Genomic DNA, 71,222 nt, shown 5'->3' with positions numbered 1-71,222 from the left:
AGTGCAGCAAAAAAAGTATTGACTTCAGCACACTTATTTTGAAGTTCAATAATGATTATGAGCCTGAAGCTGTGGCCCTCAGCTTTATTTTGGGGATGTTTACAACTACTGTTCACAACTTGGGCTGCGATGCCCGAAGTCTACAACTGATTGACATCTGCGGACGCTTGGTATTTTCCCTGGAGATGTGCTGTCAGGCTTGTGCTCCGGCCGACTGCACTTTTCGCTTGTTTCAGGAGATTTTCAGTTTCGCCCTCAGGAACATTTTGCTGTCAAATGTATCCTAAAACTGGTGGACTATGAATAATAATGTCCTAAAAGATCGAACATTGATCACGCAGTAAGGCTATGAACGTGATTAAACAGTGTTGACACAGAAAAACACCAAGTTAACCTGTTGCTACCTTTAAAAACTGATTGGAAACCAAAGTACCGAAGACAAAAATAGTGAGAAAACATCATGGCCTAATACTTTTGGACTTTGCTGATTATTTGAACTGCCTGGATGTTTTTTTTTTTTTTTTTTTACACAGACTCTTGGGGTCAGCATTAACACTAAAGTTAACAGTCATCTTTCTTAGCAAAAAATATACTATTTAAGATGTCATTATGTCACTTGTGATGTTTCATTGGCTTCATTCATTCCTATCATTCACTTCACCTGATACTCTCATGTCTTGGCCTGCCAACAAGTGCTGCTGTGATTTCATTGTTCTTAAATTCTTATCTGCTAGATCTGGGTGAACGAGGCGACAAAGTTGGTGTACTTCCAGGGCACCAGAGACACTCCTCTGGAGCACCACCTCTACGTGGTCAGCTATGAGTCACCTGGAGATGTGGTCAGACTAACCAAGCCTGGCTTCTCTCATAGCTGCTCCGTTAGTCAGGTACCTACCTACCTACTTACTTACAAATGTCTGAGTAAAGGAAATGATGACAGCTCATTCATATCCTTATATTTATGACTTTTGGCACCTCTCTTTCTTCTCTCTCTCTGCAGAACTTTGATTTTTTTGTCAGCCACTACAGTAACGTGAGTACGCCTCCCTGCGTCCACGTCTACAAACTGAGCAGCTCAGAAGGTGACCCGTTACACGTGGTACCCGAGTTCTGGGCCAGCATGATGGAATCACCAGGTAAATAGAATCTGAAGTAAACCACCTCAAACGTTCGTCGTCCTCCTCGCTGACATACGGAGACACATTTTGTCTTGTCCGTAGTGTTTACACACGGATAGTATCCAACACCAACTGTATTCCCCTATGTACACAAAAAGTGTTTTGTTGTGACAAACACATTATGGAGTCTTGCATCTCTAAAGGAGAAGTCAGCCAAGAGTCAGAGTTTTAAAATGGCTCTAAGCATCTGATTAATTAATTTCCCAGATAATTTTAAAAAAAAATACCAGCTACACTGGAAACTAAATGTTGTCTTTAAATGCTAATAGTTTTTGGTTAAAATTTATGAACAATAACTTAACTCACTTGTTTTGCAGTTCATGATAAATTACAGTCCTGATGTTAAAAAAATGAAACCTTAAATGAACACAGATTTGATTCAGATTTTTTTTTTTATGCTCAGTTTTTCTTACAAGGTAGAAGGTCAGGTGTAAATGTTGAAATGAAGTAAAGAAGCACTTTGACCTCATCACATTAATGGCAGAACTTCAGCATGATGCTGAACCCAACGTTTTAAGTTTATGAATATGTGGGCATTTCTCCATAATAATGGGTTGCAGTCTTTGCATCCTACAGGGCGTAGACCTCGGTTTAATATTGAAACTATTCGAGCATCTTTTAATAAAGCCGCATTGACCACCATGTGTGCTGAAAGTCTACCTCCACTCTAAATGCTTGTCTTCAACTTCTTCACACTGAGCCACTGACTGATTGGTTGGCCCTTCAGAGAGACGGTGCAAACCTTAAAGCAAACAGTGTTTCTAGACTGTAAATTACAGTGAATAAAACTGAAGCTGTGATCAACAGTCTGGTGGAGCCAGACTGCTTTCAGAGCTCATCAGGGACCGAACAATAGGAGTGAATTTGAAAGTCACTCTATATACATTTTTCAAACATCACACAAGGCATGTGTGAAGGTTGCCCAACTATCTTTGGTTATATTTTTGGAACAATCAATTGAACTGAGTGAAGTCTCAAGGGGAAGGTTGCGTTCTGGTTTTGATTAAATCAAGGACAGTCAGTTTGATCTACAGCAGCGTCCTCCAGACATTTCTGGCAGCGATCAAATCACGTGGTGCTCAAGCATGCGCTGTGTCAGAGTTGATTGTTGTTTATAATCAATTAATAGCTACCAGTTGTGGAATGACAGTCCTTTACTGTCCTGTTGGGCATTTATGAGTGTTTCTTGCTTTGGTGGAGGAGTAGGAGTCAAAGGTTAGCCGAGATACCAGTGCAGGGATTCCCACACATTTACTGGGCATGACGGGGCTCTGCTACGCATTAAACACCATGTTTTGGATGTCGAAGAAAAGTGCTACAGAAAAATCTAATTTCTGTGGAAATCAGAACAGTTTTAGTATTAAAATGTAAAGGAAAAATAACCCGGTACCCCAATATTAAAAGATGATTTTTGCAGTATTTATTCCAGATTATCAGTAACTTTTCACACCAAAAAATTATCTTAATTTACAAATCAGATATTTGGTTTCAGTATTATTTGCATACAACATAATTTTCCTTTTCAAATCTCTTGTCTTGTCTCTTGTCACGGACGCCTTGGATTTCACCTGCAACATATGGCAGTTTTGTCGCCTGCGTAACCGGTGACCACGTGTGTTAATATGTTTTCCAGGTTGCCCGGGAGATTACAATCCACCTGAGATTTTTGACTTTCCGGGGAAGTCAGGTTTTCAACTGTATGGGATGGTGTACAAGCCTCACAACCTGCAGCCTGGCAGGAAACACCCCACTGTTCTCTTTGTGTACGGAGGTCCACAGGTGTGTAGCTGTATCCTCTCAGTCTGTGCTGGATCTCTGGGCATCATGTCACATGAGCTGTTGTCTCTCCTGCCTTCCCTTTGTGACCACCACATGTTGCTTTGAACCTGTATTGCTGTGTAGATAAAAAAAAAAGCATCTTGAAGAACATTTTGTGCGTGTGTGTGTGTGTGTGTGTGTGTGTGTGTGTATATTCAGGTTCAGCTGGTTAACAACTCCTTCAAGGGGATGAAGTACCTCCGTCTGAACACGCTGGCTTCTCTTGGCTATGCCGTGGTCGTCATCGATGGGAGGGGTTCCTGTCAGAGGGGCCTTGAATTCGAAGGAGCGCTGAAAAACAAAATGGTAGAGAAAGAGTCAGATAATGAAATGAATTCAGTGGCAGTAAAAACAACGTGCCGCTACCAGTTTGACTCGCCTACCTTTGGCTTTTGCTCGTCCAGGGTCAGGTGGAGATTGAAGACCAGGTGGAGGGGCTGCAGTATGTGGCGGAGAAGTTTAACTTTGTGGACCTGAGCCGTGTTGCCATCCATGGCTGGTCCTATGGCGGTTTCCTCTCTCTCATGGGCCTCATCCAGCGACCCAACATCTTCAAGGTTAGGAGTCCTGTAGCCTCCCTGTTATCGATAAATCATACACTCTGTCTTTCCATCAATGAGCCCTCTCTGCTGTTGCCGTCAGGCAGAAAAATCCCTGTGTAATTTCACTGACCAATGGCCAATTTATACTTTCCTGTGTCCAAATATCCAGAATGTTCCATGTAGGTCAGCATGACCGGCAATTCGTGGTTTCCGTATGACTGGACCAAATAAAGTCTTTGAATGTGGACAGCGGACCTGAATTTGGTTCCATTTAAACTATAATGTGCTATAATTTTAGGGTACACGTCGGTGAGCAGCACCTACCTTGTTGCCCTCCCGTTCCAAGCACAGTGGGGAGACTCTTTGGACACCATTAATGAAAAGCATGTACAAATCAAAGCTCCTCCAAAGTTCGTCAGCGACAACCTCAAATACAAACGGACCAACTCCAATGTTCTCATGGCTGCATATGAATCACATTACGAATGTGACTCAAGAATTGTATTGCTATGTGTGTGTCCTTGTACCCTTTAATGATGAACTATTAAGGTGTAAAAAAACAAAACAACACAGACTCTCCTAGACTTGGGCAGATGACAAAATGTATGTAATTCCTGAGGTGCTGCTTCTCAAAACTTGAGTTTGTGATGCAGTTGCCCGTTGCATCCACATGGTGTCTGTGTTGCACAATGTGTTGGCCAGTCCTCTTTGGGATGTCTGGTGCTGGGGAGTCACATTTTTATCTCTTTTCGCTGTATTGTATATCCAACAAAGCCGTAACATCCGGATATAAAATGGATATTCTGTAGAATTATTCGGACTTGTTTTCCAGCAACACGTACAGTAAATCCAAACTATGAGCTTCGTCCTGTACTATATAGAGTTGACACTTTTCTTCTGATAGTTTTGTTGTTGTTTTTGTTGTTTTTTCATTCAGTCCTGCTCATTACACAATATTGTGTTGTGTGTCCTTGTCAGTTGGCCATTGCAGGTGCCCCGGTGACCGTGTGGATGGCCTACGACACGGGCTACACAGAGCGCTACATGGACGTGCCTGAGAACAACCAGCAGGGCTACGAGGAGGGATCTGTGGCTCTGCACGTGGACAAGCTGCCCAGCGAGTCAGTAGACTCGCGCGCACACACACACACACACACACACACACACACACACACACACACACACACACACACACACACACACACACACAAAACTATACTTGAGTTGGCAAGAGTGTCTGTTTGTGTGGGATTTGAATTTCTATCATACTTTATGTACTTGTTTATTAAAAATAAATACACTTCCTGTTATATTACTGTTAACCAACAGTCAGACATGTGCACCAAAAACAATCAGAGAATTTTCCTTTTTTTTTCTTCTTTTTTTTTTTAATCTATTACTCGTATTTCAGTCATTCTCATAAATGACTTAAAATGTGACTCGTGAAGCGTTCCATCTTTTTAACTGCCAGCAGTGCTCTATGAACACGCATGCCAAACCACACCTTTGTCTCTTCAATTTCGCTAACTGATGCTTTTTATGACCTTTCAAATGAAAAACACTGGGTTGAGATTTCTTCTAACAGTTATGAAAATTATTCAGTAAAAAACAAAACTAAATTGGGTGTAATCTTGAAATGCCAGAGACAATAAATATGTTTTAACTAAGATTTGAATGCGGGTAGTGAGGCTGATGACCTGATCTGAAGAGAGAGGTTGTTCCAACGTTTAGGAGCTGCCAGTGAGAAAGCCAGGTCGGCCCTGAGTGCCAGTCTGGATTGAGAAACCACTAAAAGCAGCTGGTCCAGAGACCAGATCGACAGACGTGGGGTGTTAAGATTCGTGGTGACGGGTAAGAACAAGCTTCGGTGGTTAGGGACTCAGGAAACGGTGAGGACCTGACAAACGGCACGTTAGAGCACTGCTTCGCTTTTGGAGGCTCGAGTCAAAATACAGAGTTGCTGATGTATTTCCACCTTTTCTATAAGTTTCTTGAGACCAGTTAAGACCCTACAAATAGTGGACAGCATATCTTATTTAAGAATGACTCCGTGCACCTCCCTGTCCTGTGAAAGCAGACTTCATTTTAACAAATCGCTGTAACCATGTAACCCTTGTCATTGCAGGCCCAACCGTCTGCTCATTCTCCATGGATTTCTAGATGAGAACGTGCATTTTTTCCACACCAATTTCCTGGTGTCTCAGATAATCCGTGCTGGGAAGCCCTACCAGCTTCAGGCAAGTATCTGAGGCTTGTTTCTCGTGTAAAGAGCGGAAGTCTACAATCCAAACATGTATAAAACAATTTTAAAAAAACCTGCACAAATCGCTGGAATGGCTGTTTTAATCTTCAGTTTTCTACAAAGCAAATGTATTTTTTTTTATAGTGGCTTATAATATTGTAATATTTAATGATAGTTGGATACCTAAATAAATAAAAAGGTAATGCCATGCAGTCATTTGGATTATATGTCAAGAAGAAGTATGACTGTCATAGCATTTTTGCAAAGCAGATTTGATTAGTTACATACATCTAATGCACTTACACTAACTCATAATTGAAGTTTCTAATGTCGATTGGATGCTCCGTTTCGATTTTCCAGGTCTACCCCAACGAGCGTCACAGTATTCGCTGCCCTGAGTCTGGAGAGCACTACGAGATAATGCTGCTGCACTTTCTACAACAATACCTCTGAAATGAGACAACAGGGGAGAAGTGAAGTCTAGTTTTCCCCTCTGTCCTCTTTTACCCTCCCAACTGTCCGCCCATCTTTATTCTCCCGCGAACCTCCCCATCCCGGCCGACTCGTCTCCGATCCGTGTCCGTGTCCGACACGTCTCCGACCATTCACCCCAACATTGACAAACACATCAGACGCCCAGCAGCCACAGGCCGCTCTCTCCTGTGAACTCGTCTTCTCACTTCTTCACCGTACTTTTCCTCTTTTCGCTCTTTTTGTTTTGTTTTGCCCCCTCCCCCCGCCGCCGCCTTGTATACAGTCTGGGGTATGGTTTACGAGCACAGAGATTTGGTGTCTCACCCTGAAAGCTGAACAAAGACAAGGACATATGGAGAAATATTTGCAGGCTGTGTCACATTGACTCCGCTCCCCTACATACTCATCTCTACAGCCATCATGGTTTTTGCCAAATGTTATCGCGTTGTCCTCGCCCCCCTCCTTCCCCACCTGTTTTCTTCATTTCAGTCATCGATAGGAACGGGGTTAAAGTTCACGGATTGAAAAATGGAATCTATACACATATTTGCAGATTTGAGCTTACATACTTATAAGTACATATGTAAAAGACAGTTTATCTGATACATAAACACACACACAACCACAATCCCAATCACACGGAGTTGCAATATCCATACATACTGTGAGGCTGTACCTTGCAGTTTGTGTAATAATGAAGAAAGGAAGAAAATCACGGCTCTTCCTCTGTCCACTTGTTTTAAGTGCGTGTTGATTAAAATCAAATATTTTTATGGACTTTTATTTTTATTTTTTTAATGAGTGCTGATGAAAGCCGCTCATTGATATTTTCGTGCCGTTTTTTCTTTCTCCCCTCACATCACATTGCTCGAGATGTCTGCTTGCCTTCTTAACACATAATTTATATTTGCCAAAGTACCTCTTGACTCTTGATCATGCTGGTATTTCCTTTTTTTACTGCAATAAAGACAACAGGAGGGTGAGCACTGGAGTCTTACAACAGCTTTGTACCACCGAAATACAATTTGTATATGATAATGATTAAATGTATGAATCAATCACACGCTTTCTTTTACTGCCGTCTTTTCATTCAACTCGTACGTTGCTTGCAGCACGTGTTGTTCCGTTTCATGTTTTGCAGAATGCACCCAGGCCATCTTGGTAGCAAATACACCCATCTGGAGTGAGTTTTCTATATTAATGTTACACCCAAAGTCTTAATTTGACCCTCCCCTCATGTCACCAGATGCTCGTTGGTCCTGCTGCCCCCTTCCTTTGTGAACAGCACAGTTGCCATGGTAACCTTTTTGATCCCATAGGGAGGGATGTCTTACCTCGATCTGATAACACCACAGACACAACGGGGACTGGGCTGCCCTTTCTTGTATCATTCCCAACAACAAGCCTTTCCAGGGGCAGATATGGAGATGAGAAGATTCATTTCATTATGGAAAATAAAAGCAGTATTAATCTTATTCAGTCTCAAGCTGTTCACCTGAATTGTAAGTTGTGAAACGTGTAGGATACTTGTGTACACGTAAGAAAAACAGTTCTGTCACAGAGCTATTTGTGACCATAATTGACCCGTAAAAGTCACAAAACCACTTCATTTAGCCACATGTGGCAGCTCTCTTGTATCTTAAAAGACTTCAGCAGCTTAGTGATGTTACCTGGCAGCAAACTTTAGTAGCTTCAAGGTGTCAGCTTTATTCTTCAGTGCACCACTTTCTACTTTCCCTTGTGCTTTCTGTTAATGTGCTTCTTCCGAAGTGATCCTCCAAGCACTCACAACTTTTAGTCTTTTAAGATACAAGAGAGCTGCCACATGTGGCTAAATGAAGTGGTTTAGTTCTGCTCGAGCCTGTGGTTGAGTCAGATTTGATTTGTTTATAAGGGGGATCATTTGGAGCCGATGGAAAATTCAAGTCACGGATAAACTTCTACCGAATGGCATAAAAAGAAACAATCTGTCCCGTCATGTCCTCTTGTTTAAATCCTAAATTAAACAAGTAATTCAATTCATCTGCCAAAATGTAGCGGTTGCCATTTGAAGCTAATTACCTTGTATTTCATAAATCAAAACAAAGTTATTGTTGCGGATGTTTTTTTATTATTATATTATTCTGTTTTTTTGTGCAACATATGTCTTTTAGTTCAGGTTTCAGTTGACTGTGTTTATGGATACTTTCTGAGTGGCTCACAGTAAGACAAGACACGCAAATATAAGTTTAAATCAGTTGTATTGGCTCATTGTGGCCAAACAATGTTATTTTCTCTTAAAAAAAAACAATATAAATTACAAACAGGAAGCAGCAGAAATATATATATTGATTCTTTACAGTATTTAAATAAGAAAAAGGAACATCTACAATGACAAACTCTCAAGTCAAAAGGACACAGGTATTATCACAACAAATCAGTAACGGGTACATTTCTGCAAACACAAACAACATTCCTTCAAATACAATGTACAAAACAATGCCTCTCGTCTTAGAAGTAGTCAATATGACTCCATATCATCCAAACCTCCACAGGAAAATTTAAATCAGTGAAGAATATTTTTTAGTTCGATTCAAATTCTCAGGCAGAATATACAGTATATTGTACAAAAGGCTGGAATGGTCTACAGTGTCAGTGTTAACACAGTTTCTGCTTGGTAATCCTAGTTTACAGCACGGCATAACTTTACATAATGTTTTTGAACACTAATCTCATCATGTTCACGTGGAAAACGACTCATTGTTCTAATTAAGTCACCGTTTGGTCCGCACCATTTAAGGTTTTAAAGGCTTAATCAGCCAGCATTTCATTCTTCCACGCCTCCTCTGAAAAATAAGAGCAGTTCTTTAGCTGGATTGGAGCTGAGAGTGTTGTTTGTTCGCTACCGAACCACATTCAAACTCAACAACAGCCCTCATGTACAGGGCTACACCTCATGTCTGGTGAGAAGTCTCGACTTGTTGGAAGTGAGTCACGGCTTACAGAACAGTGGACAGGCCGGGACTCGCCCTGCGACACTCTCTTAACTCGGGGCTCCTGCTTCAAGCCAACAGAAGGAAACTGCAGTGGTACAACATATTAAAAAAAACATTCCACTGCACGTTTTAATACGGTCTCTTTTTCCATCTGTGGCTCTAGAAGCACTGAAGGAATCTGCTCGTCTTTTCAGGGAACAGAGCAGTGGAAACTCACTTAATGTGAGTTTGCTACGCTTCTGTTTTGAGGGCCGTGGCTCTGGTATGAAGGTCTTCCTCACAGGGAGACAACCAAGGAAATGGAATCCTTTACCTCATCAACCAAGTACCAAGAAAAGAAACAATCGTCCAAAATCTGCTTCTGGTCTTTGTCTCGATTTGGTCTTTTTCTGCTCTCTCTATGACTTGTTCTGGATTGCGGACGGGGCAATCATCATCCTGCTGGACTTCAGAGGGTAGTAGCGGCCCCTCCAGGTCTTCCAGAAGATGCCTTGCTTCCTCTGGTGCCGCTGCTTGGGAGGAGGGCTCTGGAAGTATCTACCATTTAGGTTGGAGCGACCGCAGTTACTGAACCACCAGCCACCTTTGAAGAAAAAAGGATAAGGCTGGGTTAGTTGCTGCATTGGTCTCTGACTGTACACGAGCCATAACACAAGTCAGTATCTGGAGAGCATTTATCATTGTCACCTACCAGAGAGGTGTTTGGCACAGTTGGTGTCAATTTTCTGGTCGTTGTCTTGGTCCCGGGTGGAAAAAGGCAGATCAGATGTGGCGTCAGTCCCAAGGGACGTCTCCAGGGTGCTGAAGGTGCCGACCTCTGATATCCGAAGGGAGTACTTGCTTTCCTCACCGCCCAGTTGGAAGGGCAGGCGGACGGAGACTAAGTCATCGCCCCAGTCGGAGAGCTTGATGTCGAGGATGTAGCCGCCATCTTTAGCGATGGAGTGGATCTTTTCTAGACCCAACCAGAACTCTCCTGGACAAAAAGAAAAGGAGTAGAGAAGGAATGGTGAGAAAACTTGACCTCTGCTACTGGCTTGACTTCTGCTTGCCTTCGATTTACTTAGATACTTCTGGACACTATCTCCTCTGATGTAGTAGATGTAGTAATGCTGTGAGACCTAATCTGACCCTGGACTGGATAGCTCGTCAGGGAGAGTGAGATAAAACTCAAAAGAGCATTTACCATTCAGGCTGCCAAAGCCTTTCTCGTAGGCCTGCCATAGCTGGTCGAAGTCCACTGACCCATCTTGACGCCTTTGGACCACGGTCCATCCACCATCTGGGTAAAAAGACGGCGAGAGGTTGATCAGAAAATGTTTTAGTGGCCAAAACGGCAACTTCAAAATGGGTAGACGTTGTGCCCCACTTACCAGTTGTCATCTCACAGAAGACTTTAAAGGGCTCTGAGTTTATTGGCTGGACGATGTAGACCCCGCTGGTGGTCTCTCCTCGCAGGAACAGCTCATGGCAGTCCGATGGCATTTCTGGAAGAAGAACAAAGAGGAGAAAAAAACAACATTAATACAAAGAGCTTTGCACAGTATCACTGCCTGGCAGTTTAAACAGTTCGATCTTCTTTTGCCTTGACTGCTAGCCAAGCTGTTTACAGCCCATTTAACTAGTGTGTTTTTCTTCAGCTTTACGTCCCTGAACAGCCCCAGAAAAGTGTTTCTAAAATGGATGTTGAAACTTTGAAGCCAAATTTTAAGTTCTGTTTTGCAAAAAAAATCAAACAAGTCTTAGAACGACCTCTGTTTTCTCGTGTTGATTCAACAACGGTATTTGTGAATCCGAACTTGTCTACCCAGTTTTTATAGTAGATCATTCAGTTAGGGAACCTCTCAGGTCTCTCTGCACCGCCAGACTGGAGTGTTTCCAAATACAACAACCGCTCCAAGCGAGAGGAGCGAAGCTTATCACCGAGTTTGGAGATATAAATGTGTACCTGATAAAAAACCTTTGACGTAGCTTCAACAAGACAGAATGAATGACAGATTCTTTCTCTAGTATAAATATGACCTTTCTCCCAGTTCCCAAGCAGACTTCCCTCTTTACAGCTGCTTGGCCACCCAGCCTATTGAATTACACACCATTACCCTTTACATTCCTCAACCCTCCCCCCCCCTCCCTCCTCCTCCTCCTCTTTGGCTTGTCACACCTCTTTAAGGTGCACAGCAGCTAGTTGGTGACATAGATGTGTGCATGGCCTGTGCATGCATGGGGAGTGATCACAGGGTGGTTGCAGAGAGGTAGAGGCTGTGTTTGTAAAGGGATATCAGACAAGGCAGAGACTACACAAAGCAGGGAACTCCAGAGCTGTCATGTGCCTAAGGAGGCTAACAGCCTTTTAAGTATTCATCATGCTTTGCATTTTTTTATATATATCTTTACGTGCTTAAAAAAAAAAAAATCGTACAAATAGCATTAAAATAGGTTGTTAACATTTAGATTTGGTTTTTTACTTGATATTCACCAGCTAATATTTCCAGCGTAAGCTCATCAGCTGAACACAGACTGACAAAAACCTTGTTTGTGAGTAATGACCTCTCCAGAGGAATGAACTCTGAAATGTCGAGTTGTGGCTGCAGTCTGCCTTAGGGTCAGGGGTTCTCCTGAACTTTGGCACACTTCACATTCATTACAATAGGAAAGAAGGAGGAGATGGAGGTTTGTGCACAGAGGTGGGGGAGGAGAGGATGACAGAGGAGGAGGAGGAGGAGGAGGAGGAGGAGAAGAGATGTCTGACTGACAGATCTGGGGGAAAGGTTGCTCATTCTTGAGGGATGTAGGGATTTTTGTTTTCCACTAAAAGGTGGGATGTCTTAAGAAGGAGGGAGGCGGCGAGTGTCTTCAAAACAGTGAGATATCTGTACAAAGTTCACAGATAAATTTAGACTGCCTTTTCCCAATTTCTCTCCTTTTCCTCAGTTTTTTTTATTTTTATTTTTTTGGGCTCTGGCACAAGGGCAGTAATCTGAGGAATGTTACATGCAAGATAGACAAAGCCCTCCCTTTGTCTTTTCCAGGTTCCCCTCCTCTAACCCTCCTACACACCACAGAAATGATCAGTGAGAGTAATCCCGTTGAGCTGTGTGACCCTGACTGAATGTTCTGAGTCCAGTGAACTTTCCTCTAGTTGAAATGTGGCCAGATAAATATGTTTCTTTCTTTACCTGATTCCTCAAATCTCACTGATGTCAGAGCTTTGAGGTATTATTGTGATTCCTAAAGGCTGACTGAACTCAACTGTTGCCTTCGCCGTGTATATTTTTTCACCCAGTTCTCATCCCTGAACATTAGTAACTCGGGTTTGACTTTGGATGTAATCTTCTTCTAATTTTATTCATTTACAATCTTTCTTTCTTTCTTTCTTTCTTTCTTTCTCTTTCAAGACTAAAGTCAGACCAAAATGCAGCTGGGTAAGAAAGCTGCCTGTGTCTCAACTCTTCCCCAGTTGGTTTGTGTCCAATCCTGTACATTCTGGATGAAAGCACGCATTCATACTGGTCCAGTCACAGTTCTGGTCAGAGGGGAGCAGCAGCTGTTGGCATGGCTGCATCCTGCACTGAGGGCGTCATTGACTGCCTGTTACAATTACCGTAAATCCCTGTACAGGGGTACAGATAAGCAAGGCCTGTTTTAGTTTACACCTTTGAATAGAAGCAAGCCTGATTACTACTTTTAAGGAGCTTGTTTCATTTATTCATGCCTTTGCAATCCGCATTAAACGAGCAATGTCTTTAGGACTTTAGAGGCTAAAAGGCAGCGCACTCGCTAAAAGTCGACCTGTTGCTGCTGTATGTGGCGTCACGCTGAGCGGGGAAGCGTCTCCCAAATTGATTAGATTCCTTGATTTTAATTGCTAGTGATTTAAGCTTCTTTATGGCCTTGTACTAAACAGATGGTCTGCCACATTTGGCGTCAGATTTTGTCCAGTCGACTTAGGGCCGTGTAAGGAAGGGATTTTGGACGCTTTTGGGCTTTACTTACCGACTGGGGAGTCACGCTGCTCCGTGACGCCACTTGCCACGGAACCGTCAGAGTTACTGCTCGTCTGGGAGGGTCTCAGTCTTGACTGCTGGATCTGAAAAAGTCGTTGATCAGATTGCAGAAAATAAAAAATAAAAAATAAAAAAAAAATTCACAACATTCACTCTGATAGGAAATGTGTTTGTAAATGGAGTCTTACTCACTTGACTTTGCAGGGTCCTGATGCGCACATTCTGTTTGTCAAGCTTCTCCTGCTGAAGTCTGATTCGCTCCATCAGATCGTCAATGCGTCTGTTCTGAGTCTCCAGCATCAGCTGACATAGAAATAACACAAAGGCATCACATTTTAGCATTTTGTCAACTTTATTCGAAACCCTGTCTGTGCGTAAAAAAAAATAAACCCATGGTGCGAAAAACAAAAAGCATCAGAATGAACAAAGACTACCTGCCGGGTTTCATTAAAAAAAAAAAAGCCTGAGATCGTGGCCTGTACACTTATTTTCAGCCTACAATGACAGGCATTTGTTCTTTCCGTCCAGCTGCGGTGAAGTTATGTAACTCCCTCACAGCGCGGGGTTTTCCATTCCACTATAAAGCCTTTCAGGCGCACATTGTACATTGAGAGCTGCCGGTGCACAACTATGGTAGGCCTCTCCAACTGTGTCACATGGGTCCTAATACTGTCCAGGTTGTAAAATTTGACAGCTGTGAACAATTATTCACACATTCTTGCAGCTGATGCTTGCGGATCCTTTTGTCTGGGGGCCTATAGTGTTTCCCTGCACGTACTTCACGCTCTTCCTTCGTGCCTGCAGCCTTGTCAACCAGCCCCCACCCCCCGACACTCCCCTCAACACCACCCACTGCTTGCCCTCTGTTCAGTTGTTATGTTGTGCCTTTGAGTCCTCAGAAAAAAAGCCTTGCCACAAAGACGGCAGGCAATGCACTTTAAGAGTCCTCTTCACCAGAACAAGCACACCTAGTACTTTTTTGGGGCTTTAAGAACATTTCTTGAAGTATAAGTACAGGGGGAAATAAATCAATGGAAAACCTTGTTTAGCTTAATTTTCCTCCCAAACTAACATCATCCCCCTCATCTCTGCATCTGCTCTCCTACACAAACGATTATCATCAACCCACAAACGTCAACTGTTCACTGCTCACCTGGATGTTGCGAGCATCACTGTTGTTCTTAGCACCGGCGTTTGGCAGCACGCCGCCTCCCTGCAACAAGCTGTCCACGCTCTCCTCCAGCCGGCTCATCCTCTCACTCATTGTCTTCCTCTCGTGCTGCATCTCCTCCGCCTTCTCCCTCAGCTCGGCGGTGACATTCAGCAGCTGCCCCTCTCTGTCCTCCACCCCGTGGGTCCTAGCCCTCAGGGCCTCCCCCTCCGATCGCAGCCTCTGGCTCTCCTTCCCCAGCTCGGTCACAGTGTGATTGAAGACTTTCAGCTTGGTGGATATGTCCCGCATCTGGACTTTGGTTTTGTCCACATGCTCCTTCAGGCCCTGGCCCAGTTGCAGTAGACCGTGGGCAATGACATTCACGTCGTCCCACTGGACACGCTTCTCCTTGGCAGCCCCAGCCCCCTTCCTGTCAAAGGGGAACCCTGTGGCCATGAGCACCACCAGGCATAGGGTCAGAGTAGCCAGTGTTGTCTTCATTGCTGCTGTTTTCTGTAAAACTGCTGCTTTAAAATGTATGTATTCTGGTTACAGAAGTATGCAGTGTCCTGTCCTGTCTTCTTGAGTTGGATCTCAGAGCTCAGGCTCGTGGATAAACAGGCACAGCACAACTCTTATATAGTTTCTCAGCCCTCAAGTCTAAACTGTGAGCAGCCTGCCATTGGCCAGCCGAGGAGAGGGAGGGGAGCAGTTATTCTCAGGTTTCTGTCCCTCCTCCCTTAACTATTCATGTCAGAGGGACATGATATAACAAAAAGATCAGTGTGCATCTCTGCACACTGAGAAACAGGGACTGGGTGTTTGTTTTTTTCTTGTTCAGTGGTATTGGTGAATATATGTGCAATACTTTTGAATAGCAAGCTAATCCATTCATCTGATTAAAACTTGATTTTTTTCTATACACAAAGTATTTGGAGAGTTCATTCGATGATTTCAATGAGTCAGATATATATCACAACCTTTCCTCGTAGAGGATTTTTGAACATCAGAAAAAACGAATTCCTATAAATTAGGATGATTTGAAGTGCCAAAATAAAATGGATGCAGCTGAATTGTAGAAGTGTAATTTCCTAATGCCATGATGAAGGACCACACACACTGATGCCAGTGAAAGATGAGGCTCCGGACCTTTACAGAGCCGACTGGTCAACAGCTGAAGCCAGAATACGAGTTTCTTTATTATATTCGATCACGATCATAAATTGAAGTTCTTACATGTAATCCATGTCTTTTAACTTTGCTTTATGGACCCAAACTGATCAGTACACAGACTATTATATTACTGTCACTATAATCTGTCTCTGCTGGTTCTCTTTACCTATTTTGATCAGGTGCTGCCCATACAATAACAACAAAGTAAGGTGGTGTTAGAACTAGATTAGTGTGATTCAAATTCATGTGATGAAGGAGGATCCACTACAAATCGTATCTTCATAACAATGTAAACAGTAAATAATGTCAATTTAGAATTACATTCTCTAAAATTTAGCCTGATGACAATCATAAACCTTCACAATTCAGTGACCATAGTAATATATAAACTGTATACCACTGAATTAAGCATGCATATTACTTTACTGAACTAGATCATTCATAGTATAAGGATCTGATTATTTAAAAAAAAATTATCAATTAATTAATCCTTTTGTTTGTTAAATGTCAGACAACAGTGAAACAAATCCAATTTTCTTAACCTCCAAGAAGATGTCTTCAAATCTAACTGTTCTGAAAACCAACAAACCTCAACTACGTTCAGTTTCCATTGATATAAAACAAAACATTAGCAAATCCTCACATTTGTGAAGCTGCGACCAGAGAGTGATTGGTATTTGTGCTTCAGAAATTTGAATTATGGGCTAAAACGGGTATTTCAATGTTCAATTAATTCAGGACAGAAATCGTGATTAAAGAAAGGTTTCTCAAAGCACAGACAAACAGCTATCGTGGAAGCGGAATATCAGGATTTCTTAATCGTCACTGCTCGGGTAGTGTGAGGAATGAATGTCGTCAGGAGAGGAGCGGGACTAGGTTTTGTCCTGAGGTGCCCCTCTGTAAAGATTTGCTGCTGGGAGGACTGTGAGAATTAGGGGAAAGTTCACAGCACAGAGAATGTCCACATTACGGGGCCGTACTCTTTTCTTTTTTTAACAGCCTCCGCCGGGTGGCTCACAGAGGCCATACACATGATGCGGGGCCAGACCACAATGAAGGAGCTGGGTGGTTAACCCTCTCCTGTCCGAAGCCCAGACTAAGTAGGTGAAAGGTAACTTGGAGACTGCTGACTGCCCAGATGGGAAACTCAGCTCCCTCATTCATGGTCAGGAATGTGACAAACATGCTTTATTTTCCTGAAAGCCCTGGCGCAGAGGGGTTTTCCACTCAATGACGCCCGTGTTCCGGTTAAAATAGGCTTTTCTTCTTCAATTTTAAGTCATTGTTGTCCTTTAATTGGAGCGCTGAGACAAATGCAGATAGATTTACCTTTGTTTGTTCATAGTGACAGTACAGCATGATTACCACTGCCCCCAAACATATTTTCCTTTTACTAATTCGAGTATTTTTTCAGTGGTGAATGAAAAGGCCAAGTGGTTTAATTTGTGCATAAGGTACAATCAGGATCATAGCATATCCAAAAGACAAAAGACTTGTCTTCACCCAACCAATACAGTTATAGTTGAACCTGGTGACTGTCTGTTACACTGTCATCATGATAGCACTTTGTAGTTTGGCTTTCTTGAAGAAATTGTATTTTCTTGATTCCTGTTGTTCTGGGTTTTGTACCCTCATGGTTGAAATGCACTTATTGTAAGTCGCTTTGGATAAAAGCGTCAGCTAAATGAAATGTGATGTCATGTAATGATACATGTGAAGAATGTAAGTGCCTCGTCTTTTACAATCCTCTGGGACCAACTCGGCAGAGATGTGTACACTGAGGGTGTAAATGAGGAGAATCATTTCATGTATGGCCTGCAGAAAATTCATTTTCTCTTTCTAGGAACTCTGAAGATCCCTGTGATGTTCACATTGTGAGAAAGATGTAGAAAAACAAGCCCCGTGAATGTGGCGGTTTGAGTAAATTACAGCTGTGTGTCTTGTTGACGTGGAATGTATCCGAAAGATTAGCAGATCCTGAGTTTGTGGTGTGACACTGCAGTTGCCATGATTCAACTTGGCAACTGCAGTGTCTGAAAGAAATCCTGTTTTTCAGATATTTTTAGATGTAGTGGTGAAAGAAGTATTCAGATCTACTGAAGCCAAAGTAAAAATACAGAAATAGTGTCACAAAATGTGCTTCAAGCGTCAAATGTAGGCTACTCAATATGCAGGACAGTCTCTTTCAGATTTCCTGTTATTGATTTGATGCTATTTCATTATATATTTTTTATTTGATTTTCATTAAAAATGCAATTTGAGAAGCATTTGAATATATAATTGCTTAGGCATGCTGCCGTGTCATTTAGTTTCTACCACTGTCCGATATCTTGTAAAATGAAATGTTTCATATCAAAAAGTTTGATGCACACATTTTCTTTCCAACACTTGATTTCACCCAGAGAGGAATAAAAGCTGCTCAGACAACAAGAAGAAGAGCAACTGTCAGCAGACGATACAGTTGAGAACAGACTAAACAAGCGACTTAAATAAACAGTTACTTCATTTGTTTAATGTCTACAGTGATGTGCGAGGCTTGTGGGAATCTTGTCTCCTCTGTGGTCCTCTCGGCTGGCCTCACTCATAAGCTCATACAGATCATCACCAGCTGCTTTTTCAATTTCCCAAAATGGCCGCTTCCATCTTGAGCGGGCATGCTGACCTTTTACCCAGATTCCTCCAAAAGCAGAACATCTGTAAATCCCAGAGCAGCCCCCAGACTTACTCATGTACGAGGGGACGGGAAGAGAGAAGAGAAAAAAAAAAAAACAGGTGCTGAAGGCGTTGGGAGCAGGAAACCTCTGGTTCCCATGGATAGACTGTGATCTGTGATCTTTTCCATTTTTTGATATTTTATGAGGTTTTGGGGGTTATTGTTCAGTGATATTTCCCACTTTATGTTTGCCAGAAATATATATCTGAATATATTTTAATGCAGTAAATAACATCACATCAGAATTTAGACCGGTTTTGAATTGTAAAGCCTTTTTGCATGCTCCTGCTCACTGAATTTCTTTCACAGGACGTATGAGATTTAAGCACATGAGCAGAGTTACTATTACAACCTGTCCTTCATCACACTGAGGCATCCAATTTATATGCTCCTCGTTTCTGAAATCATGAGATATTCATGAGGAGCAAACAAGCAGTGACCTTTTTAGGTGACAGCACAGCTCCTGAGTGGAGCTCATGCCAGGATGGAAGTCAGCAGGTCTAGATACAACAGGATGGATATTTATTTCTAGGTGTGCCTGATGAAGATATATAGGCAGTGCAAGATTTACTAGGTTTTTTTGGGGGTGAAAAGCGCAAGTGCTACAAATAACCTTAAGGATGGACCGACCGTTCCATGAAGTGTCCCAGTAAGCCATGACAGCGAGTCAACAATACCAGAGACCTGAAACACTCAGTGGGAATTCATATTATTAGTGACAACTGTGCTTTTATTGCTAATGTAAAAATGACATTGATCAATAAGTTTTACTCAGACAGTGACAGGCTTATCATTTTTACAAATCATTCACACATGACCTTGACCACGCCCATCGTTTTACAGACAAGGTGACGACTTTATCGGGCAATTAGATCAGCGAGGACAGACAAACCTGCTGAGAGACACGTGACCTGATTCCTACACACGTTTACGCACCACCCAGATGCACAGAACCAGTTTTCCAATTCGATACTGAGCAGCCAGCCAGGTAAAACACACTACTGCCTCCCAGTGGTCCAAAGCGACAGCATTTCGCTTCTATTTGTTCAGCCTCGACCTGTGTTCATTTATCCACAGGGGCCCCTTTGGCGGCTGCTCTAATGTTGCTGCCACGGGAACTGCACACTGAATGAAATATAGCGGCGAAGCAAATGCAAACCTGCAGGTTTTTTTGGGGGGGAGCCTCCAGTTGTCATGAGGGATGAGGTGTGTCCTTCAGCACTAACAGGCCCGAAGCAGGGAGAGCAGGCCGAGAGCTTATTTGAGATTTCCTGTGAAAAGTTAAGACATTTTGCATCAGAAGATTTAAAGAGACTCCTCCATGAAATTTTCTGTCTTTTTATAAATTTTAAATACCTGCTTTTGTTGTGAAATCTGAATTGTTCACATCAGAATCGCGATTCTTCTCTTTGAGGTCAAAAACACTGCGACACAAGACACCTTATGTGAGACAAAAGAGTGCGAAGTTACAAACTGTGCTCCAGTACCCTGTTTGTGCAGCTGACCACACACTTTGATAAACATATACACAACTTAATTCAAGCGCGCACACGCACACACACACACACACACACACACACACACACACACACACACACACACACACACACACACACACACACACACACACACACACACACACACACACACACACACACACACACACACACACACATTGTTGTCTCCTTTTCCATTCCTCAGATCTCAGGCTCAACTTACACATGCACAGACATGTGCTGCATATCATTCACATGAATGACCGACTGCTTTCAGATACTTCCAACTTCTCAGATTGTTTTCGAGAAACAAACTTTGCAGACGACCCACGTATCTTTACTCAGGCAGACGCTGCGTGCTTTCCCCTCGTGTTATTTTACAAAGGAGCGTCCCAGCTGGTAGGAAGCAGAAAAGTACAGAATGTACATACTGTATATCCCAGTTTGGAAAATGTAAATTTGTACAGGGTGGGGGTTCACCTCAACAGCTGTCTGATCTGTCGGGTCTTTACGGTGCTGTGATTTACAATATTTTTGGGTCAGACTCTACCCTTAATACTAAACAAACAAATACTGCAAACAGGATTAGACTTAATCTTCAGGCTAAATGCAGTAACAACATAGTATAGAAAATACTAAACTACACAGACATTTAACATCAGAAAAGTTGGGCGACATAAAGTGAGGGTACAAGTCATTTCTGCCTTCTAAAGATCTAATGATCTTTCTTTTGTTCTAGAGGCAAGAAATCCAGAGTCACACAACTGCTGCAGAACAAAGCGCTAACATGACTTGGTGAGTTTTATTTCTCATGAAAGGGACTGGTGACAGACTAGGTTGTGCTGAACTAGAACTGTTTAGAAATGTTCCAGAAATTTTTTCTTACCACCATTTAAAGCGGAGGGGCACAATTTGGGGCCCGCGGGCCAAGTTTGGGCTGCACCTTTTTTGGTTTGGCTGCCAGGCACTTGACAAGCTCCTGCTTATTCTCCTTATCCTTCAGTGCTGTAAAATCCTAACTGTAATGGCCGTAATACATTTTGTGCAGCTAAAAAGTACATAATGTTAGTTTTATTGCGATGTACAGCATCGTGCTGTTAAACTTCCCTTTTAAAATGCATGTTTGATGAGAAGATCAATATCACTTCCATCCATTAAATATGCAACTATATAGCCAGGAGATGGTTTAACAGTTTGTTTTTTGAACAGATTCAGTAAAGGATAGAAGATGTTTGCTGTTTTTAACTTTCGGCAGAGCCGGATTAACTGCTTTTCCAGATTTTGTGCTGCACTAACTAGCTAGTCCGCGGCTACATATTAACTGATCAAAAGTGTTGATTTTCTCATGTAACTCTTAAGAATGAGAATAAGTGCAATTTCTCCTCCTTACTGAAAGTTTGGTGAAATGCTCAATTACAGAGGATGTTTAGCCTGGTTTAGCAGAAAGACTATAAACCCGGGAACAGCTAGCCTGGTTCTGCCCAAAGAGAAAACAAATCCCACCAGCAACTCTAAAGTTCAGAAATAATCACGATATATGTTTTTGTTTTAGTCTGTACAAAAACCACTCGATATTTCCGGTGTCATTTGATAAGCTAACAGTCTCCTGGCTGTAGCTTTATCATTAAGGTACAGTGTTGTTTCAGAGTGGGTCTGATAGCCTAATCGAACTACCAGCAAGAAAACAAAATGCAGCCTAGTTCTCAAAAATGTGAAACTATTCCTTCAGCGGTGTACTCATTCAGTACATAATGAGGAACCCTGCTGTAATATACTGAGATGGCCAAGATTGAATTCTATGCTGAATGCAGTAACTTTAAATAAATCAAACACATGTTTGTATTGTCAAGGGATATTGTGCAAGTGAGGCAGCTGTGGGCTGTCATGGACCTGAACCTCAGACGTGATAAGCACTACTTGTTTAGTATCCCAAGAGTTTCAGAGGACGGAGCTTGTTTGTCCCCAAAATGAGCCCCTTGGTGTGTACCACAGTTATCAAGCCCGATTCCCATGAACTAATTGGCCTACTGCGAAACATTCAAGCACGCATCCTGAGTTTACCACAGTGTAAGAGGCACTTTAGGTCACTGGGTGTAGATTATTGATCACAATGGTACTGATCCAAAGCCCCATTGATTGTATTCAACAAGAGTAGAGGTAGAAGGAGGTCAGACGGAGGGGACACTTGAACTGAAGAGGACTTTAGCTGTGAAGGAGGCCTGTTCTGGGAAAGATGTGTGTATTGGCAGCCAACCTCTGTCTGGTGCTGAGCTGGTTTGGAAACGGAAAAGGAAAGAAGACTTGAATTACAAAAGTGCTCTTCCAGAAGAGCAGGGGATCTGACCTATAACTGTACCACAGCAGCTGTGCACTCTTTAGCACTGACAGTTCTGCATGAATGATACTTTTATGTCTCTTATTCCTGTTGCTAAAAGGACAATACACTGTGAAGTTGTTTGAAAACCACCCACCTTCTGTACTGAGACAGTACCAAATAGATTTTGTGCTCCAGATGCAGGTTTAATATTGCACCACTCTAATGTCTGTCTGTCAAATAATAACAGCAGGTAGATGTTTATCTTATCTTAGTTTAGCCATGACTGGGATTATGAAACAGCTTTCCTGGCTCTGTTAAAGGTAACAAAATCCATCCACCTGCACTTCTACAGTTTGTTTAAGACATAGACTGTATATAAAATTGAACATAACTTCCAAGTCTGAAAAATTAGGCCAATGCAAGAAGTGAATTAAACTGCAATACCACTGAGTGCTGCTAGACATTGGCTTAAAAAAAGATACATAGATTCCCATTCAGCTTGTCTCATGAAATACGAAGTTAATACTTTTTTTTTTTTCTCCACTCGCCATTTTGGTGTTCATATTAGTATTTTGGTGATCCATCTGAAAATAATCCCGTCATTAACTAGACAAAAAAGTCCTCCAAAAGCCTTGTTTGATTGACGGGCCTGAAGTACTGTACAGGTTTCTGTTGTCTGTGGGCGGCACGTAGTACCGTCGGGTTTACAATCAGATCGAGTCAGATCCACAGCTCGCTCCTTCCCAGCGTGTCACTTCTGACTCCAAACCGCTCCAAACTAGCAGGATGGCGGCTGTCAAAATCTGAACTCGAGGCTTCATAACGGCAATTCACAAACTAATGGGTGTTGTCACTGGTTTAATCCATTCAACAACCAATGTGTGAAAATGACACATTCAGTCTATGTTGCTGCAAAACCACTGTACGAACCACAGCCCATAACACGTGTTTTTTGCATTTATCATTTTCCTTTTTGTCTGGAAACAAAGCTATTAGGCTACATGTTAATTAGTGATATGGAGCTGGTAGACTTTTTTTTGTTTATTTTCTTGCCTTCAGACAGAGTCTTTCCCGGTTTCCAGTTCTTGTGCAAAGCTAAGCCAACCAGCTGGCTGCACCTACAGGAGAGTGGTATTGCTGGTTTTTTTTTTTTTTATTTCCGCAAGAAGATGGATAAGCACGTTTCTCAAAATGTTAAAATATTTATTTATGGTACTTTTAAAGAACGGTGTTGTACTTTGGTTGGTTGTCGAGACTGTCTTACAGGAGGGAGTATAGGTAGAGAAAGAGATGGACATGTTGGGGCCAAGACATAAAAAAACAAAAAGCCAACAATGCAAGAATGATCAGGTGTCACACTGAATCCATGACTGCCGACCATCTGTTGCTACAGTGCCATTAAAACCCTAATCATCACTAATAGATGCCTTGATCCATGTTAATCTCAAATCCGAATTCCTAATTGGTATTGAGTGGCCTCAGAAAGTAGTTTTAGTTTTACATTTTCTATTTTTTAACAAGCAAGGGTGGCTGGAGGTTGTTTTAGTAGCTCTGGATTTAAAGCAGGCCAGGCATCCTCACTTTCCTCCTCAGCGGTCTCTGGACAGAATTTTAGTCTGGCAAAATGATATTGTGTTATGTTATGGTATTTTGTTATTTACTCCAATGCCTTGATTCAAACGATGCTATCTTTGCGCCTGGGTTTAAAATGCACAGTTGACTATTGCCAACCAGATAATTTCTAAACAGAACAACAACAAAAATAAATCATACCCCTGGTTAGTCACCACTGAGTTAATATTTATTCAAAGGTTCAAAGCAGCCTTTCATGGCTGAAAGGATAGAGTGACAAGCTATGGGAAGATTTGGTAAATATTTTTCAACATGAATTTGAACTTGTTCTGGTTAAAAATTGACCCAGCCGTGGTTTCTGAGTGTGTTATACGTGTCAGCAGCAGCAGTTCAAGGTTTTACTGCCGTATTTTGATTTTCTGTGGCTATAGAATTTCACTGTGCCAAATTCCTCCAGGAATGTATTATAAAACCAGAATATCACCACTGAAACTTAACTCTGAGTTCTTGAACATTTTTGCATGCGTTATTAACTGCATGCAGAAGATGCAAACTAACAAAACCCTTTCTTTAGCTTTGAGAACGAACCTGAACACTCAGAAGAGAAACAGAACATCAACACAACCTTTTACCCAAATAACATCCTTTTCTCAATGTGGCTGATGTGTTCTGTTCATTATATTACACAATAATGAGATTAGCAGTTAGCAGTATTTCACAAGCAGTCATGAGGAGCATAGATACTCACTGGCTTTACTCCAAACTGTGACCCATTTAAAAGAACAGTTTAGCATGGGGACTACAGTATGCCTGAGTGCTCCCTCGTTATCTCTAAGTTAAATATAGAGCTCCAGCAAGAACACAGGCTTTGTCTAGGTAACAAAATCCAACTACTAAGTCTGGAGCTCACTAATCAACATGTTAAGTCCTTGTTTACTCCACTCAAAAACAAAGTGTAAAACTGGCAGCTGAGCTAATCTCTCTGATCCCATTCCCGCTTTGTATTTAATGGCCAGATAGGAGTGTACTGATCTTCTCAAGTTACTGTCTGCAAAAAAAGGTGTCTTTTGCAAAGTGTTGAACTATTCCTTCAGGATCATGTTGAAGATTAATTAAAATTAGTCAACCTCATGTATCAGTCATAAAACAAGTTCAGTCACATTTGTGTTTTTTACCTCAACACCTGCAAGCTACATTAAAATTAGTCAACCTCATGTATCAGTCATAAAATAAGTTCAATCACATTTGTGTTTTTCACCTCAACAACACCTGCCTGTGTAGCCAAGGTACAGTGCCAATATTCATGTTAGTCCAGGGGACACAGTCCACAAAGCTTTGTTGTGCTGCACAGCTTCAAAACAGGTCTTTCTTCATCAACAGGCTTCATTATTGTCAGCTGTCAACAGTCTGAACCTGTGTTTTGGCCCCGTCACTTTTTTCGGTCTGTCTGTGCACCTTCTGCTAGTGTTGTCACATTGTTGTGCAGTGAAATGTGCCAAAATATATTTTACAAGTCGTATGCATTGCGGGAGATGGCGCCTTTAAAAAATAAATGGATGGCTTGTTTTTCTGACCTTCGCACAATGAAGTCTCCCCCTTTTGCACTTTGGCTTACATGAAAGCAAATCAAGAATGTCCAAACTGAGTTTGGCCTTTTGTTGTTATCCATTCAAGCTTGCTGTCGTCCTTCAAGCTGTTTTGTCTTCACTTTACTCCTTCTAGTATTTATTTAGTGGCTCTGCAGCATCTTGTTGTTACTCACAAATGTACATGGGTTTCCCTTTGTCTATATTTGGAGCTATTTCAAGGTCTCGTACGTTATTTTAGCCTCCTGAGTTTGATGTTTTGGTTATTATGAATCATGTGCTTTTTCAAACAGATAAATGTAACTGGCATGTTTTGAGTGAGAGATCTGTGCTGTGCATGTTTGCAAATTCTTAGTTTTTAAGCTTTCATTTCAGGATTTCCCATTCCCTTTCTAAAGCTCCTCTCTTTGCTGTGAAAACTTGGCTAATTTGACAAACCTCATGCTCTTCAATTAATAGGGAAGGAGGAAGGACAGGCAGAGTGTATTAAAGTTCAATAACCAGGGGGTTGGATGGGAACAGAGAGGGTAAAAAAAAAAAGAAGCTTTACAGACTATGAGAAAGGGGAGAGAAAGAGAAGGGCAGGGAATGACTTGTAGTTACCTCTGGGCAGATTGTCTCCTGCGTCCTATGGGGCCCCATTTGTTAATTTAAGGGCTGTGACCCAGGTCGTAGTCGGGTTCAGAGTGTGTAAATCAGAGACCTCGCCTCCCTCTGAGGCTCCTTGACCTCCCTGCTGCACATCCTGCTGCACAGCATGGGAGAAACAAAGCCTTCTGCCAAGTTCCTCCGTTTCCAACAAGCCCTTCTCCTCATACAGACAGGCTGATCTTCAATTTGAGTTCATATGATATTACAGTGCATACTGTTTAATCTTCAAAAGTACCAATGATCTGAGGTAAATTATATTATTTGTCAGAGTTCTGTCATTAATTAGTGTAAAGTAATTGTATTTCTTTTTACGACTCCATTATACTTCTTCTCCACTAAGGTTCAAAGGTGAATGTTGTGCTTTTTACACAACTTTAAGTTATAGGCTATATAATGTTGTGCTACAGACAGTTAGTGATAGTACATATATGAAATGGTGGAAAATTGCTTCTCTGTTTACAGGCTACAACATGACATGACTGCCTACACTCAATATTAACAAACCAAAACTAACACACATACATATGTAATAAAACACTAAAATTTACATTTATACTTTTAGATTGACTGATTTGCTGATAATAAAGTTGAATTTGAATTTCAGAAAACTTTGAATGCAGTACTTTTACTGGTAATTGGTCTGCAATTACTGCCCCGCCAGGATGTTCCTTCCTGTAAAAAGGGAGTTATTCCTTTCCACAGTCTGCGTTTTTTTTTTCCTGTTAAAAGGGCGTTTTTTCCTTCCAGCTGTTGCTCAAGTGGGAATTGTTGAATTGCTGGGTTCCTTGGTACAATGTGGTAAAGTTGTTTTGTAGGGACTTTACTATATATGCATCCTGAAATAACTTGTGTTGAGATTTGGTGTTATATAAATAAAATTGAAATTGAATCAAAATTAATTAAGTATTTTTAGATTGTAATATCGTTATGTAAACCTGTAATTTTTTTTTTGCAATGGAAAACCTGTTGGCAATGTTGTCTACTGACAGATTTGTCAAGATTATTATTCATCTGGGGTTGTGTTTCTGAACATGTGGCATATCCAATAGTTACTCGTCTTTCCTCTCTAACTTCATAACATGCAAACAGTGTGATAGTGTCTGCTGCTACACTTGTACAAGGCACAACGTCCTTGTTCTGATTGATTTTTGTTTTGTTTTGTTCCTCTGTCACAATGTTGCAGATCTCATACACTGCCTGCAGACAGACAAACTGACAGAGTTGGACCTTGATGGCATGCAGACAAACAAGAAGGAGTGGCCTTGGGGTAGATTTGTTTTTAACCTGATGTATTTCTGTCTCAGAGAGTGAGTGAGGAAGAGGGGGAGAGACGGGGGAGGTGGTAAACACATGCCACCCGTAGGTCTGGATGGTTGGGTGTGGCAGAGAAATGGAGAGGTGTGAAATGATGATGACTGGGGAAGGCCAACGTGACACTGACTTGTTTTCATGCTCGGGGGTTGTTGTCGACTGTCAAGTCAGCTGAAAACCATTGTTTGGAAATTTTACTGCTTCTATTGCCCCTCGCATTTTATTTTATTTTCTGTCTTTTATGTCCAAATGCTTTCAAAGAATGAAGCAGGTTTTGGAAAACTTTTTTTGTGAGTAACAGTCACATCCAAGCTGTAGGGTCTGTAGATGTGTTTTCTGTTTTGCATCGGACTGCTGGTCAACTTCATGTTTACATGCCACACTAGAATAAATGCTGTTTATCCAGATTTATGTCTGGTTTTCTTACTGCATTTTTTAAATGAAGTTAGAAAAATGTTGTTCTGTCTTGTCTCTTACTATCTGTTTTTCTGGTTCTCTAAGTACAGCTGTCAAGTGCCAGCATGTTTTTCTTAGTTTACCTCAATAGCTGAATAGCTGCCAGGAATTAATTTGTGGCTCAGTGTCAAATTTCCTCTTTGGTTTCATATACTTGTTGGAGGTATCTTGGTTGAAGCCCCATACATTTGTCAAAGTTTGTAGGCCTTAGGAACTGCACCGGCAACACTGTGTGCAGAGTTATGCTGGTAAATAATCTGCGCTGTGAGAAGAGCACACTTGTGTTGCTTTTGGCACTGATATGCAGAGGCATTAACTCTGACTTATTTTCTCTTCTATTTTCATTCTTTAACACCTCTATTTTTCACGACTCTTCCATGTTCTACTGTCTTACTGGGTTTGGCTCTCTGGTCTGCTGCAATTTCATCCTGGTGAGAGGAGGAGGGAGACACAGTTGTAGCTATGTGCCACGTGGTTGTGATTTACTGTTTTGGACTTGCAAAACGTGACACCATTTGCAAGCCAAAGAAAATGTTTTCTAAAAAAGCTGAACTGAGCTGCACTGAGAAACAATTACACAAATCATTCTAATGGCCAATATGATCGTGATATGTATGTTTTCAATGTGGCAAATGACCTGAATATGAGGTCTAAATATCTACTCTGGCTGTTGATTCACAAGATTTGCCCTCACTTGCTTTGATATTTTTTTTCCCAAGTGTTAATTGATGATCTTATTATGATTACAGATGCGGTTAAACAAATGTATTTACTATTTACTCCGAGCACCGTTAGTACATAGTACTGTTATATCTGACAGATGGACTGATTTTCTCTCACTTTGAATTTTACAGCAAAATTAAACACACTTTTCCACACTAATAGGCTGTTAGAAAAATTACTGAAGAGGCTTGGTTCAAAATCAAACATATCGGACATTTATTCTTGCAAGAAGGAACACATACATGCACCCTCAAAGAGAGGTGTCCAGCAAAGAAGGGGTCTTCCCTCCTCCGTAGGTCAGCTTTTATACAGTGGGACAAACAGTAGACCATCACCCCCATCCCCTTTGTACCTGTTTTTGTATTGAATACTGAGTTGGTTGTAGGTCACAAGATACTCGTCAATTAGATGCGGAAAGAATCACTTGCAAATAAGACAGAAAACAAAGGAAACTTTTCGGGGCCTGAGACTTTCCGGAGCCACAATGTAAACAAGAGGAAGAGACAAATCTTTCCTTTCCATCATAGGTCAATTCAAAACTCTGCGTAAAGTAGGTCAAAATAAAATGGACCATATAAAGTCACTAAACCTACAGTGTACATCCAGCAGCCGAAGAGCCTCATCGCCACACATAACTCAACCTGACCCGCTTTCCTGTTCCAACATTCACACCGTTCCATCATCAACCTGAAGCCGGAATTCAGCCAAAAAAATGTTATAATATACTGTTGATGTGGAGAAATCACTTCATGATGATTACTCAACCATCCTACAGAGTACTCATTTGCAGGCTCTTTAGTGTCCCCCTCAAAAGAGGTCATTAGTACAAAAGTAAATGGGTTTAAAGTTCTTTGATCTTCAACATTTAAACAAAGCAATGCTAATCCAGGATCACAAGCATTCATGAACAGATTTTAATTCATTTACTGCAGGAAAGAACAGTCTACTTAGGAGACAGAAAAAACCCCTGCATGAAATGTTGTGAAAATCATAGCTGTATGTGAGCCAGTACACTTATCTATACTCAGTTTCCAAAATGTATATAAAAACGCAGGGGGAAAAAAACTGTAAACTAACAGCATGAGTCACTCAAACATGTTCTGATAGTTTTAACAGTTTATGATTGAAACCTTAAAAATGTGATTTAATCTATTGATTCAGCCTATAGAAAAGTGCTCCAACAGTTTTGTATGTCTGAAAAATACACTTTAAGTACTTATGTTAAAACATAAAACTTACCATGAAATTAGCCCTCACTCTTTTCTACAGTCAATAGTCCTCACTTCTTCCATGACACTGAAGTAAAAATAATTCCTACAGTGACACTACCCTCTGCTGGACAGAATGTAAACAGCACAACCAGCCAATAAAATGTCCCTTTTGTCAGATGCAGACTCAGATGAGATGTCAGCTGAATGTGTGCAAATAAATCTGGGACAATATCAAGTGACTTAAATTGCACTCACAAGAGTTCATCAGATTTTCTAAATCATTGGCTACCTTATACCTAACTTGACATTTGGTCATCTAAAAATAAATCTACTCTTGTTTCAGTGGGCACTGTTTACCCTGGATGCTTGTGAGGAAATTATACACTGCTCAAAAAAATAAAGGAAACACTTCAGCAACACAATGTAACTCCAAGTCAATCACACTTCTGGGAAATCAACCTGTCCAGTTAGGAAGCAACACTGATTGTTGGATCAATTTCACCTGCTGTTGTGCAAATGGAACAAACAACAGGTGGAAATGAGGCAATTATCAAGACAACCCCTATAAAGGAACGGTTCTGCAGGTGGTGACCACAGACCATTTCTCTGTCCTCGTCCTTTCTGGCTGATTTTTTTGGTCACGTTTGCATTTTGCCAGTGTCCTCACCACTAGAGGTAGCATGAGGTGTCTACAACCCACAGAAGTTGCTCAGCTAGTGCAGCTCATCCAGGATGGCACATCAATGCACGCTGTGGCAAAAAGGTTTGCTGTGTCTGTCAGCACAGTGTCAAGAGCACGGAGGGCACACCAGGAGACGTGGAGGGGGCCGTAGGAGGACAGCAACCCAGCAGCAGGACCGCTATCTGCTCCTTTGTGCAAGGAGGAACAGGAGGAGCGCTGCCAGAGCCCTACAAAATGACCTCCAGCAGGCCACTAATGTGCATGTTTCTGCTCAAACTGTCAGAAACAGACTCCATGAGGGTGGTACGAGGGCCTGACGTCCACAAGTGGGACCCGTGCTTACAGCCCGACACCGTGCAGGGCGATCGGCATTTGCCAGAGAACACCAAGATTGGCAGCTTCTCCATCTGTGATCTTCACGGATGAGAGCAGGTTCACACTGAGCACATGTGACAGACGTGACAGAGTCCGGAGACACCGTGGAGAACGTCCTGCTGCCTGCAACATCCTCCAGCGTGACCGGTTCGGCGGTGGGTCAGCGACGGTCTGGGGGGCATTTCTTTGGAGGGCCGCACAGCCCTCCATGTGTTAGCCAGAGGTACCCTGACTGCCACTAGGTACCGGGATGAGATCCTCAGACCCATTGTAAGACCATATGCTGGTGCAGTGGGCCCTGGGTTCCTTCTGATGCATGACAATGATAGGCCTCATGTGGCTGGAGTGTGTCAGCAGTTCCTGCATGATGAAGGCATTGATGCTATGGACCGGCCTGCCCGTTCCCCAGACCTGAATCCAATCCAGCACATCTGGGACATCGTGTCTCGTTCCGTCCGCCGACGCCACGTCCACCACAGACTGTCCAGGAGTTGACTGATGCTTTGATCCAGGTCTGGGAGGAGATCCCTCAGGAGAACATCCGTGGTCTCATCAGGAGCATGCCCAGGCGTTGTAGGGAGTGATACAGGCACGTGGAGGCCTCACACACTACTGAGCCTCATTTTGACTTGTCTGGAGGAATTTCCACAGAAGTTGGATCAGCCTGTGATCTGATTTTTCCACTTTTATTTTGAGTATGATTCTGAATCCAGACCTCCATGGGATGATTTTCATTTCCATTGATCGTTCTTGTTATTTTGTTCTCAACACATTCCACTATGTAATGAATAAAGATTTTCAACTGAAATATTTAATTCATGGAGATCTAGGATGTGTTGTTTAGGTGTTCCCTTTATTTGTTTTGAGCAATGTAGTTCATTAGATTCATACCTTCTACAGAACATCAGGAACTCAGATTACTTCATTTTGCTGGGATCTTAAATATTGATCTTAAAGTGTGACATTGCAGGTATAAAAAAAAAAGAAAAGATTTTAACATAATTCAGCTATTCACATTAAATGAACTGATGTCATAAAAAGTACTTAAATTATTTAATGCACATTATGCTCTTCAATTTTTTTTTTGAATCTCCATCCAGTTTTACACATCTGTTGGGCATCTGTGTGCCAGGATATTGCTTCTATAGTGACCACTTAACAAATCAGCTGCGAGATCAACTTTATTGACTCGTCCGTTTATCTTTCGGGCTTCAGAAATGTCAGATAATTGTTATTGCGAGGGGGGAAAACAACGATAATAAAATGAACACGGGACTTCCAAACTCATCTTGATACCCAAATTTATTTCAAAACATTTTAACAAGAAATGTAGTCCACTGCTGGTGAAACTGACGGCATCTTCTGGTCCGCAGCGTTGGGACTGGCACCTCAGTTCTAGCGGGCACTGTGAGGACAAAGAGATCAGTCACGCACACCATCTCAAAACTAAGCAGAACTCAGCCGAGTGAAAAGCAGCAGAGCTCTATACAGAGACCCCAGCAACAACCGTAGATGGAGACATTAGCAGCTAAAATTCACTCGAATCCATTATTGCATTGAAAAATAAGAGTTCGGTTTTAGGATGGACCTGTGACTTCTTGTGGTTACAAATTAAATTCAGCTCGGCTTGAACTGCAAGCCCTTTATATTTCCAATTTGAGTTACTAACTGACACCCTGAACTTTTGCTACTAGTTTTCTAAGCATATGCCTCCAGAGATAAAAAACAAACAAAACAAAACCATTTGAGCAGGATACATACTGCGGTAACAACACACCATACACTTCAAAAGACCCCAAAAATAATGTGTTTGTAAATTATGCATCAAAGAACTCTTCATTCAAATCTGTGGTAGTTTAAGTCCTAAGACTGGCGTGTTTTTGTATTATTGCAATATATGGTAAGCTGTTTGTAATTTTTTCCCCCTTTTGTACTGTAATTACCAAATTTAATCAAAGCATAACACTTATTCCAGGGTTGTACTATTAAATTGTACAGAGGGTCATGTTTTTTTGGTCACTAGGTAACCCACCATTTTACAGTTACCTACTGGTAGTTTGCCAGATTGTTAAAAATATTGCCGTTTGACTTCATGTATAAAATATCAAGGGAAAAGTGCCCGTTACACATCAGAGCCCTACGCAGTGTCCCCAGGTCTGAGGACTGTACCAACACCGACAGTTTAATGACGTCCAACAGCCTCAAACGCCTGGTTGTTTTTTTTTTAGCTCCTCTCACCTATCGCAGCCTCCTGGCTTCTCTTTCAGACTCCAGAAGTGTCAGCACATCTCCCTCTCTGACTGGGCCCTTCACGTTCCTGATGATGGAGCGGTTGCTGTCGTCCATGAACTCAACACGGACCTGCAAGAAAGCAACGCAGAGTGCTTGGTGGTCAACTGGAAGAAGAAAGTCACTGATGTTGACTCAAGTCACAACTTCACTCGCGTTCACAAATAACTGTAGGACATACAATGACATATGGTCATCTCGTAACATGTTCTAGGTTACCACCACTTAAAAATGGTAATGTACGCGTTATTTTATGGACTAACACTGACATATTAATAGATACAAATAACAACGAAAATAACAATAATAATTAAAAAAAAAACATTGTTTGCCACCCTATTTAAATTAATTCCTTGATTAATTGATATACTATTTGGTTTTTAAAATGCCAGATAATACAAAAAAATTACAGTCTCGCCACAAAGGCCTAAAATCCCCCCCAGACCAACAGGCCACAACCAAAAGACGATTCATTTATTATCATGGAGAAAATAATCCCTTTTTTTCTTAGAAGGTGGAATCAGAATATTTAAAATAAAACAACTGACTCCAAATGATTAAGTCGGTCACAACATCAAAAAAATAGTTGGCGATTACTTTCCGGTGTACAATTTTAAACACATTTTCCAACCAGTCGACCTTTCTTGAAACTTAAGTTTAGATTTCTCCGATTTAAACAAATGATAGTTTTATCTTTATTGCTATATTGCAAGAAGGCGTTCAGTAAACTAAATGATGGACAGGAACCACGAGAAGACCTGCATTACTCATATGAAACGTTAAGACGGACATTAGCCATGTTAACATACCTGTGTGCATTGTCCCTGGGAACCGGTTCTTCCGAGCACCCTGGTGACCTGAGAAGAAAACACAAGTGTACTTTGAGTATTACAGCCGTATAATATATACTGTTAAAAATAAATAAGTAACCCCAGAGTCCAGGAGAGAGCGCAGCAGGCTCAGTAGCACGGAGAAGGCCTCCATGATGGAAGCGCGAGAGCTGAAGACATGTTTGCTGATCGGTGCACAAAAGTAAATTTAGCATCAAAGTTTTGGGACCAATTGAAACACGACTTATTATTGTAGCTGTTTCTCCGCCTGGACCGGACTAATTTCGCCGTAATAGATGTTTTCTTACTCTTGCGAGCTTGGTCGGCTGCACGCGGCTGGCGTCCATGTTATCAGGTTAGCCTGGAAAGGAAGTCACGTGGTGCTCGGAAGGTATATATAGTCGAGTCAAATATTTTAATTTAATATAATTTTTACAATTTTATTTTATTAATATTTAGTCACATAAGGATCAGGATAAATATGGATCACCATAGCTAAAACATTACATTTTAATACAAATTTAAAAAAAAAATTACATTTCTACTTCCTTTTCCGGTCGAGATCGGGAAATACCATCCAGAAGCTTCCGATAGTAAAATCTGGGCCAAACCATTATTCACGTGTTGTAAATATATCCAAACAATTTCTTATTGCTTTGTGTCATATATAGAATTTTTTCAGTAATTACAAATCATTTTTAAATTTTAAACTTTGATTGGGATGTCAGTCACAAACTATCTATTCACAATACAATAGACTAGAAAATTCATAGGCTGACCAAATCTGCGCAAGTTTGCTGTTTACTTTTGCAACATATTCATATTATTCAAATTCAGGACACTGAATCCCAATCTGCCCATACTGTCAAAATGTACTTTTGTTTTCTTGTTCACTTTATTTTTTAAATTGATTAACTACAACTATAATCTTGAGTTATTGAAAACAGATCTATGTCAATGAAGAAGAGAGGTGAGATTATACTTCAAATGGTTTGTTCAGAATTGAGATAAAACAGTGAATATGTTGTCCCAAATAGTAATTTGTACATATTTAAAGTATAAATTCAATCCTAGTTTGCCAGTTCAGCAAAAGTTCAGAAGGACCACAGCGGGATATAATCTACCTGTTGAATTAGTACATACTGTACTTCCTGTGAAAGCTTTCTGAAACTTGTTAGCAATGCAGTACTGCAATCACACCACTCTCTCTCTCTTCTTTCCACTCCTTTCCCTCTCTCAGAACTCAAAGCCTTAAATCACAACACTAATCCTTGTGACAGTATTTTTAACTTGCCTTGGGACAGAAAGAACAGCAATAGGATTAACGATTCAGTAAAGAGGCTGAGGCCCATGCAGTTGATCTTCTTGCACGCTGACTGAAAAGCACGGTAGCTCTTTCTTAATCTTTGTTTCAACTAGAAAGCATGATTTTTAGAGGACAATATTTTGCTCAGATGGAGATCTTGTGGAATATTCTTAATATTGGTTTTTATTGACTTAACTCAGACTTGGCATAAAGCTTTTCTGCCGATTTGTCTTCCAAGGTGCTGACACAATGGAGATTATAAAGCCTAAAATCAAGGTGCTGAAAAAGCGCCGCTCCAGCCTTTTTGCGACCATAAAACGGGAAGTTAGCCTTTCACAAAGTATTGAAGATCAGGAGAGTGAATTCCCCTTTTCACAGGACAGCTCGGTGAAACCATGGACTTCTATGGACAACCTTGACGCTCCTGATAAGACAAGAGAGACAGCAAAACACAAGAGCAAAGATGCACCAAACCCGAGGAAGTCAAACATTGTCAACCTGAACGTGGGCGGAAAGGTGTTTCACATCCCCAAGCATTTAGTCCTCAAATACCCCAAAACCAGGATTGGAGCCCTCGCTCTCTGTGATGATCCAGTGAAGCGTCTGACGCTCTGTGACGATTACAATGTTCACAGCAATGAGTTCTTTTTTGACAGAGACCCGATGTTTTTCCACTACATATTTCACTTCTACTGCAGTAATGTCCTATGGGTGATGGATAGTCTCTGCCCTGTCAACTTTGAGGAAGAGATTTCGTTCTGGGGACTCAAACTAAAAGACACTCCAAGGTGGGCTGCAGATTCTTTATACTCACTGTGTGTGTGTGTGTGTGTGATATTTTATGCAAGATTTTGAAAAGTAGTTCTTGTGAAAACTGGCAGTAAAGCTCTTCTCCTCCTCCTTAGGTGCTGTCGCATTCTGTTTGAGGAAAAAGTGGACGACATCAGAGACCAGCTGAAGGTTAACAAGGAGCTGCTCGATGAAATCAAGCCCCATCAGGACGAGGAGTGCTACAAGAACATGTTTATGGGCACCCTTCGGAAGATACTCTGGGACTTGATGGAGAATCCTTACTCCTCACTGCCAGCCAAAGGGTTTGCTGTGTTTTCCAGTCTCTTTGTGCTCATCTCTATTGTTGCCATGACAATGAATACTGTCAAAGAACTCAAGCAGTACAAACTTGCAGGCAAAACCTACATGGAGTGGGTGGAAGTTAGTTCCATCCTTTTCTTTGCAATGGAGTACTTTTTGCGGTTACTCACCACATCCAATATCAAACATTTTGTGAAGAGTGCCCTCAACTTTGTTGACGTGGTGGCTGTTATGCCGTACTTCATCCAGATCCTGTTTGAGACGTTTGTTTTAGATTCAGAAGACGCCAGCGCACAGGAAGAATTGAAAACCATGGCGAGAGTCAGTAAAGTCAGCAAGGTGCTCAAGGTCGTCAAATTGATGCGCATCTTCCGTATCTTGAAGCTTGCCCGTCACTCCACAGGCATGAGGGCGTTTGGTTTCACCATCCGCCAGTGCTCTGAGCAGGTATGAAGGAATATCAAAGAAACACAAAACTTAACATTGTCAGCATCTTTAACTAACATGACGTGGTATGACTAATCATTGCAACCCCAAAAATATTCCCTCATGTTCCTTAAAAAGTAGAAAAGGAGCCAGGTGTAATTTTATGTTAAAGTCACACTGACTCAGAACATTTTAAGGTTTCATGGAAATCCACCAAATGTCGCTGTCTATTTAGACAAGTATGTCTTTTTCTTTCTTGAAGAGAAATAGATGATAACTCCACTGTCATATCTGTGAAGTAAATATAAAGCTACACACTAGACAGCTAGCTTAGCTTAGCGTCAAGTACAAAATCCACAAATCACTCGCTCGAAAGTTTACGAATCAACTTGTTATTTTTGTGTTAATGAATATATCCAAAAAGGACGACTTGTGGTTTTTACCAGGCGTTATGTGCAGAATATATTTTTGTGGCCGTGTGCAGTAACTTTTCTAAAGTCCCCAGTGGGTTCACAAAGATGTTTAAAAAGCCATTATTTACACAGCCTGTGAAATTCAGAAAGCTCATTTTTTTAATATATATTTGCACACATCAGCCAGTGCTGCTGTTAACATGTGCTCTTCTGTTACGCTTCAGGTGTGCTGTCTGTTTCTGTTCATCGCCATGGGCATCTTCACCTTCTCTGCACTGATGCACTCTGTGGAGGTGGACCAGCCCGGGACACCGTTCAGCAGCATACCAGACGCCTGGTGGTGGGCTGCAGTGAGTACAGAACAAACTTCAAGCACCTCTCCAGTAAACTCTGTGTCTCTGAATTTTGATTTCCTGAGTTTCAGTGTAGAGCAGCAAGAATCGCAGACTGCTGGTATTTTAGTGATGTTGCCTTGAACTTGGTAAGCCATTCCTGTTTACTCGGCTGAAGAGAAGCTCAGTCTTCAGTGTCGTGTCAGTATGATCAAGCAGTACAGTGCATTTTGGGTGTCAAGGATTAGGCTTTCTCGGATTTATGCTGCATGCCTAGTCAGACAAAGACAAAGGCGCAACGCGGAGTCGTGCTCTGAGTTATTTTTATGGTTCCACAAAGCAGTGAACTCATGACAACAATTGTAATCTTGGGCTCAAATACAGTCCTGTTTAGTGAACGATTGGCTGAATCAACTTTAGAGATAATCTCTTAAACAGGAACACAAACGATGACATCCAACTCTCATCCAACAGTAAATGTGTCATGATAGGACACGTCACGAAGTAAGAATCATGTTCCTGGTCTATACAGCTGACCAGTGAGGGGAACCTGTCAGCAGGTTAAGCACCAATTTCCAGTTAGCTCTTAGACAATTAAAATCTTGCACTGAGTGGGCAGCAGATTTCTATGACTGTCTACCAAGCAGATTTTAGCGGTGGCCGCCTGTGTGTTCTGTTTTTGTTTTTGTGTTGTAAAAATATTTAGATTTTAAATTTTTTTCTTTGTTTTTCTGCACTAACATTGGCCTCAGCGTGTCCTCAGCTTGGTTCTCTGTGCTCCACTCAGATTCATTTAAAGGCATGGTTTCTATTTTGCCAAGCAGCAGCTGTTATGTGTCTAATCCCCTCTAATACGGTGTAATGCGTCTCATTTTCAGCCAGACACAGTGATTGCGTTCAAGAGATGTAACTTGTAGCACTACATTCCTGGATGTTTTTTGATCCTCTTGATTCTCAACTTCTCAAAAAAACTTAATTATTGGACCCTCACAAAGCTTTAGCCGAATAGCTTTTCGGTGCAGTGTGAAAAGGCAGACACCACGAGAATAAAAAGGACAAGAACAGAAATAAAGCTTGAAAAAACACTTTTCCGTTGTCCTCTATGTTGCTGTATAAAAACCTGGGATTCCTGGAAAAACTATAAAAACTGTGCAATAGTTTTGAGCACTTGCATGTAAGCTGATGCTTCTCGTTTCTTTTAGGTGAGCATCTCCACTGTGGGCTACGGAGATGTTGTCCCTATCTCTTATCTCGGCCGCTGTGTGGCATTCGGCTGCATCTCCTTTGGCATCATCCTCAACGGCATGCCCATCTCAATTCTGTTCAACAAATTCTCCGACTACTACGCCAAACTGAAGGAGCAGGAATACACGCAGACAAACACCGAGCGCAGCTTCCAGCTCAAGAAACGTCTGCGACATAAGTTTGACAGCTGCTTCGAACCCCAGCAAGAAGACTCAGATGACGAGATACACTATCGGCCCAGCGGAAGGCAAACTATCCACGAGGCCGAGGACTGAGAGAAGCTGCCTAGTTGTGACCTCGCTAACCCCAAATGGCCTTATCACCCATGGGTCTAGAAATTGTAGGACTCCATCTGCCTCCAGCCCTAAGCCTGCGTGCTTTAAGACAAACAATCTAAAGGGGGTAAATGGAAGCAGCCGCAAGTTGAGATAAGCTTTAAGCTTCAGCTTTAAAGGAGATGCTATTTGAACGCTTTGTTAAATGGACAAGATGCTCCCTCTAGACAGCTTGTTATCAGTTTTCCAGAATAGCATGTGGCTGCAACTAACACTGATTCCACTGAAATAGATGTTTGACACAAGGAGGTCAAGTAGTAGCATTATTAATCACGCAACATCATGCTTAAATCACTTTAAAGGGAACCGAATGCTTGGGAAGAACTGATTTCATTGGAAGTGTTATTGATGAAATACTTTGGACAACTACATGGTTTCTTAAGTTTTACTTTATATAATCTGCACATAAGACGTATGAAAACCTTCGGCCAATACCAGCCAGTCACACAGTCATTGTCTTCCACCTTCAAGGAAAACATATATGAAAACCTGTCATTTAAACATGCCATGCATTAAAGTGGCATTCTTATCAAAAGTACTCCTTTTGTTTTTTCCTGTAACTCAGTGTGGTCTTGAAGGCACCTCTAGGTGCAGCAGGGGATGTGCCAGCAGCGATCAAGAGCCACAGTATAATTTTGCTGTCAAGGATTACCGGGATTTGCGTTTGCGCCTCCTGCTTGCTCAGAGAAGGGTAAAAGTCAATCATGTCCTGTGCTATTTTGGTAGCACAGAGAATCTGATCAGCTGCGCACAATTGCGCTATTCAAGTTCTTACCAGCTAGTTTGATGGATGATGGTTTGTTTCTGGCACACAATAGATCCTTCATTCTTACAGATGGGCAGTGATGCTTAAAACCGTCATTCAACAGCTCATTATTTGGCTTGATCCCTGCAGGAAGACAAAATTGAGCTCTTGGTTCTTGGCCCTCACATGTCAGGATCAAGTATGGCCAAGCCCATTGAACTGTCTTAGCACTGTGCTGTCAGCTGTGTTTAGCTGTTTGGCTAAGATCATTAAATCAATTCTTGTTCTGGGCACCTGTGTTATCTAATTTCAGACACATTAAACATGTCCTGCTGGCCACAGGACTGTGGACACAGATGACAGTTTAGTCTGAAAAAGTTATTTCTTTTCTTTGGGAGAAAATGAAAACACGGTTAGGTTTTAGATTTAATGAAAGGGGCAGATCAAGAGGAATAAAAACAAGCGCTTTAAATAGGCCTGACAGGACCTACCACTTCAAGATGATGAGTGGCCTCTCCGGTCATGAGAAACACCTTGCACCTAAAAAAAACAGTATAGGCCTTGACTTTACACAAGTGAGAGATATTTAGACACAGTGCTTTAAGCATGTTTAATGTGATCACAAGTGAATCATTTGTGTAACAATAATTGTTTCCTGGTCTTTGAGTGCAAAAATGCTTAGAGAAGAATTACAATAATGTGTCCAATTCATGTTTACATTTCAATAGATCTTATATTACATAACAGTAACAACAGCTTTAATAATTCTTTAAATGCAATATAAAATAGTTTCAAAGGTTTTAGTTTTTGAAATCACTAGGTGAAAACCATTAGCAATTTGACAGCTCTTGCGCATTAATGTAAGAGCAGGAATGTCTCAACAAAAGCTGGTGAAAGAAGGGCACTTTTATTTTACAATGTCTAATCATTCAGATAAATTCCAGATATGAAAGGTCTGCTACTCAGTGGTGGTAAAAGTGAAATGTTGCTCGTATAAAAACTGTAAAATCAAATGTCTATTTACTGTACTTTTCTTGCTTTTGCATGACAATTTAGCTGGAAGGAAAGTAAGAGAAACGTATTTCTTGGTCAAGAGAAATTCTCTTCCTCTTCACATCACTCTTGTATTATGAAAGCTAATATCATAACATCCACATTTACTTCAAGTGCCAGAAACTTAAAGTCTGTATCTATTCGCAGACACCCGTTTTATTCGTCTGAGGGACGATGCTGCTAGTCTAATAGTATTACAGGATAAGGTAACGGGAGAGATGCCAATGGTTTAATGGTGTCGTCACCATCAATTAAAACTCAGGAGTTCTGGAGTGACAGTCTGGCTGTCCCACAAGACTCAGCCAGGATGGAAGGGACAGGAAAGATGCAGCCAAGAGGGATCTTTAAGAAAAGCTCAGACGCACATATACATACAGTAGTTACATGTTGACTAACATGACTGCACATTTAAAACTAACATTTGATATTTCTGTCACTCAGGGGAAACACATGTACTGAAGAAAAGATTTTCTTTGCCAGTGGAGGGCAGGAGAAATATGCTGTCAACTGATATATTATGATATATTATGACCTCATGAAGTTGTTCAGGGAAACATGTTAGCAAACAGCTGGCAATTCAAAGTCATCGGCCACAGAGCAATACCTGCAGCATTTATTTGGAGTCGTATTCGTAGCAAATATTCAGTCTCTGTCTCTGTTTGTTTCTACCAACTCTTGAGAAAAATATATCTGTCTCTTTAGCTGCTAAATGCTCCACTCTGTTCACCAGCTAACAGTGACTTTGTCCGTCTGCTGTGTGGTGTCAAAATTGAACGTGGCCGTGGAATGTTGTTATAAACAAAGCTGATGGAAAACGTGAGACTGAACCAAAACCTTAATGTTCTGATGTGGACTGTCAGGACCAAACCAACCAATGACACTGAACTACTTGATAGTGCTGAGAGAAACTGCTGAGTCCAGTGATTCCTCTTGGCGTGTTCATCACTATGAGCAACCCTCTTGTAGTGAGACTTTAAACTTTGTATTTAAACGTATACCATACGTAAAAACTGACGTAGTCTCTGGGTCTTCAAGTCATGCTATAAAGTGCAATGCCAGTGAGGGCCATTGAGGGCTGACTCGAACATCTTCTGGCTCCTATAGAGTCTGTTTACATTTGGCATCAACAGGCTTTCTGTGTGATCCATTTACAAGTGGACTTCTCCATACGGCAATTCACACCTGGCGTTATTATGCGTCTCAGGTGACCCACTTGTGATTGGATCTCACTTCCTCGCTCTTCATGCGAATGAACTTTTACATCACGTACATATACAAGTAAATACCACATGAACCTGTAAAGAAACACGAGGAGAGAAGTGGAAGCCACCGGCTGTTAACTGTGTCTTTGCTCACTGCAGTGTCATTGTAATATGCTGTCTATTGACAATTTAAAATGAATTTCACGTTGGTAAATGTCTGAACACAGTTCAGTGAGTTTGTAATTTACGACCTGAACCATCAGGTACTACCAGATGACTATGATTCAGGCTTAGATTATTTAGTTGTCAGGTTTCCAGTGTATGTGGGCGGGTATAGGATTCTCGGGTTCTCACCTCTCGCTCCTCCCCAGCTCGTCTAAATATGGTCACTTGTGTCTCCAAATATCAAGATGGCGACGGCAACAATGCTCGACTCACTAGCTTTAGTACAGTAGTTTACAAACCAGTAGGTGGGTTGTTGCTTGTATTTACATCACTAAAAACATATCAGACAAGGAAAATGGAAACATGGGTGCCTCTTTCATTTCAAAGCTCCATGGCTGGTATAGTGAACATAAAGGGGAACATAGCTTGGGAGAAAAAAATTAGTCAAAGGAAATATTATTATTTGTTAGAACATAACGACAAAACACAGGCATCATAGATGATGATTCCATTGTGGAGGAAATGGCACAGTGGCCACAATCAGATGGAGTCAAATACACTGTGGTTAGTTTGACACCTGTAATATCTTGCTGAACAAACTAGTTTAATAATGATGATGAACTTTTATGAATTTTATCACCTTCTACAATAAATAAAGACTCAGAATTGGTGAAGGTGAAAGGAATAAACAAGTAAGATTGGCACCTCAACAGCTGAGAGGAATAAATCAGTGTTGACGTCTTTGGAGGTCAAAGTGCTATTCACAGCCAGAAGAACATATTAAATTATAAAGTGGAAATATAAAACAGTCATCTCTGGCATGATTGTGCAACTTTCGTGTGGCCTGGGGTGACCATGTGTGTGAATAGTTGCGTCAGTAGCCTTGACATCTTGTTATTCTAGTTACAGTCTCTTCCAATTAGCTCCCATTGTTCAATATATGTTACATTGGAAAAACAACACATAGCCTATTCTAGGAAAACAGGTGAGTTTTATAACATAAATTATAACATTTTAATAATTTGCAAATTAACATGCTTAAATATTGAGAGAAATACAAATTTATGGACATCATAAAAAAACCCAACCCTAAAACCCCACTGTGATCTGTAAGCACAGGGCTTATGAGCATCTAAACTGCTTAAATCCATCAATGACCAAACTCAAATTATGTTTGTGATGCTCTTGTGAGTCTCAATAACCCAAAATAATTCACACCATTTCTCGCTTAATGGGTATAATGTCATAAAAAACAAGCTGTAGATCAGTATCAGACCAGGTTTTTATCTCAATGAGAGTTTCAGCCTTGAAACTTCACATCAATTTCATCCTGAGCTCTGGATCAGGACATGCTTTTCCCTCTCCAAGGCTGCACACGTCTGTCAAACAATCTGTGGCCTCAGCATTTTTTAAACCCATCACTCTGGGTACCACACAATGACTATATAAAAGGGAGAAAGAGGGAGAAGAAGGCAGAGCTACTAAAGCAGCTTTCTTGTTGTATTTTAATGTGCTCTTATATCTCCTTTCATATACCCAGCTGCATGCCTGGGATTTATGTTTCACTATCTTTAGCCTTGTTACTATGAGATACAGCAAATTGTGTTTTGCCTTGGAAATTCTACAGCAGTCAGTACAGTAGTACTGTACCAGTAGCTCTGGATCAGGACATGCTTTTCCCTCTCCAAGGCTGCACACGTCTGTCAAATAATCCGTGGCCTCAGCATTTTTTAAAACCATCACTCTGGGTACCACACAACGACTATATAAACCCCCTCGAGTTCACCTCGTAAGTCACCACACACCCAACTTCACCTCTCTGCGTCCACTCATTTGTTTGCCTCTATCGACCAACCGAAGAGTGGGGACACATCACACAAATGTCTGCTGCTAAGTGTTTGGTGTCTCTGATGGTGGTGCTGGTGGCTGCTGTGTGTTTGGTTCATGCACAGGAGAGGATTAAGATGTGTGGGAGAGAGCTCATACGTCTGGCCGTCTCATCCTGCGGTAACTCTCGCCTGAGGAGGAGCATCCCGGACGTAGACCTGGGCCAACAGGAACACATACCTCGCTGTGAGTACTTTATGTTGCTTGTGCTTACTTAAATCAACTTGTGGGTGGATATCAGACATGTTTTACATTCTTAGGATTTAGTGACAGATTTTGAGAAGTAAACATTGCAGGGCAAAGGGTACATCCCTAAGTTTGTTTGATGTTTTGAGCACAGAATCACATATTTCCGGTGCTCTCTCTAAGTCTCGGATGTATTACCTCTGCACAGGGGATCAGGACGCCATGATGGAGGAGCACCAGGTTTCAGAGAGAGCCCTGCCACAGTCTGACCTGCAGAAAGGTGTCTTCTCCTTGACTCCTCACTGGTACCACGCGTCCTCTCGGATCATACGAGCTGCTGGAAAGATATCGGATATTTGCTGTGAGAAAGGATGCAGCATCAAAGAGCTGACACAGTTTTGCTAGATGTAGCTCTCTACTGGTCTTGTCTCCTTGAGTTAGAATATATATTCTTCAAACTTTGATCTATGCTGCGAGGTTGAATGGGACCTTTACCAAGTTGCCTAATCTTTGAGAAATGAAATGAAAAATGTTTCTATTGATGTAGTGAACACTGCACAGCAATAATTATATTGATTGATCATATTTCCTAAATTGTTTTATGTGTGATGTGACAGTAGCTACAAAGATAAAATCATAATGCACTCAGGTTTTATGGACTGTCAAACTGAAATACTATTCATTTACATGACTGTTGAAAAAAAAATGCTACATTAATAAGCAACCGTCAAACAACACTGTAATAAAGCTTCTCATGATAAGTTTTCTCTATTATCTGTTTTTTTGGTCCAGATTTTTGATCACTGTAATCAGTGCAAGGTATATCAACCCAAATTTATTAGGATAACTTCCAGTCCTTTAAAATATTCACTCTTAGTGTGATAATATGTTCAGACTTTAGTTATTGCAATATAGTATAAAATATCACAAAGCGGGCACGATGAATTTGCATGATGGGGTTATGTGTGGTGTTTTTATGAGTACCAGCTCATGTAGATTTATGAAGAAATGAAAATGCAGCAACAGAGAAACAAAGTAAGTAGCCTATATTAGCTTGACATGTTGTAAATCTAAACTGAAAAGCTTGGATGAAACAGAAAATTAACCAGAGATAGAACAAACTGTAGAAAAAACCCCAGTTGTGTCCTCATTGTCTCAGTTGGATTACATTGCTTTTACATAATCCCTTATCACTTTGGCATCCCCCCCCTTTACATATTCCAAGGTGAATGAAGGTGGCCTTCAATTTATTTTAGTCTGGAATTACAATACCCCGAAATTGTTCATTTTTTTATTAACAAATACTGCTGGCCTGGTCCCTTATGTAAAAAGGTAACTTCTCACCCCACAGATATTTTATTTGGAACAATATAGGCTGCCATTTTACAAGAAATACAAATACAATTATTTGAGTTACGCAGTGTTTAAAAATATTGCTTGGCTACCCAGAATACCCAATAACAACAAAAGTATAAGTACTTTATTTCAAAGAATTTGAAAAATATTTGGACTTTATCCTATAATTATTTGTGGACTAATGAAATTAGAGAAGTCTCCTTTAAAATCATACACCCTAATTTTTTTCCATCTGTAATACACATTTATTTGGCACTGTACCCATAGATCCTAAAATACTCTTTCCTGTATTCGTATCTAGGAACCTATGAAGGGACTTGAGTATAATTATATTTGATCATATTAACTCTGATTTCACTTTATGCATGGAGAATGCCAATACTTTATTAACCAAATCATTTTCTCAGCCAAATATCATGTCCGCATCTAGATTTAATAACTCAAAACCATTATTCATTATATTTACAAATTAAGCTAAGCAATAGCCTATGAAATATTTATTCTCCTCCCAAAATAAGAAGGCCATCAAGACAATTGGTGAGTTCATGCATCTCCTTTAACGTGGTCTAATTGAATCCAAAAGGCTTCGTAAATGTAGGCTATATCTATTTTGTTCTTGTTTTTTTGTTTTTTTGTGTATGACAGATGGTTGTTTCTTGTCTTAATGATTGGCATAATAAAGAAGGGGAAATAGTGCATTAATACTTTCAAGTGCTGCAACAGGCAGTGGAAGTGAGTACCTTGGTAGTGGGCGCAACGGTCGCCATCTTTGCTACGTAGCGGAAGAGGAGGGGCTACCAACGTTTCATCAAATGGCTGAAGCCACTGCAATTGGAATGAACGCAGCACTAAATATACTAAAGTTGTTACCGTCCACACGAAAGTGTTTATGTTTCACTATGTACCGCTATACTGTTGTCGAACTGAAGTCAGCAGTTTACTATGAGCGTGAGATAGGAGGCACTAAAACACATTCATTTATTTAGTAAATTGACCAAAGCTGGCGGATATGTTGGCCGGAGATGCGTTCAAATGTTGTGTTCGTCACTTCCGGAAAGTGACAGCTGGGGAAAGAATGGCCACAAAAAGTCAACAGGAGTCTGGGGCAGAGAGGAGGAAACATAATAACTGATGCTCAGCCATTGCTTGCAGGTGTGTTAAAAAAACAGATTGATTCTTAAAAATCCTGAAAGATTTGCGTAAACTATATAGCCTTTTTGTGCATATTAAAAAGTGTAGGAGACAACTTCTGCCAGCTAGTTTAAGTGCTTAAGTTTGCATGCTCGTGTTTGCATACGCCATGATAAGTGTGTATAAAGTTGTGAAGTGAGTGAACAGAATGGATACTGTGGTTTAAACACTCAAGATTAAGTTGTGCGCTCAGTATGTGGTTGTGAAGAAACCTGACCCATGACTACACCACTGAATGTGACCGATGTGATATGATGCATGTACTGGCCAATAGAGATTCATAACTGGCCGTGTGACGCCTATTACTTTTTGCCTGGACCAACTACACAACCCAATCACTGATTGACTGATCAAAGATACGCCAGTGGTCGACTGAACGCAAAGACTTCCTCTATCCATTTCAAATTAAAAGCCCTCGTTTGTGTTTAATAAATAGTCCGGCCATATACGGTTTTGACCTCGTCTTGTTATGATAAAGTTGACATTTCCTGGTGAAATCGAGTCATAACTGCCATTCTGCCAAAGCAAATGCAGAATAATGCAGCCTGAACAGATAAGAGATGATTTATTTAAAACTTTTAGACTTGGTTCTCATGCCAAATGAACTTTGAAATTGCAAATGAATTAACTAGATAGCATGTTCAAATATAAACACCTGCAGGCATATACACACAAGCTAAGACCCGCATTTGAGTAAAGTGACAGTGTTCGGGCAGTTTACAACACTGGACTTCTCTCCCATACAGCTAAATTGGATTGAGGCGATTAGCCTAGCCATTCAGTTCCATAATAACGGAAATAATCTCTGTAACGCGGCCAGTTCTTCACACTGAGGAGTGTATAATTCTCTCAACGGATAATCAAATGTGCTGCTGATTATCTGCCAGTCTATACTGCAGCCTGCTCTAAATGAGTCCTAATAGCAAATGAAATCAGCCTACAGTGACTGATTGGTGAAGTTGTTTTAATTGGGGAGGGATGGATTGCATTGTATGTACGATTAGTTTTAGTGTAATTGGTTTTATTTGCTGCATTATCAAACAAACCCAGACAAAGATACATATTAAATTTAGATCATCTTGTTAGCAGATAATTTTGTTTGGAATGCTTTTAACTTCAGATACAACTCTGATAATGTTTACAACAACTGGCCAAATCTAACAAACTGCCTCTGGCCATGGAATCGATTCTATACCTTTTAAATCATAAACAAATGTATAAGCTTGTGTCCTTGAACTCGCTGTGGATGAAGCATTCTGTATATTAACAATGAATCATCAAAGACATTTGTGCATTAAACACCATATATATATATATATATATACATATATACATGTATATGCAGCAACACTGCAGGTGCTCCTTCTCTGTCTTTTATAGGAAGTTTCAATGAAACAAAAATATAATTTGATACTAATAATAGGAAAAATAATGACAATGGTCACAATTATAGTTGCAGCAATTTGTGTCTACAGACAAACATACAGTATAATTCATTGTACCGTATATGGAGAATAATGTTTTCAGCTCCCCCCCAAAAAGGAGAAAAAAAGAAGAAATATTTCCCTTTTTATTAAACCAAATTGAATAATTTAAGTTATTGGTGATATATAGACTTGTAAAGTAAGGTGTAATCCAAAATGTAATTCCACTCATAATGCATGTGACACCAACATGTGCTTTTAAATAAAGTGCATGCAGGTTTAACGCAGTGACTCATCTTGGCCAGCAGAGAGTGACAGATATCTGATTTTAAAAGCTGCGTTGCACTGCTCTCCTCCACCTGACATTATCTCTTCCCTTTCACACTTGACACGGGGGAGGAGTTGGTTAATTCTGCCAACCTAAGTGTGCTACTTTTGGGTTTCACTGTTACTGAATCAAGCTCAGTCATTTCAGTTGTATCTCAGCCACATTTCCTCTCCTGCTGTGATGATCACTCTCTTAAAGCTCATTATTGTAAAATGCTCAATCACCTCAAGTGATCCTTTGTCTCCTCCTGACAAGAGGAGAAATCTGATCAGAGGACACTTCTAGGCCCCAGCCCATCCTGATTCAGTGCGGCTGCATAGGGCCTCTTTGATGGGATCCTCTTCATGCTTGTTTTGTCAACTGAAAAGCTGCTAAACCAAATATGGAAAATGAAATCAGAGCCTCGATCTCTTTCTGTCTCTCTATCTCTTTGTGTCTAGTTTCAGTGATCAGAAAAAGCAGCAGGGCGGAATAGCACCTTCACCGAGTGCCAGCACTGCTCTCACACACACAACAACACACATGAACACACACACACACACACACACACACGCACACGTATGCCAGGCTTGGGAGTGTGTGTGTGTGTGTGTGTGTGTGTGTGTGTGTGTGTGTGTGTGTGTGTGTGTGTGTGTGTGTGTGTGTGTGTGTGGACTAGTGGGTGTCAATTTGCATGTAAATGAAATGACTCTCGGTGCTCTTTTTTCCAACAGTAAAAGTATCAAGGCTAAAGATGCTATATTTGGTGTGCGTGTGCGTGCGTGTGTAGGTTTCATGTTTTTGTACGTGCTCTGCATAATAGGATGTGTGTGGGTGTACAAGACCGGGAAACCCATTTGAAGTTCATACTTGTCTATGAGAGCACTTCTTTTTTTCTTTGTAACAACGTGTATGTGGTTTGTGCGTTATATTTTGTAAGCAGTAGGCACATGTGGGTGTGCAGAGGAGACGGAAGTCACGACGATGACTGACATGTCGGTTTTTGTGTGTCCATTATTGTTCGTGCTCCGGGCACGTTTCTGCGCAACATAAACTGATGTTGTGTCAAAGATTAACAGGGTGTGCGTCTTGTCTTGCACAGCACACTTGATGAAGTGATTTACTGCAGGCTCGTTGTATTCATCCATTGTGTTGGATCGACCTACGAGAAGAAAAAAGCCACAGCACGAAAATGACCTAAAATCTGAAGTACGTGTTTGATTTGATTTTGTAGGGTACACATCCCTAACCTCCAGTCCTCAAAGACCTTGGACAACAACCGGCGAGTGCGAGTGAATCATCTGCATACATCTGCAACTACAACGGCGCTGGCTTGGCCTAAGGGAGGTGCTACAACAGGGTTTTTCTCATGTTTCTGGAGGGCTTAGGTGCTCAGTGGTCAACAGTGGGGGTGGGATCGGGGGTACTTAAAAACGATGCTTTTTCACGTCATTTTGGACTATTATCATGACATTAGTTATTTATTTGAAAAATACACACTGTGTGCCATTCAAAATTATAATCACAAAACCCTGGTAGAACAAGGCTTATAGTGAAACGGTTTGAAGGGAGATTTTTCTGTCCATCCACCAGCCATCTGTAGGGACAGGTATGGTTACAGTCCAGTCCAGATCTTTATCACTCCCCTTATTGGTTCTTCTTTATTCATAAGACATTTTTATTAATACTATTTTGAAAAACCTTAGAACCTGAATTTTATTCAACATCAGAATACTGAGTGAAGTTTAGAAAGAAAGAAATACAGACATCCGTGTTGCAGACAACATAGAAAGTACAAACTCGGTGTAAAATCTTTTGCTTTAAATAATACAAACTTTGTATTGAACAGACCTCATTGGCAGCGTCCAAAATACAACATCACCTCAAAACACAGCTGTTTGCTGTTTGGTGTGTTGCACTTTGCTGTACAGATAAGATGGATAGCAGGAAATGTTCCATTCTTGTATACGTCAGTAACATCTGTTGTCTCATTACCACTTAGTAATGAGATTTGCTTTGTAACAGGTTGATAGGTTGTAACTGCTGGTTTACAATTGGTTGATTTTTTTTTTAGATGTATGAATTTATTCACACCAGACATTTTTTCTTAGTCATTGCAGAAAAAGCACATGTGTAACTAATGACTCTAAGAAGTGCTCCATTCCCTTTAAGTGCCCAGAGGAGTGAGCTGTCATGATCAAAACAACCTGAAACTAACTTCTATGTAGAATGACGGAAGAAATAGTTCATGTTATTAGTCACGCTGGTGCTTTTTGTTCTGTGATTTATCTACGACTCTGCATACAAGCATACTTGTACTCCGTACTTCACCTGTATGTAAAGTACAGAGAAAAATGCTCCTCCGGTTTCTTTTTCCCTGCAACACACAATGTAGAAACACAAGATAACATACCGTATTTTCAACCCTTTGTTCCAATATTGGCCTGTATAAAATCCTGCAGCTGCTTTCATGTTGGCTTTATTTAAGATCACCTCCAAGGCTTCATGATAATCACATTTGGACTCCCGATGAGGTCATTTGGACTCCGTAAACCAATAAACACACCGTCAACTGCATGCATATGGTCCTGCCCCTGAACCTGATTGCTCTTAAAAAGACAAAAGACATCTCTCAGACCTAAGTCCCAAGTTCATGTCTATAAAACTGGTCCCTAACATCATCCCATACACTGCGAAATTTTGTTATCTTTCCATCTGCACCATCTACCATCTCCCACTGTGAAGTGACGAGTCTGTCGTCTTCTCTGCTTGACAACATTTAGACGGTCTGACCAGCAGTGACAGCTTCAGGAGCATCGTGTGATTAGACGCGACTCCCAGGGGAAGAGGGAGAGGAAGGCAGAGCTACTAAAGCAGCTTTCTTGTTGTCTTTCGATGTGCTCTTATATCTCCTTTCATCTACCCAGCTGCAAGACTGGGATTTATGTTTCACTATCTTTAGCCTTGTTACTGAGATACAGCAAATAGTGTTTTGCCTTGGAAATTCTACAGCAGTCAGTACAGTAGTAACGTAAGACATCTATATCTTTTTAGCACTTGAAATAGAGCTTTATCTGTTCAGCATCATAATAATTCACGCCAAAGTGTGTAATGCACCTTTCTGCCCACCAGATGATACCGTTTCAGTTACATTTTGGCTCGGCTAGGCGTGAAAACTACACACGCATGTATGTCAAGTAACTTGCATTACGAACGTAACGGTGCTCATGTGAAATTACTCATTGTAACCCAAACCGTGATCTTTCTTCACCCTAACCAAGTAGTTTTAGCGCCGAACCCTGGGGCACCTTACTTTTCACGCCAAGGTGTTTTCCAGTAGTTTTCTTATTTTCTACTATAAAAATAGAGGTCAACTATGAAGGAGATATGTCCAGAAAAATATTTGTTTTGCTGTGCTTATTCATATTTTTTTTTAAATGATTTTGAAGGGCTTTAGGCTAGTGTAAATCTGATTCCTCTGCAACTTAAATGTCCCCAGATTTCCATTGCCTGTGGCCTCTGAACCAAAGCCAATTACTACCTCAACTTCCTTAATTACTTTCTCGCCCTATACGCTCTTTCATATGCATGTCATTATATCCGCCTAATCTGTGCAATGAAAGAAAAGAAGCACATGCAGCAAACACCACACACACACACACACACACACACACACACACACACACACACACACACACACACACACACACACACACACACACACACACACACACACACACAGAGACATTAACTGCCACTTTGTCACAACCTTGGGGCCACTGGGAGGTGGTGAAGCTGAACTAATAGAGCTGAGTTGGTAGAGGGCAGTGTGGCGGCGGCAGCAGCAGCGGCCGCTAAACCGACTGCAGGCGAGTTTTTCTGCAGCTGCAGAGATGAATGCAACAGTGCAACACAGATGAAGTGATGCTCTGTGCTGCTGCGGCTGCTTCCAGCTAAATCTGATGGCTCTGGTGAATAACTGAATATCTATTGTTTATGTTGCATTGAAGATATCTTCATTTTTTTTAATTTTTTTTAATTTTTTTTTTTATGGCCGTGTAAAAATAATAGTCAATCATCTTGTTAAAGTCCGAATTTTATAATTTTTTTCTTAGTTCAGAAAGCGATAATTAGCATTTTAAAAATATCTTATTTACAGATACTTACCCTGGGATAAACATGGGAATAAAATAAAACCAAAAAGTATGCATTCTGCTCTGTTTAGATGTGACCTATGCGTGGTATTCTTCAGCTGTACACTGCTTTTGGAATAAATGCACAGTTAGTAAATGCATTAAAATCATAACTGGCACAGGTAACTTTCTGTGGCCAAAATCCAGTGTTCAACACAGTAATGTCACAATATTTGAGATGAGTATGGACGTCCTCCTACATCATCATCTTTTCATAAACATTGCTGAAGTATCATTTGGGAGTCTTGCCTGCAGCCATATGATATGTTTTGTTTGAGAGGTGGTACATTTCAGGTTGCTCTTATCGGCTGTTGCTGTTCAATCAATCAGTTTGACACTTCTACTGCTAAAAATGTAAAAGGCTTTTTTTTCCTTTAGATATCAGCAGACAGATTAATCTTAAAGCCCTCCGGTATTTACCGTCAGAGCACCGTGTATGATGTCATACCTGAGATGTGGCGCTACTCACCTGGCCCTGTCTAATGTGCCGCAATTACCGCATACCAACTTATGCAGCTCAGCTTTTACTGTGATGCAAGAATTTGTTGTGGTTTCTTGTGGAGTTGAGGCTAATTGGACAAAGCACCGAGATTCAGCTGTTGTCTCGTGTGCGTACATGTGCATGCGTCCTCCACATGTGTTTGTAGATGTGTGTGTGTGTGAGCTCTAAAATCCAGATATACAACAAACCTCCTCCGGTTGCGGCGGGCCAGTAGTCACACTAGCAAACAATGCAATGAAGAAATAGAGAATTAATTCAGGATGAAAGTGCATGTGTGTGTTCGCTTATTTGTGTGTGTGTGTGTGTGTGTGTGTGTGTGTGTGTGTGTGTGTGTGTGTGTGTGTGTGTGTGTGTGTGTGTGTGTGTGTGTGTGTGTGTGTGTGTGTGTGAAAAGGGTCGAGGAGAAAGACGAGACAGGGAGAGAGGGACAGCGGTGGGCAGGCCCAGAAAAACGATTACTCCAGCTGCTCTTTCACAGCTGCTCCCAATTGCTTCATTGCACCTCTTTCTCCCTGTCCGTCACTCCCTCCGTCACTCCCTCCGTCTCGTCCCTCCGCATGCTCATGTGTGACTGGGCTGTTTGTAGCTGATGTAATCTTGACAAAATACTCCTCAGTGGCAGTGCTTAGCTGGTGTGGAACAGTTTCAATGATGTACAATTGAATGATGTTGCTGGGAAGATGGAGGAGGGGATTACTTGGTGGGATGGTAAACTACTGTTAAAGAGTTAAATAATGTGGCGGAGGAATCGATGCTCAAATGGCTGTCCTAACAAATGTTTTTGAAAGTCGTGCAATCGTGCCTCAGATGTATTGTGTGTGGAGACACCTTTACACACACACACACACACACACACACACACACACACACACACACACACACACACACACACACACACACACACACACACACACACACACACACACACACACACACACACACACACAAACACAAACACAAACACAAACAGACTCGCTCTGCATTCCTATTGGCTCGCCTCTTTCGATATTCCTGTCGCTGTTATCAGCCAGAGGCTACTGTTAAAACATCAGCAGTCTGTTCACTACACTTCACCTAATCAAAGCTAAGCTGCTTGTGTAAAGTCCAGTTCTCCAACACATCAGGAGCTGTGAACGAGAGTGCACGGGCTAGGAGAAAAAGCTTGATGAAGATGCGTCTGAGAAGACAATCTGCGTGGTCTACAGTAGACATTTTGCAGCGTGAGGTGAAGGTGCACTGGGAATAAAACATTTGTGTTAGTCTCAAACAGGACTGATGCGAGCTACAGCTACAACTTTACGTTTTTGCTATTTGTACCCAGGTGGAGAAGATAGTGAAACCTGTGATCATTAGAAAAGTCATTATTTTTCTACATTCTTGCACTTTGTACTGAAGCTTTTCCATGTTAACATTATTGTGCTCTGTGTTTGTACAAAGCTTGGTAGTGCTTTCCAATCAGCTTGCTCTCATTGGCTATTTCAGGTTCCTGCTCAATATTTCCTCGCTGTTGCTTCTGCACTACAAGATTTTAAGGCGTATCGAGGAAGACTCTGATAAAGATAGTGTCGGTAAACTCTTCGCACTACAGGATTGTTTGGACAGATAATCGGTTCAGACCAGCTTTGAATCTGCAAAGTCCCCATGACTGTTAGGAGGGAGGAATCGGTTAACCTCGAGTTCGAGGCCAGCTTGTGTTTTGGCCCTCCCTGGATAGGCTGTGCCGGTGACATATGCTCACCTCTTTATTGCGCTGTGTATCATTGTGGCAACTTTTGATCCTGACATAATGCTTTTGCAGATGAAAGCTCCACCGGTTTTGGTTCTCTTTTAGTATGGCAGAGTTTTGTTAAGTTAGATGGTATGACCCAACTAATGTTCCTCCATCGTGGACTGTCTGGTCCTTTTCATCAGAGCATTGTGAAAGTGGGGAGCAACTGGTCAACTGTGCCAATTTACTGTATGTGTCAAACCAATGCAGTGTTTGGATAGGATTTCTTTCTTTCAGCGGCAGTCCTGTACAAAATAGCTGCAGCGTAAGTTTGTGTTTGTCTATTTTTTTGTTTTTTGGCATTGTTGTCTTTGCTTTAGCTCTACGACTGTATGTATCTCTCTGAACATTTGTTCTTTGGCTTTTCTTTTCTCTCTTTTCTTTGAAGTCTGTCATGACCGATCTTTAAGGCAGATTTCTGATTTGTTTTAGTAAAACAATCCTCCTCTTCATTTTCAGACTTTCTTTTGCACCAAAATTGCATTTTATATTTTTACAGTATGTGTGTGAAATTAGTCGATGACATGATTCAATCAATGAAATAAGTCAATAGCTTATGTATGCTTTTCCCTGTCTTATCATTTGTTAAGCGTACAGTTACTGGTCTGGATAGAAAAGATTGTATTAATACAAGAATGTAATTGTTGAACAAATGCTGACTACTGGCCTAAAGGTAGTATTTTGTTTTCACATAATGTACTAGTTCTGTTATCGGAGAAGAAAAAAGCGTTAATGCAGAATCACCTGCAGCTCATTCAACACAACGGGCTCCCATGTGTATTTCAACTTTCACCACCTACAACCAGCCTTAAGCATGACCAAACACCCCTCCACCCCCCCATCATGGCCTCCACCTCTTCCTCGTTTTTATCTCCTTTGGCCTTCCCACTCCCCCTGCTCTCCACCTGCCCCCTCATCCCTCTGCGTAGGTGGCTGCTCTCTTCTTTCCCTCTCCATACACCTCTTTTTGCTCCAACTGCCCTGCCATGCATAATTAAGTTTCTAGTGGAAATACACCCTCCCTGCCCAATTTTCTGTTTTCTCCTCCTCCATTTCTCTCCATGTCATTCTGTCTTCCTTTTCTTGCTCTCTTGTGAATAAGAACGGTAAGGCTGCCATGGGATTGCCGGAAATCTCTATTTTTCTTCCTCTCGTCCTCGTCCTCTGTCTCTTCTCTTCCCTTACCACCTGCTCTCCTCTGGCCTACACTGGAGCCGAGTGCCAGGCTCGTCTTGTTAAGTGATGATGTTAAAATGCTAAATCACACCACCACAGCCACCATTGTCACCGCCACCCTCCCCGCCTCATTCTGCAAAGGGTCTCTGGTTTCACTTTGCGCTGTCATCCTATCCAGTCACACTCATCAATACGCAATGCCGGAGCTCCATCAGCCTGTGTAGTTCTCTTCCAACATTAGACAAGGTGATGTTTGGGGCCTTACCAACGCCATGTTAATGTGCATGTTAATGAGGTTGAAGTATCGGACTTCCTTTGCTCTTTCAGTTTCATGTCTTCTTCATTCAAGTAAAAACATTGGGTCAAATTCCCGTCTCTCGGTTTCACTCCCACATTCTTCCTCCACTAAAAAGCTGAATATAGTCACATTCAATTGAAGAATCTCTAAGATAATCTACTCATGTGGTATGATGTCAGGCTTTGTTAAATCCGAACCACTCTAACTCGAAGCAAAAAGTCACAAATTTAAGACAAGAACCAAGGATGTCATCAAAATTTTAAATCTTGAGCTACTGAGACACTTTTTAAATAACGTGTTAAATCCAGCCAGTCCGATGCAGAGAAATGTGACGAAGTTGCTTTATTTACACTTGTTAGGGTTTGGGTTCTTCTCTGGCTTGCTAATGTTCAGGTTAGGTTACCTGTTACCTATCTGCTTTTGTGCTTCGTGGCACTTAAGGCTCCATTGACACCAACAGGCAAAAACGGCACTCTTCCTATTCATTGAAAGGAGGTAGTGCGGATAGGTTTTGGGAGTGATGACCCTAAGGGGTGCAGAAAAAAGCAGCGGCGTGTGGCAAGAGTAAATAATCTTTTTCTGAAATGACACCTGATGTGGCCAATCATGAAAGCCCGGGATCAGCTTGGAAGACGCTCACAGGAAGGACAGCATTATTTGCCATATTGCGAATGCTAGCAGTATGAAATTGCGTGCAAAATGCAATGGAGAGTAACATTATGTTTCATGTGTACTCACTCAGTTTGGCATTGGGCACCAGTTTAAAACCCACTTTTTAAAAATGTGTTGATGTGGACAGAATATCACTTGTTAGGACCGGTTATACCAACAGCATGGCCAGCAAATGCTGACAACCACAACAATGGGGACTTCCCTCTGTGGTCCACTTTAGATTTATATATTTACATACTCTTTATGCTTACACACTTGGTTAAAATACATAATACTTACATGCCTGGCGTCCCTATTTTTTTTAACTTATCTTTAACCCCTGAAGATTTTCTAAATCTAGAGGTTAAAGATCAGGTAAATGGGCCACGTAGTGGCAAGCCCAAACTTTCGCCCAACCAAGTAAAGTGCCATTCCCTGATTTGGTGTGACTGTAGGCTAAAGCTTTTTCTGCTCCGGCTCGGTAATAAAGCAATTTTATGAGGAGGGTTATCGACCCTAAGCCCAAACCACAACCAGGAAGACCAGAGGATCACACTTTGACCTGTTCAGCATGGATGTCCCCACTGAGAGTACAAGGCTCCAGCTAAAGTAGCTCTAAAGGTCATGCGGACGGCCAAACAGAAGATGCTGATCCCTTTGAGAAAGGTTACACCAACATTCAGGAATCACCTGGATTTGTTCAGACTTTGACCGTGTGTAAACCCTGCAGCTTCACTGTTAGGCCATGACTTGCTGTGCAGTCAGACTGATGTTACACTCGCTGCTAATGGTCACTAAATACCTCCAAGCCAAACAAAACAAACACCTTGGATACAAATCGTGTTGCTTTGAAATTTTGTTCAGTATTGGAACTAAATTATATTAACAAATACATTTGAAAAGAAATGTAACGGCTACCATTTAATCAAAACCATGATCAATCTGGTGCATAAGTGAAGCATTTTGTGTGTCCACCATCCACCCCATCCACCTCCTGCCGACTCCAAAGCAGTTCATAAAAGTGGATGTTAGTCATTTAACAAAAATACCTTGTATTTACTTTTTCAATCAGTAATATATAAGTAATTGTCTGTGAACATAGAAATGTCAAGTCTAAAGACAATATATTCACTTTCTCCATCACTCTCCAGCAGTGAAGGTGTTTATGCTGTAACTTTACTCTCAGGTCTCCCTGTTACCCTTAGTAACCCTTAGAAACAAGGCTTGAATAGCTTGTTAGTCCCCTGTGTGCGGTTTTATTATACCAGGTAGTCCCTCTTATCAGTTAATGCATTTTCCAGCAGTTACTGTACCACTGACCCACTGGTGGCCCTGTCACCAGCTTTAAGGCTTTACAAGATTTAGGCTGGTAATGTACCTGGCAGTTGCTCACCCATAGCTGACATTAGGGTAGGATATCAATGATTCATTACACAGTAACTCACAATGTCTGGATTATACAGGGTTATTGACAAAGAGTGCCACAACTCCATTTATTATATTACACACAAAACAATTAGATCATTCAATCAATTCAGTGTTTTAAGTAATAAAAATACAAACCTTCAAAAAGTTGGCTTCACTGGAGTCTGTCCAGAGAGAACCTTTCCTGAATATCATATAAGTATTCATGATTATAACATGTATCTGGTAGTCATGAGCACAGAGAGCGGCAGTTCCTGTCAGACATTTTCAGCACACTAACTTGAGCCAAGCCTTGAATATAATCCAAGGCCATCTGTTGGGTAGATCCTTCGATATGCTAATTAGGTTATGCCAATCTTTCCTATTTACAATTGAGGCCTGACAGTGTCTTTGAATAGAGGAGGTCAACCATGTCACAGATGGATTATAATATTAATTTAGTTTAGTTTAATTAGTTTAATTTAGTTTACAGTAAATCTTTTACTGTAGAGGCAATGTTACTGATGTCTGAACTCACAATTAGATACTCAGTTATTGATTTTTTTTTTTTGTCCTTTACATAAACTTCAGTGTCACTACCTTTAATAATACTGTAAGATGCGACAACCGTGAGAACTTGAATCTTTGAGTATTTAAACTTCCGTGTTTTATCACAGTAATGAAAATCACAGAAACAATCATTAAACACCAACTCTTGCAAATGTAGTTGTGTGCGTGATGTCGTAAGCATGCTTACTAGCCCCGGCCAGTGGAGGAACCGGGAGGAGGGACAATGGTACCGGGCCCAGTGTGATTGCGCTCTTTCATCTGCAGTTGCTTTTCTGGTGACCTGGTGAATATATGTTCAATATGTGGAAACAAACAATCTGTTTGTTTAGCCACAAAGGGCTCCATTGTGTTCACCATGAACTTCATGTGTCTGCTGTTTGGTATTGGGCTGGTTGCCTATAGTGAGTTTAGTTTTCTTCCTGGAAAAAGCTAGATGATGCTGCCAATAACAATAATATTGGAGCTGTGAAGTAAGAAGGTTTTACAGATTTTTCCCTAAAAACCTACTACCTTTTACGTTGATGAAAACGTATTAATCCAAAACAGTAAAGACCTATTACGTCAAGCTACTACAATGACATTATTAGTTTTGGTCGTTTTCTGTTTAGTTTTGGGTATTAGAAAAAAATGTGAAATATTGTTGTTAGTTTTTGTGAAAGTAGTCTCTCTCTCTCTCGTGTATGAGAACATTTATTGACTTCATTCACTAAAGGCTGTCATAATTCATGTTGCCATCAGTAGTTTTCTCTCTGAAAAAGTACCATATGAGTCAGTTAAAACGTACCTGTGTAGCCGATATATATCCCTTTTTATTAAAAGAGATTAAAGGTCGAGAACAAAGAATAGACCATAAAAGCCTCAGAAAACCACCCGAGGCAGTAAAAGAGGAACATTCTTGAATCTGATGCCAAATGTGTTTTGCCTTGACTTTAGCAACAAACTGGAGTCTAGCAGCCTTACCAAGCCCAGCTCCCGATAGGCAGAAAACAAAAGGAGAAAGCAGACACACAACAAATACACAACATGACCACAAGGGTCTTCCTCCAGCAGTGTGCAGAGCAGCTTGAATAAAGATCACCTGATATCGTCACACCTCACAGTCTTGCCTCTTTCAGTAGGTAGAAGTCTTCTCCTGTACGTACTTGTGTGATGTGATTATGTCAGTGTTAGTATTATTATGCAGTTCACAAGTCTACTTGCAGGAGTTTTCCCCCAAGAGTCGGTGATATTCGCGGGCATGAGTTGAACTTTAGAACACAGTTTTAATTAAAAGGGAAATTATAAAAAGTTAATATATTCCTGAAACCTACACCTCTCACAGAATTTCTTCAGTTGAGATATTTGCAACTAGATTATCTAACAACAATAAGAGCCTGGTAAAGAGTATTTGTTACCTACATGCTGGAGGCTTGAGCTCGTCTGAGCCTGCAGTTTGCACAAAAAAATAACAGTGTTCAGATTTGAATGGTTATATTCAATGCTTTGTTACATTTGTGACTAAAAGTGCAAGTCTTGGTGCTTCACAGTTAAAGTATTCGGGTGGTTTGCTAATGAAAGGCTTTTAATTTGAAGCATGAAATGGTTAAATGGACACTGTGACACACATGTGAAATACACTTATTTTTATCCAAGCACAGAATTAGATCAGAAGATTGCCGTCTGTACGATGAATATGGAGATAAAATCAAGATATCCACAACCAGTTAGCACGGATTGGAAGCTGTCGGATCCAGCCAGCTTTGTAGATGTAAAACTATAATTAATGCCAGGTTTAGATTACACAAATTCAGCCTGATTCCGACACGATTTAATGGCCTAGTTTGACTTATCCTACGACGTGTTCCTTGATGTCGAACAATGGGATGACATAGTGCTCTCTTGTGTGCATTTGTAAACATGGTGTGTAGACAGTGGGATGCTGAAGGTTTTGCTGTCAGGTGAAAAAACTGAACAGAGGAACGAAATGCAGACCAATTATTTTAGTAGTATTGTAGTCTTACAATATTCTTACATCTAGATGGATAACATGGAGAGAGGAGGTGTTGCATTACTTTGCTATGTACTGAGCATATCAGTAAAATACAACTAAACAGTCTTGTAATGCATCGGTATCAATTACGCTCAACTAATTCTTTCTGATCTTTGTGTAAATCAAAGCAGTGATGTAAACAAATCAAAATTTAACCACAGTGTTGAATAAATAACACCGTGTCTGTGAATTCCCTTTCAATCCATGTTTTCTCTCAGTTTTACCACCCGGCTTATTCAAATCTCCAGCTAGAGCTTTAGTCAGTGTCTAAAAAAAGGACTGACTTGACGTAATGGGAACATTGTCAAAATAACCCCAATCCTTAACTCTTCTCTCAAAGTCCCATTCAGTCATTTTTTTTTGGACTTTAGGATGAGAAATTTCCACATCCATGTTTGAAGATCTAGAGTCAAAATATTTACTTATTTAAGGCAATTTTGACAAGTATTTGATCATTTGAATAGACTTTCACAGTGTTTGAAGACCATAATAAATTAAATGTATTTGTTTGAGTCCATCTTTGAAAATATTTGTTCAATAATTTCACATTGATCAGAGGTTGCAGTCTCACTATCCATTTGTTTACATTTGGATCACAGATTGTAGCTTTAAGAAATGGGAAACCCCAAGAAAGAAGCTCTTAAACTGTCTGACAAATATGCTGAGTAATTCCATATTTAGTTATTTATCCTCATTAGCACAACTGCATGTGGACCCAAACAAGTAGCCCAGCACACGCATGGATTGTGTTCCATTACTAAGCATAAATATATATATAGAAAATCTCTGACTCACTGCTTTTTTCCGTTCCATGTCATTCTCACATAACTAAAAAAAACGTAAGCCCTGAAATCCTCCTCTTACAGCTGCGGCTTTGAAACACAATCCATCGCAGTTCATGATGAAGAGGCAACTGCTGTAAAATCCAGTTGGAGGTTTGCAGAGATAGATGGGAGATGAATACCTCTCCCCATCATCCCTCTCTCCTTCTCCAATGCACAACCGGTGAAACACACACTCGCATATGGACACGCTTTCTCTCGCTCTCTGTGACTTGCATGAAATCCACCCACAATTACAGCATCCTGCACACAACTGCAGGGGAATCTTTCAGCAGCCTGGGTTTGGTCTCAGTGGGCAGCGCTTCACTGCTGAGTGTGCAGCCTCTCCTGCCCTGGTGGGGGGAGGCCTCCTCTGTCGAGGTATTATCTGCTCCCATCTAATATTCATCAGCTGCTGGGAGATTCGTGACGACAAGTCAATTTGATCGGCTAACAATGCACCGAGGTGGTCGGTGTTGTGTGCTCAGGCAGCTGTATGTGAGTCTACATTAAGAAGGCATAAACAGCACACACATGGACAAGCATGTGCAGGCAGGCTGAGGGGTGCCACCAACATAAATATGGACTTTTTCAGGGGAGGTTATAATCAATCGATTGATTAATACATACATTTATACACACAACAGCTTTTTTTTGTTGTTGTTGTTGTTGTTATTTGACAAAGAATTACAAAATTATCATTTAATATATCATTTAAAAGATACAATGATAGCATAAAATTATTTTATTGCAAGTTATATAATCTATTACCATTTTCATTTTGTCAAACCGTTTAAATGCAAATGTAAGTGGATTGTACTTGATTTTATTTATAAAACAATAATTTGCAAAGGAACTCCCAAGTCGTTCAGGGCGAGAGTGTGTGTGTGTGTGTGCGCGCGTGTGTTTGGGCGAGTATGACGTGGTGATGGGTCATGTAACGGCACACTGTGTTTTCAAGAGTAAATTGATGTGTGTGTTTCATGTGTTCTCATACGGTACACACACAGCTCTTCACACAGAAGGCTACCCCCTCAGTCACTTTACTCCCTCTAAATAGGAATCAGCACAGCCGCAGCACAGTGGACACTTTAAAAGTGATGCACTGAAGTTGTTTTTGCTTTTATTATCAGGCAGAGTAAGAACAAAGATGTGAATGTGACAAAGATCGTGCTGAAACATAGTGGGCACCTAAACACACTGATCCACTAGAAAAGCTGCAAATAAATCCTACACATCATGTAGTAAAACAAAATTGGCACTTACTGTGCCATATGTGTAATATATTACACCTTTACTGTATATAACTCTTAACAAATGTTAAATAACCATAAAATAGATGACTGCACTGACTAGATTTGTGTCTACATATATGAGCACATTAAGTAAAGCGACACAGAATACTTTACTGAGAGTATCTCAACACATACAAAACATATTCCCTGCCCTCCCCCTCCCCGCCCTTCTCTCCTCTTCTCCTTTCCCTCTTTTTCTTTTTGGCATCCATCACTGTCCGCTGCAATGGACTGCGAAACAAATTTCTATCACTATACATTACAGGTTAAGAAAGGGAGCTGGGAATGTGTTATATATGCCGGGTTCGATTTTTATGTAGGGTTTACAGGCTCGTCCATCATTGCTCTGCTAGGCACCCTTGTGCACAGGGCCTCTGACGAGATGTTGTCTTGGCACCGCTATCAATCACCCTACGCTTGCCCGAGCCTCGTGCCCGATGTGCAGGTGAGGGCATGTGTTGTAGCTGCAGGATTCCCTCCCTCCTTCCTACCAACGCACTTACCTCCCTCCGCCTCTCACAATCATTCCTCATTTGAATTGTGTGTTTAAAGCACATGTATATCCAGGGGCATTGAGCCCTGCTTGACCTCTGTGGGTCTTCCTCTGTCTCAGTACTGCAGAGAGGCCCAGGCATTGAAAGACAGGAGATGATTGGGTAATAACTGGGCGGGCCCTGGGGAAAACAAAGTTAGTTTAGATCCACCTGGCGCCACTTACTTGGGTCAGAGCTTTTAGGAAAATATGAGGTCATGCCTTCATATGAAATCTATGGAAACCCTAATATGGCTTAAAAAGGGCATATCATTATGAACAGATGAGATCACATTCAACCCAGTCTCACAACAAAGTGTGTGATAGCTTCATTGGTCATGGGGCTTTCACCCTAGAGACCAGTGTTCGAGTCAATGAGAGCAAAATTTACTGTGGATTTATTTAAATTAATATAATTAAATCTATGCAATATATTTAGTTTACGTAATATACCTAAGGTCTGGGACACACTGGATGCGAGGCGCGTGCGTTACCTGTTGTTGCGTGGCGTGTTTTCATTTAGGTGTCCATGTTAACAGATTACAGCAGGTAGACGTGATGTCTATTTTTCACGCATGCCGCAGGGAAACAATGTGATCACATGTGCACTATAATCATAGCAAAAACCCAATGTAGGCTCTAATCATATCACGGCGATACTTTACCAGGTCATGGGTGGGGTTTTCTTCACTGCTCTCTCACAACCTCTATCTCTCCTCTGTCTCGATGTGTGTCTCGCTCTGAACAGGGGTAAACAACAATCATGTGCTTGCTTTTTGGTTACAACTCATCACTTGTCAGACCTCAGAAATTCAATACTGACAGCCATTATCAAAGAGAAAATCATGAATTCAATGGCAGGACCTACAGTTCTGCACCACTGCTGTCTACGGCACCAGTGAGCTTTCACGTGGTATGTAAGCAGGCCAATAGGAAATAATAGGCCAAGAAAAACAAAGGCAGCTCATTTGTGAGACATTATTTTATGATTAATGGTTTGTGCTGTGGACCAATGAAGCTATCACACATTTTGATTTTGGCTGACACGAGATGGCATTAAACAGTGGAGGTGACTGGATGAATTGATTTGTTGCTTCATCGTCAGGTATAATTTCAACCCTCCGAGACCATGAGGGTATAACCATGATGCCTTAATTTGTCCGTTTACTCTTTCTGCATCTATACAGACGACATATAGGGTTAAGCAGACACAGGATATTGAAACGTGTGCCACTGCTGCTCAGGCAACTGCTAATCCTTTTTTTCCCAAAGTAAGGCGGATTATGATTTGAGAAGTGCTCCTTCGCCCTTCACACTCCACGGTGAAAGTCACCAACCTATCAGAGAGCACGGGGTGTAGGGGGTGGTGGGTGGGAGTAAAAAGTGCTGGAGGGGTGGGGGGCGATGGGGAGAGGGCTTAATTAGGGCAGATCACCGTCGCTCTCCACCACCACCACCATCCCCAGTTCCTGCACTATTCCCTTAGATCCCATCCACTTAATGTTCTGTGAAATCATATTCTACTCCCCAGAGAGGAGAGCAAAATCAGAACAATAAAGTGACACATTTTAAAGAGAGGCAGCACCACGGGGAAATAGACTGGCTGTGACACATGGAAGATGTTGTGGGCTGATGGACAGCGAGCACATCTGTCTGGTCCGTTGCCAACAAACAGCATCCGGCTGAAACGACAGCTGTCTGGAAGACGCTTCTGCAATTCAAGCAACTAAAAACAAAGGAGTCTCTATTGTTTTATATGGCTGATTGTTCCAGTGTGTAGATTAAACATTGTCTTTAATATAGTACATCCTAATTTAGAAAAAATATAAAATATTTAAAGTTGTTTTGGATCACATTGCTGCTTCTTCTGCCTTAAATAAGCAAAGAACTACAGAAGCAGTGAAGTAAGAAATACAGTATTTTATTACAAGTGTCCTCAGCCGACTGATATTAAATGCATTTCTTTTGCTAGATATTTTCTTTGTTCTGCAATTCATATTTAAAATGAAAGAAATATAGCTTTTGTTATCAGGTACTAAGATTCGTTTAACAAGCAGGTTTTGCTGAGGTTTTTTCCTGTGCTGTGATATGATTCAGCGATGCTTCTGCTCCATTTAGTTATGTGGAATAACTAACTCAATTACCAAAATGTCACTTCCATCAAAATGTATACTTTCCATTTACAAGTAGTCAAAAAAAAAAAATCAATGGGTTAATTTAATTTTAGCTTTTGCAAAGGCTAGCCGCGGCTATCTGGTCTGCCAGGCAGTTGTGTGTCAAAACTACTCTGTATAGCCTTTAATTGCTTAGTGGGGGAAAAAAATACCAGAGTAAAATTGAAAATGTCACCATGTCACTTGAAGGTTAAAACAATACTGTTAATAGCTGATATTTCACCATGCCTGAAGATTATGAACAGCAGGTCAGTTTTGAGCTGCATCCTGAACAGCCAATTCAAGGTACATCGTTAAAGTCTCAGATGGACGGACCCTGTTACATATTAAACCTAAGCTGCTTTAATTCCTTAATTAGAACTGGGTCTGTGTCAGTCTTCTGCTATTCCCTCTGCTTCATTTTAAATTAGACACAGTTACCTACATGCAGAGCAGTTGACTAGTATTAATTGTGACTAACAAAGTAATGTTGCTTTTGGGTGTGGCTGAAGCTTATTTCCCTACATTTCTTTTGTTTTTTTGTCCCTAAAGCAGAGCAGAAGCAAAAAAAGGCACTGAAGCAGACAAGATGGCCCAGAATGCAGCAGGCTACGAGCAGCGAAGACGTCCAGCAAAATGGAGGTAGTCAAATAGACAGAGGCATAGCGTCAACATGCACACAGACATAAGAGGGAGGGAGGGAGGGCTGTCAGGGAGGAGGACAGAGAAAAGCTGGACCAGCACAGGGCTACACATGGAATACAAATAATACACAGACTGGACAAACAGCTGGCCAGACAAAGACACACACACACACACACACACACACACACACACACACACACACACACACACACACACACACACACACACACACACACACACACACACACACACACACACACACACACACACACACACACACACACACACACACACACACACACACACATATGGAGACTGACGGATAAGAAGACATCCAGGCAGGCACGGTGGCCGAAACCCAGACTTCTGTGCTGAGTGGGGCAGACAGACCAACAGGCAGCAGGGACAGACCTGCTGCCTCTCCATGCCTTGAGGACACTTGGGCAGTAAGGAGAAGCTAAAGCTAATTCCCCCACTGTGTTTAGCCAGTTAGGACCCTTCAAGAGCTGAGTAGGTGGCTTTATTCCCCACCCAGGAAAGAAAGAGAGACAGGAGAAGAGAGCTCCAGCATTTTCCAGCAGTCAGATAGCATCTGGATTTTTTTTCATTAGGACATAAGGCAGAATTATCATCCAGAACATCTGAATTTACCCCCATCCAGTGCGCCATCTCTATCACTCCCCTCCAATCATTTCTAATGCACTCTGTCTCCCCTCTCCCTCCCTCGTCTCGCACTCAATCAGATAACCGTTTTTGTCCCTTCCTACCTCCACTGTTTCCTAGATCTGTCTTTTCCCTTAATATCTTTTGTTTTTATTTCTCTCTTACTCTTGTCCTAGTATATATATTTTTAAGACCCTTTTTTTTCACCCCTATGTTCACCTAAATTCTCTGTGGTGAAAAAAACAAAAAAAAACGTTGATAATTCCTTGTTCCCAGAAGTGCAGACTAATTCTTTTATTTTAGAAATGTAGTAAGGTATCCGTTTTTATCCTGGGAAGCTTACTTCAGCAACACAGCACACAACGAGATTAGTCTCATAAAAAATAGAAAGCATTTGTTTAAAAATGTGTAAAGAAAACCTCCGTGCCTGATCTGTGGCTGATCGTCATATACACCCAAAAACAATAAAAGTTGCATGAAATATACTTTAAGTCAACTTAAATCACCAGACAAGCAAAGAAAACCTGCCTGCAGACATTTAAGATGTTTTGATTAATACGTATTAAACCGCCTATTCTCCTGCATGCAAAAGCATTACTGAATGTGTATTGAACATAGTGAATGGCATTAAATAATCATTTAAAAAAAATGGTTGTGATAAATTACATTTAAACAGGCCTTTTGCAGGAGAAGAGTTTTGTAGCTTTAAATTGAGGCGCTGTATGTTTTGTAATTTCATTTTTTTTTCTCAACACAGAGCCTACATGCCTTAGTGCCAATGCGGCACTTTTCTCCTTTTTCTGTCAGTAATTATACACCTCTGATTAAGTGCCTGAGTGACTAATGCAACCAGCCGGAGGAGGTCTCTCTCATGCCTGCGTTTCTTTTCCTTGCTGTATGGTATGCCTGGGTCTCCCCCCGCCGTGTGACCTGCAGGTGACGGGGAAACCTGCCATCAATGTGCCCGGAAACCCTCGACGCCAGCACGGCGCAGCATGAGCTAAAAATAGTCCGCTGGTGATAAATAATGAAACATCTCCCCATATGCCGAGCGCCCCTCTACTTTCTGACCGATTTCAGACTGTGCGGCTAATTGTACGACTTAATTTGCTGGGTACTTGTCATAAAATATGAGCGCGGGCATTTCTGAGGGGAAGATTTAGTACGCAATTTTAACAAATCTAAAAACATGAAGAAATCTTGATTAGCTTTTGAAAGGGGAAGCATTGTGATTATTGCAGACACGTGGGGAAACACCATCCAATGCAAATACAGCCTGTTTAAATGCAGTTTTGACAAACACACGTGTAGATTAATAATTTAATTTCATTCAGTGATTACAAGATTTATAATCAATCCTTTTAATGACAATGCTGAGATGCACCGGCCTACACTTGTATTAATGACTGTAAATATAGCATTAGATCTATATTATATGTCATTACATGTTTATTAATGGAGGTATATTTGCTGAACACTCCCTAATCAGCATTCATATTTAGTTTCATTATATACCACTGCATGATTTCTCTCCCTCATCTTTCTCATCTCTTTCAAAGACCTTTGTAAATTCAAACTGGTGTAAAAAAACAAAAAACAACGCTAAATCAAAGAAAGCAGTACCGTCCTGTGTCGAGAGAATGACACGGCGCTCCCTTTTCTGTTTTTCCTGGCTGTCTGGTCACGATTCAAAGCCCTCACAGCGGGGAGCTTTGTGTTGATGCTGCTGCAGTTGAAGTCCGCATGGGAACCCCCCTCTTCCTACTCCTGCTCCTCTTTTCCTTCCTTCTCCTCCTCTTTCTCCTCTCTTCCTCTTCTCCTCCTCTCTATTCCATCTCACCCTCCTCCTCATCCCCCTGCTGCTCCTCTTCCTCTTCCTCCTCCTGCTTCTTTTCTCTCCCTCGCTCTCCTCCACCCACGCACGGCTCTCCACGACCAAGAGGCTAAAAATAGCACCAGGAATCCCCGCATCAATTCAGAAGGAGGAGGAAGAGGATGAGGGGGGGGGGGGGAACGTCAGCTCACACAAGGTCATAAACCCCCCTTCAGTGGTTTTCTTGATTTGTCACAGCTCCCATCAGAGGTTTTTTTCCCTCACAAAACCCACACCATGTCAGATTTTATTTTATCGCCCGGCGTTGATAAAAGTCCAAATTGTATTGATCTCCTCTAAATCATATTAAACGCCCCTCCTATCATGAATTCCGTCTCGGGGTGGGAATGAGAATTCACTGTGCACGCAAGGTAATAAAATGAAATAAAATAAAACAAAATGTGGGCTATGATAATAATAAAAGTCTTTCCATAGCAGAAATGGGGTTTCATCAGAGCACAAACAGTTGGGGAAGAGGGAGGAAAGAAGAGGGAGCAGCCAATAGCTAGTAACAATGAGCTGAGCATGTGCTTGCAAAATTTCAGAGCGTGTCTTCTCCGTGATTCCATGCCACAAGCGACAGGAGACTGCAATGACTGGGAGAGCCCCTATTCTTAGTAAGAGACTATTGATTTTCTTGCTGTCATTTACAATCACCGTTGATGTGTCTTCTGAAAGGAGAGCGGCTGTGCAACCTCCATCAGATAAAAGGTATGTCTTTCCCTTCTCTCTTTTCCTCATTTCCTTGCCTTTCAGTTCATTCTTTTCTATTAGTTAAAAAAAGAGGGGAGTTTGAACGGTTTACATGATGAAATTGCAACTAATAACATTTATAGCCCTCTTCATTTGCATTTTCACACCTAAAAGCACTCGTTTGTGACTTTTCTTTGCACAGATGGATTTTACCTGACATGTAGCTACAGCTTGTGAAAGCAGAAATGGACCCTTTGTGTGTGCTATATGAAGGGGGTATTCCCTGTATTGTAGTCTGATTGCCAGTGATTCTATTATTTTCTGCAGATGCTGTGAAGTGATCAAGTTGAGTGGGAAAGACGGTGAAGTGTGTGTTCTCTCCACAAAGGAGGTTTCCTAAGCTTTGTCCTTCATAGAGTAGTGTACAGCCCATCTCTGCCTGCTGGTGGGGAATATGAGGGGGTCAGTTGGTCATCTCCTTTGTGTTTGTTGCGTCTCTGATGATGAGACGGCGACCAAGTCTTTGAACCTTTGCATCAGTGATGAGCTTTCTCCTCTCTATCGCTCATCACCATATTTTACAACCGGACAAACTGAGCCTCTCTTGTCAGACGTGGGTCCCGTCCGCCCACACGGTTGGTTGTGCATCAGCGTGCACATGCAATCGCAAGTGCACGCTGATGCACGACCACACGCCCTGAGGCGCACATGTTTTGAACACGCACACACCTAGGCAGGACGTCACATCTTTGCACGTATGCGGAGGGGCACACGGATAGTGTACCTCTCACACACACACACACACACACACACACACACACACACACACACACACACACACACACACACACACACACACACACACACACACACACACACACACACACACACACACACACACACACACACACTATAAATGAACCATGCCCTGATTTTTTTTTCTCTCTTTCCCTTTGTTCTCTTCACTTCCCCTCATCATCAGCTGCTCAGTTTAATGCAGTGACAATATTGTGCTCTGTGAAGAGAGGTTGATGGTCCAGTGCTTCTGCCAACGCAGTGCCAGACAAAACAAGGCATGTGTTTGTTGTTGTTGTGAAGCAAGAAGACGTCATGTCCAACCCGCTTGAAATAAAATCCGGGGACAATTCTGTGATTGCTGCATTCACACTGCTATACCTTGGTCAGAGGTAGAAGACAGTGTGACGTGTGCAGTGTTTTAAAGCTTAATGATATAACGTCTCACGGGGAGATAAAAGAGTTAAAAGGCAGTAATTGCCACATCTATATGAAGATTTAAAAATGTGTTTTTTACGTTGTCTTAAGTTGACATTTTTGTGGAAATACTTTCTGGCTGACAATGCAATATTTCCTTGAGTTTTCATCATATATAAAAGTGGACAGAGTCTGGGTCTGAAAAATTAGGGCAATGCAAAGTGCAATAAACTGCAATACCATGGATGACCACTAGGCGTTTGCTCCAATAATCTTTGGATCCATAGACTCCCATTCAACTTCTCTCA

The 71,222-nt window shown here is 41.3% G+C and overlaps 5 protein-coding genes across 7 annotated transcripts in view; 3 read left to right on the top strand and 2 right to left on the bottom strand.

Moving 5' to 3' along the window:
* Positions 1 to 7,313, top strand: part of LOC138629008 (dipeptidyl peptidase 9-like) — a 14,363-nt gene extending 7,050 nt beyond the window's left edge. For all 3 annotated transcript variants that reach the window (XM_069712458.1, XM_069712456.1, XM_069712457.1), the window contains exons 14-21: positions 735 to 887; positions 1,001 to 1,136; positions 2,812 to 2,957; positions 3,156 to 3,302; positions 3,401 to 3,553; positions 4,517 to 4,659; positions 5,664 to 5,775; positions 6,141 to 7,313. In XM_069712458.1, the coding sequence (XP_069568559.1) occupies positions 735 to 887; positions 1,001 to 1,136; positions 2,812 to 2,957; positions 3,156 to 3,302; positions 3,401 to 3,553; positions 4,517 to 4,659; positions 5,664 to 5,775; positions 6,141 to 6,233 (1,083 nt within the window). In that variant the 3' untranslated portion in view covers positions 6,234 to 7,313. The remainder of the gene's footprint in view (positions 1 to 734; positions 888 to 1,000; positions 1,137 to 2,811; positions 2,958 to 3,155; positions 3,303 to 3,400; positions 3,554 to 4,516; positions 4,660 to 5,663; positions 5,776 to 6,140) is intronic.
* A 1,039-nt stretch (positions 7,314 to 8,352) lies between these two features.
* On the bottom strand, positions 8,353 to 14,981 carry angptl4 (angiopoietin-like 4). The gene is made up of 7 exons (XM_069712573.1): positions 14,387 to 14,981; positions 13,426 to 13,536; positions 13,223 to 13,316; positions 10,603 to 10,716; positions 10,416 to 10,511; positions 9,921 to 10,205; positions 8,353 to 9,812 (listed from the first exon to the last, which is right to left on the bottom strand). Exons 1-7 carry the CDS (start codon positions 14,885 to 14,887, stop codon positions 9,628 to 9,630), a joined length of 1,386 nt encoding a protein of 461 aa, XP_069568674.1. The 5' UTR covers positions 14,888 to 14,981; the 3' UTR covers positions 8,353 to 9,627.
* Positions 14,982 to 31,936: 16,955 nt separating this feature from the next.
* rps28 (ribosomal protein S28) lies at positions 31,937 to 34,162 on the bottom strand. The gene is made up of 4 exons (XM_069712584.1): positions 34,080 to 34,162; positions 33,751 to 33,798; positions 32,891 to 33,013; positions 31,937 to 32,057 (listed from the first exon to the last, which is right to left on the bottom strand). The coding sequence occupies exons 1-3, from the start codon at positions 34,116 to 34,118 to the stop codon at positions 32,891 to 32,893; spliced, it is 210 nt and encodes a 69-aa protein (XP_069568685.1). The 5' UTR covers positions 34,119 to 34,162; the 3' UTR covers positions 31,937 to 32,057.
* A 1,164-nt stretch (positions 34,163 to 35,326) lies between these two features.
* LOC138629093 (potassium voltage-gated channel subfamily V member 2) lies at positions 35,327 to 38,860 on the top strand. The gene is made up of 4 exons (XM_069712587.1): positions 35,327 to 35,865; positions 35,983 to 36,616; positions 37,233 to 37,358; positions 38,543 to 38,860. The coding sequence occupies exons 1-4, from the start codon at positions 35,327 to 35,329 to the stop codon at positions 38,858 to 38,860; spliced, it is 1,617 nt and encodes a 538-aa protein (XP_069568688.1).
* Positions 38,861 to 43,965: 5,105 nt separating this feature from the next.
* insl3 (insulin-like 3 (Leydig cell)) lies at positions 43,966 to 44,563 on the top strand. The gene is made up of 2 exons (XM_069712596.1): positions 43,966 to 44,158; positions 44,367 to 44,563. The coding sequence occupies exons 1-2, from the start codon at positions 43,966 to 43,968 to the stop codon at positions 44,561 to 44,563; spliced, it is 390 nt and encodes a 129-aa protein (XP_069568697.1).
* Positions 44,564 to 71,222: the final 26,659 nt, after the last annotated feature.

Source organism: Brachyistius frenatus, unplaced genomic scaffold (genome assembly GCF_029030835.1).
Source record: "Brachyistius frenatus isolate BFR_SWC_R1_liver_20210118 unplaced genomic scaffold, ASM2903083v1 Contig_110, whole genome shotgun sequence".
Classification (NCBI taxonomy): Eukaryota; Metazoa; Chordata; class Actinopteri; family Embiotocidae; genus Brachyistius; species Brachyistius frenatus.
Note: the sequence above shows the minus strand (reverse complement) of the source record. Positions and strands in the feature narration are given on the sequence as shown.

Bases quoted from the DNA above. Each gene is read 5' to 3' on its own strand.
- angptl4 (XM_069712573.1), bottom strand. From the start codon at position 14,887: ATGAAGACAACACTGGCTACTCTGACCCTATGCCTGGTGGTGCTCATG. The intron at 10,717-13,222 runs GTAAGTAAAGCC...TTCTTCTTCCAG, and splicing joins GCAGCGTGACTCCCCAGTCG to AAATGCCATCGGACTGCCAT. The intron at 9,813-9,920 runs GTAGGTGACAAT...TTTTCTTCAAAG, and splicing joins CTGTGCCAAACACCTCTCTG to GTGGCTGGTGGTTCAGTAAC.
- rps28 (XM_069712584.1), bottom strand. From the start codon at position 34,118: ATGGACGCCAGCCGCGTGCAGCCGACCAAGCTCGCAAGA. The intron at 33,799-34,079 runs GTAAGAAAACAT...TTTTCTTCTCAG, and splicing joins AGCCGACCAAGCTCGCAAGA to GTCACCAGGGTGCTCGGAAG. The intron at 33,014-33,750 runs GTATGTTAACAT...GCTTTCTTGCAG, and splicing joins CCCAGGGACAATGCACACAG to GTCCGTGTTGAGTTCATGGA.
- LOC138629093 (XM_069712587.1), top strand. From the start codon at position 35,327: ATGGAGATTATAAAGCCTAAAATCAAGGTGCTGAAAAAGCGCCGCTCC. The intron at 36,617-37,232 runs GTATGAAGGAAT...GTTACGCTTCAG, and splicing joins TCCGCCAGTGCTCTGAGCAG to GTGTGCTGTCTGTTTCTGTT. The intron at 37,359-38,542 runs GTGAGTACAGAA...CGTTTCTTTTAG, and splicing joins ACGCCTGGTGGTGGGCTGCA to GTGAGCATCTCCACTGTGGG.
- insl3 (XM_069712596.1), top strand. From the start codon at position 43,966: ATGTCTGCTGCTAAGTGTTTGGTGTCTCTGATGGTGGTGCTGGTGGCT. The intron at 44,159-44,366 runs GTGAGTACTTTA...ACCTCTGCACAG, and splicing joins ACAGGAACACATACCTCGCT to GGGATCAGGACGCCATGATG.